Consider the following 71,197-nt stretch of genomic DNA (forward strand, 5'->3'; position numbering starts at 1 on the left):
TGCGATGTTGTTGGAGACCTTCTCGCCATGCTGAAAGCAGAGCTACATGGCGTAGTAGAGCTTATCCTGGGTGGGTGAGATGAGTACCGCTCCAGCCCCTGCGCCTTGGTGTGCGAAGGCACCATCGAAGTACATGACCCAACCGTCTGGTGCCTCACTTCCTGGCGAGGTGGACCGGTCTTCGCCTACTTCAAGCGTCGGGACGTCCGTCTATTCCGCCACAAAATCAGCAAGCGCGGCTCCCTTGATGACCCTGGTAGTGCTGAACTCTAACTGGAATGCTTGTAGCTCGATGTTCCACTCAGCGACCCTCCCAGCTGAATTGGGGCTCCTGAGCACCCTCTCCAACGGGTAGGCTGAGACAACCTTGATGGGGTGCCCCTGGAAGTAGTGTCGTAACTTGCGCGAGGCCACCAAGAGTGCGAGCAGGAGCTTCTGAGGCATGGGATATCATGCCTTCGCATCTCGCAACACGGTGCTGACAATATACACCGGGTGTTCGACGAGGGCTGGCGCGCTGTCTGGGCCCGCGCCTTGCGGAAGTTGGAACGCCTCCTGAGGTGACGGGACTCCTGACGCCTGATGGTTTGCGGGAGTTTTGACGGCGTCGTCCTGCTGAGCCTGGTCTTCTGTCGGCGCTGCCACGGCTCTTGCCGCGACTTCCTGATCTTGCATTGCTTCAGCTGTAGCTCGGCGAAGAGTGCCCTTGGCTTGGTGCTCCTCCCAAACCGCCACCAATGCTGCACTGGCGGAGTACGGGGTAGTGGCGAGGTAGAGCACTAGGGGCTCGAGGGGTCGTGGTGCCACCAACACCGGAGGGCTGGTCAGGTACCTCTTGAGGTCTTGAAAAGCTCGGTCAGCCTCCTGAGTCCACTCGAATGGGCCCTTCTTCGTCATCAGCTTGAAGAAGGGTAGGGCGCGTTCCCCTAGCTTGGAGATGAAGCGTCCCAATGCAGTTACCCGACTAGCCAACTTCTGCATCTCCTTCAGGGTCTGCGGCGGGCTCATGTCCTCGATGGCCTTGATCTTCTCTGGATTCGCCTTGATCCCTTTGTGGGACACAAGAAAGCCCAGTAGCTTGCCTGAAGGGACGCCGAACACACACTTCTCCAGGTTGAGCCGCAAGTTCACTTGGCGCAGGCTCGCGAAGGTCTCCTCTAGGTCTTGAATCAAGGTCCTCGCCTCCTGAGACTTCACCACAATGTCGTCGACGTAGGCCTCTGTGTTTCTCCCGAGCTGCTGCCCCAAGGCGATGTGCATCAGTCGCTGAAAGGTTGCGCCCGCGTTGCGCAGTCCAAAGGGCATGCAGGTGTAGAAGTACACCCCACACGGGGTCAGGAAGGCTGTCTTCTCCACATCTTCTACCGCCATCTTGATCTGGTGATATCCTGAGAACGCATCCAAGAAGCACAGCAGGTCGCACTCGGCGGTGGAGTCGATGATCTGATCAATGCGTGGTAGTGGGAACGGATCTTGGGGGCAGGCTTTGTTGAGGTTGGTGAAGTCGACACACATCCGTTCCTTCCCGCCTTTCTTTGGCACTACGACGGGGTTCGCCAGCCATTCGGGATACTGAACCTCGCGAATGGAACCCGCCGCCTCCGGCTTGCGGGTCTCTTGGACGATGAAGTCCTGCTTCTCAGTGGACTGCCGTCTCGCCCGCTGCTTCACGGGGCATACATTGGGGCATACCCTCAAATGATGCTGAATCACCTCTCTCGGGACTCCTACCAGCTGATTGGGCTCCCACGCGAATATATCCTTGTTTGCGCGCAAGAACTCCACCAATGCTTCCTCTTGCCCTGGGTCGAGGCTGGCACCTATGGTAAAAGTGGCTCCTGAGGGCCTGTCCTCGTTGATCGGCACCTACTTGGTTTCCGCCTTGTCTTGTGTGAACAACTGCTTCTTCTTGGTCGGTATGGCTCCCTTGGGCTCGGAGGCGCCCGCGTCGGCAGGCTGCGCTGCCGCGGCGGTTTTGAGGGTGAGTTTGAGTGCCGTCACGGCCTCCTTGGTGTCCCCCTTGATGGTGAGGACGCCTTTGCTCCCAGGCATCTTCATGAGGTTGTAGGCCGGATGAGTCGCTGCCATGAACTGGGCCAGAGCCGGGTACCCGAGAACAGTGTTGTACGGGAGACCGATGCGGGCGATGTCGAAGTCGGCCAGCTCGGTGCGGTAGTTGCCGCGCATGCCGAAGGTGACGGGCAGGCAGATCTGTCCCAGAGAGCGGGCAGTGCCACCACCAACTCCTGAGAAAGACTTGCTGAGGCTGAGCCGCTCGAGTGGCACGTGAAGAAGGCTGAAGGCCTCCACGGAGAGCAAGTTGAGGCCGGCACCGCCGTCGATGAGGGTCTTGGTAATAGCCACGTTGCAGATGGTGGGCGTGCAGAGCATTGGGAGCTTGCCCGAGCCGGCGGTAGAATTGGGGTGGTCTTCTGAGCCAAAGGTGAGGTCGGCCTCCGGCGCAGCCCAACCCGACGGAGCCCCCGGGCGCTTGGAGACGGCACCAATCTGGCGGAGGAACGACTTGACGTGGCGATCCGAAGGCGGTGCTTGAGAGCCGCCCAGCAGGGCTGTGACTGCGTGGTGTGCCGGCACCGTGTAGCGAGCAGTGAAGAGGTCGCGGAGTTCCCCCCCAGGACGCCACCGTGGATCCAGGGAGGTTGAGCAGCCAGGCGCGTGGCTCGCCGGCGAGGGCCATGGGGAGCCAGTTGGCCATGACCTTGTCATCGCCCCCGGCCTCGAGGACAGCCTCCTCGTACGCCAACAGGAACGCCGACGGGTCCGCCGCACCGTCGTAGCGTGGCGGCATCTCCGGCCTGAACTTGGGTGGCCACCGCACCTGCCGAAGGGCGGGGGCCAGGGCTCGAAGCCCCCTGGCCCCATCATCAGCACCGGCCGCTGGAGCCGGTGGCGGGGCGCCTGCCATGAGGGCGAAACGTAGATCGATGGAGGAGAAGCTACGGCGCACCCCTACCTGGCGCGCCAAATGTCGGATCTGGGGTTCCAGCAAAACCCTTAAGGTTCAAACTCTAGGGTGCGCGCGAAGTTCTTTCCCTCCTACCGATCCACGCCCTAACTCGCTAAGATCTTGCGGACGAACTCGACGAACTCACAACACAAGGGACACGAGATTTATACTGCTTCGGGCCACCGTTGTGGTGTAATACCCTACTCCAGTGTGGTGGTGGTCGATTGCCTCTTGGGCTGATGATGAACAGTACAAGGGGAAGAACAGCCTCCGGAGGTTGAGGTGTTCTTGTGCTCAATGAACTTGTGTGGGTGAGATGCCTCTTTATGAGTTATCTCCTACGGTGGTGGCTAGCTCTATTTATATAGGCCCTGGTCCTCTCCCCAAATATTGAGCGGGAAGGGAGCCAACAACGGTGGCCAATTTGAAAGGGGACAGCTGGTACAAGCTATCCTGACAAAAGCGGTCTTCGCCTGTGAAAGGCTCTGGTGATGACGCCATCTTGGGCTCCACGGTGACCTCCGTCCTGCTGGCCTGCTGGTCTTGGTCTCGTTGCACTGATATGGAAACCTTTGTTGTATGCCTCGGTACTCCGCGCCTGCGCTTGCCCCCTTGGCACCAAAGAGGAAACAAGGACGTTGTGCGCGCTGGCGCCCGCCCGGCGCCCGCCTGATCCTGATCGTCATGGCTCACGCCACGAGAGCCTCGCGAGGTTTCCCCCGCCTTGATATCTCCGCTCCTCGTGAGCCTGCCTGGAGAGGCCGCTCCTGAGGAGGTCTTGCGCCGTCTGCCTCGCGAGGCTTGGCCCCTCGCGAGGGTCTTGAATGCCTTGTTGACGAAGATGGCTCGTATGGGCCTGCTCGCGCAGCCACACCGTGGGCCGCAGGCAGGCAAGTCTGGGGACCCCCATTCCCAGAACGCCGACACGGCTCTCACGCCACCGCACTGCCGTCCGCTGTCTTTGCCGTCAGCTGGCCTCGGATGGCGGACGGCGTAATCCTTTGCCGTCCATTTCTAAGAAGCGGACGGCAAAGAAGGCCTTTGCTGGCACGTGTTCATCCGGACAGTTTGCCGTCCGCAGTTTGCCGTCCGTGATCTATGCCTGTGCCGTCCGTCATGGCGGACGGCAAAGAAGCTGATTCCAGTAGTGAAGTATTGCCTCAGTCACCTCCTGCTGCTCTTAACAACCAAGCCCAAGTAATTTCTCCTATGGCTGGAAAGGAGCTGGTAGTAGACATAAATTTGGTGGAAGAGGATGGATCTCTTTTCAACCTGAATCTTGCTGAGTGGGAGGATCCTGTAATTCAGCTAGCTTCTCCTTCTGAATTCCTGGCAGCTATGAACAGAGAAGATGACCAGAGTGTTGGGTAACACAGTAATTTCAAAAAAAATTCTACGCACACGCAAGATCATGGTGATGCATAGCAACGAGAGGGGAGAGTGTAGTCCACGTATCCTCGTAGACCGTAAGTGGAAGCGTTATGACAACGCGGTTGATGTAGTCGTACGTCTTCACGGTCCGACCGATCCTAGTACCAAATGTACGGTACCTCCGCGATCAGCACACGTTCGGCTCGATGACATCCCTCGTACTCTTGATCCAGTTGAGGCCGAGGGAGAGTTCCGTCAGCAGGATGACGTGGCGACGGTGATGATGAAGTTACCGACGCAGGGCTTCGCCTAAGCACTACGACGATATGACCGAGGTGTGTAACTGTGGAGGGGTGCATCGCACACGGCTAAGAGATTGTCTGTTGTGCCTTTGGGGTGTCCCCTGCCCACGTATATAAAGGAGGGAGGAAGTGGAGGCCAGCCCTAGAGGGGGTGCGCCAAGTGTGGGGAGTCCTACTAGGACTTGTAGGACTCCCAAGTCCAAGTAGGATTCCCCTTTTTCCTTTCCGGAGTAGGAGAGAAGAAAGAGGGAAAGAGAGACGGAGTAGGAAAGGGCAAGGGGGGCGCCGCCCCCTTTCCCCTAGTCCAATTTGGACCCATGGGGGCGCGCGCTTCCTTCCCTTTTGGCCTGCCTCCTCTATTCCCGTATGGCCCAATAAGGCCCAATACTTCTCCCGCCGAATTCCCGTAACTCTCCGGTACTCCGAAAAATACCCGAATCACTCGGAATCTTTCCGATGTCCGAATATAGCCTTCCAATATATCGATCTTTACCTCTCGACCATTTCGAGACTCCTCGTCATGTCCCCGATCTCATCCGGGACTCCGAACAAACTTCGGTCATCAAATCACATAACTCATAATACAAATCGTCATCGAACGTTAAGCGTGTGGACCCTACGGGTTCGAGAACTATGTAGGCATGACCGAGACACATCTCCGGTCAATAACCAATAGCGGAACCTGGATGCTCATATTGCCTCCTACATATTCTACGAAGATCTTTATCGGTCAAACCGCATAACAACATACATTGTTCCCTTTGTCATCGGTATGTTACTTGCCCGAGATTCGATCGTCGGTATCCTCATACCTAGTTCAATCTCGTTACCGGCAAGTCTCTTTACTCGTTCCGTAATGCATCATCCCTCAACTAACTCATTAGTCACAATGCTTGCAAGGCTTATAGTGATGTGCATTACCGAGAGGGCCCAGAGATACCTCTCCGATACACGGAGTGAAAAATCCTAATCTCGATCTATGCCAACTCAACAAACACCATCGGAGACACCTGTAGAGCATCTTTATAATCACCCAGTTACGTTGTGACGTTTGATAGCACACAAGGTGTTCCTCCGGTATTCGGGAGTTGCATAATCTCATAGTCTGAGGAACATGTATAAGTCATGAAGAAAGCAGTAGCAATGAAACTGTAACGATCATAATGCTAAGCTAACGAATGGGTCTGTCCATCACATCATTCTCCTAATGATGTGATCCCGTTCATCAAATGACAACACATGTCTATGGTTAGGAAACATAACCATCTTTGATAAACGAGCTAGTCAAGTAGAGGCATACTAGGGACACTTTGTTTTGTCTATGTATTCACACATGTACTAAGTTTCCGGTTAATACAATTCTAGCATGAATAATAAACATTTATCATGAAATAAGGAAATAAATAATAACTTTATTATTGCCTCTAGGGCATATTTCCTTCAGTCTCCCACTTGCACTAGAGTCAATAATCTAGTTCACATCGCCATGTGATTTAACACCAATAGTTCACATCACCATGTGATTAACACCCATAGTTCACATCGCCATGTGACCAACACTCAAAGGGTTTACTAGAGTCAGTAATCTTAGTTCACATCGCCATGTGATTAACACCCAAAGAGTACTAAGGTGTGATCATGTTTTGCTTGTGAGAGAAGTTTAGTCAACGGGTCTGCCATATTCAGATCCGTATGTATTTTGCAAATTTCTATGTCAACAATGCTCTGCACGGAGCTACTCTAGCTAATTGCTCCCACTTTCAATATGTATCCAGATTGAGACTTAGAGTCATCTGGATCAGTGTCAAAACTTGCATCGACGTAACCCTTTACGACGAACCTTTTGTCACCTCCATAATCGAGAAACATATCCTTATTCCACTAAGGATAATTTTGACCGCTGTCCAGTGATCTACTCCTAGATCACTATTGTACTCCCTTGCCAAACTCAGTGTAGGGTATACAATAGATCTGGTACACAGCATGGCATACTTTATAGAACCTATGGCTGAGGCATAGGGAATGACTTTCATTCTCTTTCTATCTTCTGCCGTGGTCGGGCTTTGAGTTTTACTCAATTTCACACCTTGCAATACAGGCAAGAACTCCTTCTTTGACTATTCCATTTTGAACTACTTCAAAAATTTGTCAAGGTATGTACTCATTGAAAAAACTTATCAAGCGTCTTGATCTATCTCTATAGATCTTGATGCTCAATATGTAAGCAGCTTCATCGAGGTCTTTCTTTGAAAAACTCCTTTCAAACACTCCTTTTATGCTTTCCAGAAAATTCTACATCATTTTCGATCAACAATATGTCATTCACATATACTTATCAGAAAGGTTATAGTGCTCCCACTCACTTTCTTGTAAAAACAGGCTTCATCGCAAGTCTGTATAAAACTATATGCTTTGATCAACTCATCAAAGCGTATATTCCAACTCTGAGATGCTTTGCACCAGTCCATGGATGGATCGCTGGAGCTTGCACATTTTGTTAGCACCTTTAGGATCGACAAAACCTTCTGGTTGCATCATATACAACTCTTCTTTAAGAAATCCATTAAGGAATGTAGTTTTGACATCCATTTGCCAGATTTCATAAAATGTGGCAATTTGCTAACATGATTCGGACAGACTTAAGCATCGCTACGAGTGAGAAAATCTCATCGTAGTCAACACCTTGAACTTTGTCAAAAACCTTTTTCGACAAGTCTAGCTTTGTAGATAGTAACACTACTATCAGCGTCCGTCTTCCTCATGAAGACCCATTTATTTTCTATGGCTTGCCGATCATCGGGCAAGTCAACCAAAGTCCACACTTTGTTCTCATACATGGATCCCATCTCAGATTTCATGGCCTCAAGCCATTTCGCGGAATCTGGGCTCATCATCGCTTCCTCATAGTTCGTAGGTTCATCATGGTCAAGTAACATGAACTCCAGAATAGGATTACCGTACCACTCTGGTGCAGAACGTACTCTGGTTGACCTACGAGGTTCGGTAGTAACTTGATCCGAAGCTTCATGATCATCATCATTAACTTCCTCACTAATTGGTGTAAGCATCACTTGAACTGATTTCAGTGAAGAAATACTTTCCAATTCGGGAGAAGGTACAATTACCTCATCAAGTTCTACCTTCCTCCCACTCACTTCTTTCGAGAGAAACTCCTTCTCCAGAAAGGATCCATTCTTAGCAACAAAGATCTTGCCTTTGGATCTGTGATAGAAGGTGTACCCAACAGTCTCTTTTGGGTATCCTATGAAGACACATTTCTCCGATTTGGGTTCGAGCTTATCAGGTTCAAGCTTCTTCACATAAGCATCGCAGCCTCAAACTTTAAGAAACGACAACTTGGGTTTCTTGCCAAACCACAGTTCATAAGGTGTCGTCTCAACGGATTTAGATGGTGCCCTATTTAACGTGAATGCAGTTGCCTCTAATGCATAACCCCAAAATGATAGTGGTAAATCGGTAAGAGACATCATAGATTGCACTATATCCAATAAAGTACGGTTATGACATTCGGACACACCATTATGTTGTGGTGTTCCAGGTGGCATGAGTTTGTGAAACTATTCCACATTGTTTAAATTGAAGGCCAAACTCGTAACTCAAATATTTGCCTCTATGATCAGATCGTAGAAACTTTATTTTCTTGTTACGATGGTTCTCTACTTCACTTTGAAAATCTTTGATCTTTTCAAGTGTTTCAGACTTGTGTTTCATCAAGTAGATATACACATATCTGCTCAAATCATCTGTGAAGGTCAGAAAACAATGATACCCGCCGTGAGCCTCAACACCCATTGGACCGCATACATCGGTATGTATTATTTCCAATAAGTCAGTGGCTCGCTCCATTGTTCGGGAGAACGGAGTCTTAGTCATCTTGCCCATGAGGCATGCTTCGCAAGCATCAAATGATTCATAATCAAGTGATTCCAAAAGTCCATCGGCATGGAGTTTCTTCATGCGCTTTACACCAATATGACCTAAACGGCAGTGCCACAAATAAGTTGCACTGTCATTATTAACTTTGCATCTTTTGGCATCACTATTATGAATATGTGTATTATTACGATCGAGATTCAGTAAACCATTTACATTGGATCTATGACCATAGAAGGTTTTATTCATGTAAACAGAACAACAATTATTCTCCGACTTAAATGAATAACCGTATCGCAATAAACATGATCAAATCATATTCATGCTCAACGCAAACACCAAATAACATTTATTTAGGTCCAACACCAATCCCGAAGGTATAGGGAGTGTGCGATGGTGATCTTATCCACCTTGGAATCACTTCCAACACACATCGTCATTTTGCCCTCAACTAGTTTCTGTTCATTTTGCAACTCCTGTTTCGAGTTACTACTCTTTAGTAACTGAACCAGTATCAAATACCGAGGGGTTGCTATGAACACTAGTAAAGTACACATCAATAACATGTATATCAAATATACCTTTGTTCACTTTGCCATCCTTCTTATTCGCCAAGTATCTAGGGGCAGTTCCACTTCCAGTGACCATTTCCTTTGCAGTAGAAGCACTCAGTTTCAGGCTTGAGTCTAGATTTGGGTTTCTTCACGGGAGTGACAACTTGTTTGCCATTCTTCCTAAAGTTCCCTTTCTTTCCCTTGCCCTTTTACTTGAAACTGGTGGTCTTGTCAACCATCACCACTTGATGTTTTTCTTGATTTCTACCTTCGCCGATTTCAGCATCACGAAGAGCTCGGAGAATCGTTTTCGTCATCCCTTGCATATTATAGTTCATCACGAAGTTCTAGTAACTTGGTGATAGTGACTAGAGAACTGTGTCAATCACTATCTTATCTGGAAGATTAACTCCCACTTGATTCAAGTGATTGTAGTACTCAGACATTCTGAGCACATGCTTACTGGTTGAGCTATTCTCCTCCATCTTGTAGGCAAAGTACTTGTCAGAGGTCTCATACCTCTCGACTCGGGCATGAGTCTGAAATACCAATTTCAGCTCTTGGAACATCTCATATGCTCCATGACATTTCAAAAACATTTTTGAAGTCCCGGTTCTAAGTCGTAAAGCATGGTGCACTAAACTATCAAGTAGTCATCATACCGAGCTTTGACAAAACGTTCATAACGTCTGCATCTGCTCCTGCTATAGGTCTGTCACCTAGCGGTGCATCAAGGGCATAATTCTTCTGTGCAGCAATGAGGATAATCCTCAGATCACGGAGCTAGTCCGCGTCATTGCTACTAATATCTTTCAACATAGTTTTTCTCTAGGAACATATCAAAAATAAACGGGGAGCTATATCGCGAGCTATTGATCTACAACATAGTTATGCAAATACTACCAAGACTAAGTTCATGATAAATTAAAGTTCAATTAATCATATTACTTAAGAACTCCCACTTAGATAGACATCCCTCTAATCATCTAAGTGATCACGTGATCCATATCAACTAAACCATGTCCGATCATCACGTGAGATGGAGTAGTTTTCAATGGTGAACATCACTATATTGATCATATCTACTATATGATTCACGTTCGACCTTTCGGTCTCTAGTGTTCCGAGGCCATATCTGCATATGCTAGGCTCATCAAGTTTAACCCGAGTATTCTGCATTTGCAAAACTGGCTTGCACCCGTTGTATGTGAACGTAGAGCTTATCACACCCGATCATCACGTGGTGTCTCAGCACGAAGAACTGTCGCGACGGTGCATACTCAGGGAGAACACTTATACCTTGAAATTTTCGTAAGGGATCATCTTATAAAGCTACCGCCGAACCAAGCAAAATAAGATGTATAAAAGATAAACATCACATGCAATCAAAATATGTGACATGATATGGCCATCATTATCTTGTGCCTTTGATCTCCATCTCCAAAGTACCGTCATGATTTCTATCGTCACCGGCATGACACCATGATCTCTATCATCTTGATCTCTATCAACGTGTCATCATATGGTCGTCTCGCCAACTATTGCTTTTTCAACTATTGCTATCGCATAGCGATAAAGTAAAGCAATTACATGGCACTTGCATCTTATGCAATAAAGAGACAACCATAAGGCTCCTGCCAGTTGCCGATAATTTCAAAAACATGATCATCTCATACAACAAATTATATATCATCACGTCTTGACCATATCATATCACAACATGCCCTGCAAAAACAAGTTAGACGTCCTCTACTTTGTTGTTGCAAGTTTTACGTGGCTGCTACGGACTTGGCAAGAACCGTTCTTACCTACGCATTAAAACCACAATGATTTTTCGTCAAGTATGTGATGTTTTAACCTTCAACAAGGACCGGGCGTACCCACACTCGATTCAACTAAAGTTGGAGAAACTGACACCCGCCAGCCACCTGTGTGCGAAGCACGTCGGTAGAACCAGTCTCGCATAAGTGTACGTGTAATGTCGGTCCAGGCCGCTTCATCCAACAATACCGCCAAATCAAAGTATGACATGCTGGTAAACAGTATGACTATTATCGCCCACAACTCTTTGTGTTCTACTCGTGCATATAACATCTACGCATAGACTTGGCTCGGATGCCACTGTTGGGTAACGCAGTAATTTCAAAAAAATTCCTACGCACATGCAAGATCATGGTGATGCATAGCAACGAGAGCGGAGAGTGTAGTCCACGTACCCTCGTAGACCGTAAGCGGAAGCGTTATGACAACGCGGTTGATGTAGTCGTACGTCTTCACGATCCGACCGATCCTAGTACCGAAAGTACAGCACCTCCGCGATCAGCACACGTTCGGCTCGATGACGTCCCTCGTACTCTTGATCCAGTTGAGGCCAAGGGAGAGTTCCTTCAGCACGACGGCGTGGCGACGGTGATGATGAAGTTACCGGCGCAGGGCTTTGCCTAAGCACTACGACGATATGACCGAGGTGTGTAACTGTGGAGGGGGCACTGCACACGGCTAAGAGATTGTCTGTTGTGCCTTTGGGGTGTCCCCTGCCCACGTATATAAAGGAGGGAGGAAGAGGAGGCCAGCCCTAGAGGGGACGCGCCAAGTGTGGGGAGTCCTACTAGGACTCCCAAGTCCTAGTAGGGTTCCCCTTTTCCTTTCCGAAGTAGGAGAGAAGAAAGAGGGAAAGAGAGAGGGAGTAGGAAAGGGCAAGGGGGGCGCCGCCCCCTTTCCCCTAGTCCAATTCGGACCCATGGGGGGGCGCGCGCCTCCTTCCCTTTGGCATGCCTCCTCTATTCCCGTATGGCCCAATAAGGCCCAATACTTCTCCCGGCGAATTCCCGTAACTCTCCGGTACTCCGAAAAATACCCGAATCACTCGGAACCTTTCCGATGTCTGAATATAGCCTTCCAATATATCGATCTTTACCTCTCGACCATTTCTAGACTCTTCGTCATGTCCCCGATCTCATCCGGGACTCCGAACAAACTTCGGTCATCAAATCACATAACTCATAATACAAATCGTCATCGAACATTAAGCGTGCGGACCCTACGGGTTCGAGAACTATGTAGACATGACCGAGACATATCTCCGGTAAATAACCAATAGCGGAACCTGGATGCTCATATTGGCTCCTACATATTCTACGAAGATCTTTATCGGTCAAACACTCAAACCGCATAACAACATACGTTGTTCCCTTTGTCATCGATATGTTACTTGCCCGAGATTCGATCGTCGGTATCCTCATACCTAGTTCAATCTCGTTACTGGCAAGTCTCTTTACTCGTTCCGTAATGCATCATCACGCAACTAATTCATTAGTCACAATGCTTGCAAGGCTTATAGTGACATGCATTACCGAGAGGGCCCAGAGATACCTCTCCGGTACACGGAGTGACAAATCCTAATCTCGATCTATGCCAACTCAAGAAACACCATCGGAGATACCTGTAGAGCATCTTTATAATCACCCAGTTACGTTGTGACGTTTGATAGCACACAAGGTGTTCCTCCGGTATTCGGGAGTTGCATAATCTCATAGTCTGAGGAACATGTATAAGTCACGAAGAAAGCAGTAGCAATGATGTAACGATCATAATGTTAAGCTAACGAATGGGTCTTATCCATCACATCAAGCTCCTAATGATGTGATCTTGTTCATCAAATGACAACACATGTATATGGTTAGGAAACATAACCATCTTTGATAAACGAGCTAGTCAAGTAGAGGCATACTAGGGACACTTTATTTTGTCTATGTATTCACACATTTACTAAGTTTCCGGTTAATACAATTCTAGCATGAATAATAAACATTTATCATGAAATAAGGAAATAAATAATAACTTTATTATTGCCTCTAGGGCATATTTCCTTCACAGAGCTCATATGTTGATGAGGAAATTGAAATCCTGGACTGTTCTTCAGATGTTTCTTCCAAACCAGATTCGGCCTCTGAAAGTATTAATGTCACTTGCACTTCATCCTCAAATTGTTCAGCACCCCCGGATTTAATATCAAAGGAAAATATTTAGCTAATTATGTCCTTGATGGCTCTAATGCAGATTCTGATACTCAGGGATTGGCTTGTTACTCTGCTTGGGAGCAGTATTTCTCTATTAGCACTGAAGGCACCACAACAGTCTAGTTGCAGGATCTTGGTTTGGAGGAGGTCCAACCTCCACCTGCTACTGAAGATGCTAGTTTCTGCAGTCCTGCTGCTGCAAGAGTAAAAAGAAAAGACAAAGCGCCAGTAGTTGAATTTGAGGTAAGAAGAAGTGAAAGATTGCAGCATTTAAATAAGGGTTATAGAAAGAAAAGTTGACATGATAATAACGGTACGGCCTTCTCTGCTAAACCTCTTGTCTGCAACTCTAAAGTAATTAAGAATCTCAATTCCTCTTACTGCAAGGTGGACCCAAAAGTCTGCACTGAAGAGAACCTCCTGCAGAAGAAGGTCAAAAGAGGAGGAAGGCCACCAGCTGGGAAGGACTGAAGATGCTGGGTGCAAGGAGGGAAGACCTAGTAGAAGGTCTCATTTTGGGAATGTTTAGCAATTTGTACAAAAGATATTTGCTTATGATCACTTTTGTAATGAGACCTCTCTCTGCATTACTGTCCTGTCAAAGATGCTACTTATTATGGGACTGTAACAGTGTAGAATGCCTGCTTTATCTTAAGTGTTTGAGTATTGAACTTTATCCTAGATCTGTGTCTACTTGATCTGAAATGAATAAATCCTGGAATATTTTGAATTGGAATGTGAGAGGCATAAATTCAAGTGACAAGTGGCTAGCTATTTCAAATAAGATTGATGAGGCCCAATGCTCAGTCATTTGTCTGCAAGAGACTAAGAGAGAAGTATTTGACAGCTCTTATTTAAGGAAGTTTTGCCCCAAGAGAATAAACAAATTTGATTATCTACCTTCTATGGGAGCTTCTGGGGTTTGCTTGTGGCATGGAATGATAATATGTTTCAAGGGGAGTGTCTGTTCAAAAATAATTTCTCCATCTCCTTTAGATTTATTTCAGTCCACACAGGGGATTCTTGGATCCTAACAAACATATATGGGCCTTGTGATAATGAAGGAAAACACAACTTTCTAGCTTGGTTCAGAAACATTCAGATGCATGTTGAATCTGATTGGATCATCATAGGAGACTTCAACTATATCAGATATCCTTCTAGCAGGAATGTGGGAGCTGGAGACATTAACAATATGATGGATTTCAATGCTGCGATCAGTCAACTAGCCCTAGTTGAGATTCATTTGAAAGGTAGAAGTCTTACTTGGAGCAATATGCAACAAGCTCCTCTGCTGGAGAAGATTGACTGGGTGTTCACCTCTGAGAATTGGTCTTCCAATTATCCCAATACAATGGTTATTCCTCTGGCAAAACCTGTTTCTGACCATTGTCCTTTTGTCATAAAAATTGGTACCGGCATTCCTAGAGCCCAAGTCTTTAGGTTTAAAAACTTCTGGCTTCAACATCATGATTTCCAAGAGGTAGTGCAATCTAACTGACAACAGCCCATTTTGGCAAGTGACAGTGCTAAACTCATCACTGCAAAATTCAAAAGGCTCGGGAAGGGTCTGAAAATTTGGAGTAAATGCCTCTCAAACCTAGCTAGCAGCATTCAGGCCACCAATAATGTCATCTTGATGTGGGATCTTTTTGAGGAATACAGAGTGCTCACAGATATGGAACATAATGGCAGGGAAATGCTAAAAGAACATTTGTTAAAATTGTGTTCTTTTCAGAGGATTTATTGGAGACAAAGAGCAACAATTCGATGGGTTAAATTTGGAGATGAAAATCTAAATTCTTTCAGGCAAAGGCAACCATCAAATACAGACACAACTACATACAGTCTTTATACAATGATCAAGGAGTCGAACTGTCAGATCATCATGCAAAAACAGCAATTCTTTGGGCTTCATTTAAAGAGAGACTGGGCCAGACTGGTGAGATTTCAGACCCTGTAAATTTGATCAACCTCATTACCAGAGTAGAGGACTTGCAGGAACTAGACGCCCCCTTTACTAAGCAAGAAATTGACTCTATTGTAAAGAACCTGCCTTCTGATAAAGCGCCAGGGCCAGATGGATTCAATGGAGATTTTATTAAAGCCTATTGGAATATCATTTCTAATGATTTTTACAAGTTGATTGATGATTTCTATCATGGGAAGATCTCCCTTCAGAGTATCAATGCCTCTTTCATCACTTTAATACCAAAGAAGGACAATCCAGTTATAGCCAATGACTTCAGACCAATTTCTCTGCTCAATTGCACAATCAAGATCATTACCAAACTTTTGGCCAATAGATTACAGACTATTATTCTAAAGATTGTGCACACCAATCAATATGGTTTCATCAAGAGCAGAACCATTCATGATTGTCTTGGGTGAGCTTCTGAATACTTGCATCAATGTTAGCAATCCAAACAGCCTATTGTCCTGCTCAAATTGGACTTTGAGAAAGCTTTTGATCTGCTTAATCATAAAGCCATTCTTGCTGTACTGAAAGCCAGATGATTTGGAAATATATGGATAAATTGGATCTCAATGTTGCCATCCTCAGGAACTTCCTCTGTTCCTCTCAATGGAGTGCCTGGGAAACTCTTCCACTGCAGACAAGGGGTCAGACAAGGGGATCCTGTTTCTCCTTTACTTTTTGTTCTGGCAGCTGATCTTCTTCAGTCAATGCTCAATGAAGCTACGCGTCAGCATCTGAGTCATGCTCCTATTGGCAGCCAAGCTTGCCCAGATTTTCCTGTGATCCAATATGCTGATGATACAATCTTAGTACTGCCTGCAGATGCCAGACAAGTTTCTCAAGTCAAAAACCTAATTTTGCATTATACTGCTTTTACTGGGCTCGAAGTTAATTATGAGAAATCTTTCATGGTGCCAATTAATGTTTCAGACTCTCAGATCAACACTCTGCTCAATATTTTGGGGTGCCAGCAAGGCCACTTCCCCTTCACTTATCTAGGACTTCCACTTGGCACATCTAAACCAAAAATTGAAGATTATAGCCCAATGATGCAAAGAATTGAGAGAAGGCTTTCTGGTTGTTCTACCATGCTGTCATTTGATGGAAGATTATTGCTTATCAAATTTGTATTTGCAGCCCTACCAATCTTCTTTATGTGTACCTTGGCACTTCCTATAGGTGTTATTGACCAAATCAAGAAGTATTTGAGAAACTTTCTCTGGAGAAAATTTGGCATGGAAGATAGAGGGACAACACTCATTGCTTGGTCCAAGGTGTGTCTACCAAAAAAAGCAAGGGGGCCTTGGTATTCTTGATATTGCTCTCCACAATAAGGCCCTCCTCATGAAAACCTCTTCAAGTTCCTTAACAATGAAGATATACCTCGGATTAAGCTGATGTGGGAGAAGTATTATCATTCAGAAGCTCCAACAGGAAAAGCTGTGGGTTCTTTCTGGTGGAAATCTCACTTATGTCTCCTAGAAAGGTTTAAGCAGATTAGCAGGTGCACAATTGGAACTGGACAAACTGTACTTTTTTGGAAAGATAACTGGAATGATCATAACCTGCAATCTACTCTTCCACATCTTCACTCCTTTGCACTGAATGATGAGCAGTCTGTTCAAGATTTTTTTGGAGAGCATGATTGGACCGAGCACTTTCACCTGCCTCTCTCTATTGAAGCTTATGAGGAATTCAATCAACTTCAAGCTCTAGCACCCACTCTACTTCCAAACAGAGAGGATAAATGGAATATCATTGGGGCTGCTGGCAAGCCCTCAGCAATTCACATCTACAATCTGATTTTGGAACAACAGGAAGAACATCCCTTTTTCAGCATTATTTGGAGCAGTTCAAGCAGACTCAAGCACAAAATCTTCTTTTGGTTAGTGGCTCACTCCAGAATCAACACTAGAGCTCTTTTAATGAGAAAAGGCATGCAGCTGGATGACATTCATTGCCCTAACTCCAATCAGCAAGCAGAAGAGACAACTATGCACTTGTTATGGGACTGCAACTTTGCACAGAAATGTTGGAACTCCTTGATTCCACATAGAACAAGAGGCACATCAGTTTATGAGGATACCACTGGCCTTAAAACTCTTGCCAAAGCAGTTTGCAGTTGAGATCATCATTTTGGGTTGTCGGAAAATATGGCTACAAAGGAATGGCAAAGTTTTCAGAACAATTCCACAGTCGATTCAGTCTTGGCGATTTCACCTTAAGCAAGATTTAAAGCTCCTCAGACACAGAATCAAGCAAAAGTCTGAAGCTCGGTTATCTCAGTGGATAGATCATAATCTGTAATCATGAGTTTCATTCCTAGAGCAGGCATTGGCTAGCTTCTTAGCTGAAGTTCATCCCTTTGGGGATTTGTAATATTTTGTACTATATTTATTTTACGGTGTTGGGTAAAAAAAAACATTTGTAAACTTTGTAAGCTTTGGCTGCTCCTATATGTCACGTCACGTACACGCTTTGCGTTGTACGTGCCAGGCCAATTCATGTGATCGTTGAGCATCATCCGATCGAATCACGTGCAGCGGATCGATCCAGTACCAGGGTACAGTGGCGCGAGCATTGTACTGTGCCTTGTACTGTCGGCTCAGGGAATGAGCAGTGCGGCGAGTTCATCCATTCTAATCTCAGCTGAGGAATGGATCGACGACGATATGTGCGAAGATAGTAAGTATATTATGTGGCCATTACGTACAGCGCGAAGAGCAGCAGCAGAGTGATGATAACAAGATACACATGCAATTCGATCGTAGCGCCGTGCCAGCTTGCGGCTAGGTTGTGGTCATTCGGCCGACGAGATGTGAATGTGACGAACCTTGTCCTCTTGCTGACCCGTGAAGACAAGCTGTCGACGAGGCCGTGTCACGGTGTCTGGGAGTGCCTCTGGGAGTTCCATGAAACCCGCGGATTCTAGAGTACGGTGGTCGCTTCCTTGCGCTGTAGTAAACCCGGCCGCATCAATCATCAACTAGATAGGAAAACTCATGTAATGTACGCGGTGGATTCCAGTTTACCAGGGTTACTACATAGGGATTTCATGATATCTGACCTTAGAGCATTTACAGACCGATTTGGCAAATCCGCCCCTCTAAACGTCCACGGGAGCGTCCGACATGTCTGCGGACAGCGCCGAGCGGCGGGCCCTCATTTGGACAGTCGCACATCCACACATCTTAAATTCGGATCCTTAAATTCATGCAATTCATGCACGTTGATTATATGATACAAATCATCCCAATTCCAAAAATTCGAAACTCGAAATACGACACAGCAAAACAAATTATAGTTCAGCAATCTAGACATGCCAAAATGAAATCAAGCCCGAGCGTGATGGATCACTCGCTGGCTGGCCGGATCACTGGCTAAACACCATCCATGCCACCTGCTCCGCGGCCATCCTTGCCTCCTGATCCGCGTGCATCCTTGCCGCATGCTCCGCTGCTGCCATAGCCGCCCTCGCCGTCTCGTACTCCCTACGCTCGTTGATCTCCTTTTTCATTCCTATAAGCCACTTCTTTGCATACTCACCCAAGAGGCTTTCGTCTGCCAACACTTTTGGAAAAAATAAGTCTCTTCGTTTGAATTTTAGAACTTAAAATTTATTACCCTAGAAGAAAAAAACCTAATCCATTGAATCTTTGGTATCCTTCAAATATTCCCATCCACCGTGTCCCGTGCGATTTGCAACCTCTTCTTCTCAAGCTCATTCTTTCCAAATGTTTTGGCCTTTTCAAACTCCCATTTGATCACGCCTCTTTCTTCTCCAACATGATCTTCTCCCTCTCAATTTTCAGATTCTTCTTCGCCCTCTTTCGGTCCCAATCCATCCTTTTCGTTTACGCATCTGCTCCCTTTGAGCCGTCACTTCCCTCTCTCGCTGCCTCCATCGTCGGTCCCTCCGGACGATGTTCTCCGTCTTGCACATCGTCGCCGAGGATGAGACACCAATGGATGAGGCAGATGCAGTCTCGGTTGCGACGGTCGGGGACGAGCTGGACGCCATCTAGGGTGGCGGATCGGGACTGGCAACGAGGATGGGGAGCAATGGTGGAGGACGGCGAGGGCTCGGATGCGGGAAAGGGTGGAGTAAGGCGGGAGGAGGGAAAAGGGTTTTGTGGATTTGGTTCGATTTGTGGTGGGGTAGGCCTGTCGGGTCTGACTTGGTGGACGCGCCCGGTCGTGCCAGGGCCTCCCCATTTGGAGTGGATATGAGGGGTGTCGGTGAGCTCGGGCGTTTGAGGCCCGTTCAAGGCACCCGTCTGGGTTGGTTTTAACCCGCCACTGACCGGTCCGTCCGTCCGAACATTTAAGGGGTTTTTTTTTTCTAGCCGAAGAACTGGCAAGATGGACCCAACTCACACAAGCGGGATGGCATGATATGCATGGTTGAAAAGTCAAATGAACACAGATGCTAGCTAGCTTCATTTGAAAGTTCTTACAAATTTCAACGTTGTTTTACATAGGGGTGCAGAGCAGCCCCCGAACCCATCCCGATTCGTATACAAAAGAGAAAATGTTAGTTCTAGCTGGATCAGATTGTGCTAGTTCAATTTGTTCCAAGTTCGCATGTTGGCGGGTCTTGGCGGGACGCCGCTTTGCACCCCTAGTTTTACGGATTCCCTTTTTTTAGGTACCTAGACTTTTTGGTTGTGTTACTCGTGTTTTTCTTCTTCCCAAGCGCGCGAGATGGGGAGGCTGGATATCACCAGAGAAGAAGCAACCTCGGCGAAGAAGAAGCAACCCCACTATCGATCTTAAGGATGTAGGTTTGCTAGGGAGTAGCAACCTCACTATCTATCTTAGGGATATGGGGTGCAGGGGGTCGTCGGAATTGTTCATCGGTGCGGGGGTTAGAAGGACGGTCGGAGCGGTGGCCAGCAACGATGATGGGAGGAGGTTGAGGAGAGGGCGTGGAGGAGGCGGTGCCCGCTACCCGCCGGCCGCAGGTGGTGGAGGCCGGCAGTTGGGGCTGGTCAGGCTGGGGCGTGCGCGAGGAGAAGATGAACAATAGGCAATATGTTTCAGGCTGTTGGGTGCAACACTTTTTTTCAGGTACATGCTCTCTTCTTTTTAACCTTTTAAGTTGACACTTTTCGCGGTACTCAAAGCCAAAGATGGCGACGGCTGTTGCGGGTATGTTGGATTGATGTCCATGCCCTCTCAGTGCTGGTGTCAAGAAAGGAGGAAGCAGCGTGGCGGCAATTGTACCGAGGTCAAAGATGATGACCTGCTTGCGACTGGTTGCAGATCCTTCTACTGCAGGGGTCTTCTCTCAAGATTCAGAGATGATGACAGGGCTCCGGAGATCTTCTTGTGTTATGGTTGTCTTAGGGTACTCTAGGTGTTCATGGTCCTTTGTGTTTGCGTTTCAGGGTGCTTGTAAGGGTCAACTACTTTGTACTGATTCGTGATATGAATGATAAAATTCTAAAAAAAAAAGTTTTAACGTAGTTTGTTTGTATTTGGAATTCAACTAACATAAAATTTTCAACAGGGATGGAAATGAAAAAGGCAAGCAAGACCCCAAAATGTACGAACAAAAATGCCAAAACCCCTATATAAACCCATGCCACGCTCCTCACTCCCTCAGTCACCGACACTCCTAGCTTAAGCTGAGCTCTTTAGCCATGGCGGCCACCACAGTGCCTCTCCTCCTCCTCCTCGCGGCCACCGTCGCTGCGGCGGCCGACCTCTCCGTCTACCACAACGTGCACCCTCGGTCAGCCTCCCCGCTCGAGTCCATCATCGCGCTCGCCCGCGACGACGACGCGCGCCTCCTCTTCCTCTCCTCCAAGGCCGCCTCCGCCGGCGCCGCGTCCGCGCCCGTCGCCTCCGGCCAGACCCCGCCCTCCTACGTGGTGCGTGCCGGGCTCGGCTCGCCGGCCCAGCCCATGCTCCTGGCCCTCGACACCAGCGCCGACGCCACCTGGGCGCACTGCTCCCCGTGCGGCACCTGCCCCGCCAGCAGCCTCTTCGTCCCGGCCAACTCCTCCTCCTACGCGCCCCTCCCCTGCTCCTCGTCCATGTGCCCCATCCTCCAGGGCCAGCCCTGCCCGGACCGGGACCCCTTCGACAGCGCGGCGCCGCTGCCGTCGTGCGCCTTCTCCAAGCCGTTCGCCGACGCCTCCTTCCAGGCGGCGCTGGCCAGCGACTGGCTGCATCTGGGCAAGGACTCCATCCCCAACTACGCGTTCGGGTGCGTGGGCTCGGTGAGCGGGCCGACATCGAACCTCCCGAAGCAGGGGCTCCTGGGCCTTGGCCGGGGCCCCATGGCCCTGCTGTCCCAGGTCGGGAACATGTACAGCGGCGTCTTCTCCTACTGCCTGCCCAGCTACAAGTCGTACTACTTCTCCGGCTCGCTCCGGCTGGGCGCCGCCGGCCAGCCCCGGGCCGCGCGGTACACGCCGATGCTGAGGAATCCCCACCGCTCGTCGCTGTACTACGTGAACGTGACGGGGCTGAGCGTGGGGCGGTCCCCGGTGAAGGTGCCCGCGGGGTCGTTCGCGTTCGACCCCAGCACGGGCGCGGGCACGGTGGTGGACTCCGGCACGGTGATCACGCGGTGGACGGCGCCCGTGTACGCGGCGCTGCGGGAGGAGTTCCGGCGGCACGTGGCGGCGCCGAGCGGGTACACGTCGCTGGGCGCGTTCGACACGTGCTTCAACACGGACGAGGTGGCGGCCGGGGGCGCGCCGGCCGTGACGATCCACATGGACGGCGGCGTGGACCTGGCGCTGCCGATGGAGAACACGCTGATCCACAGCAGCGCGACGCCGCTGGCGTGCCTGGCCATGGCGGAGGCGCCGCAGAACGTCAACTCCGTCGTCAACGTCGTCGCCAACCTGCAGCAGCAGAACCTCCGGGTCGTCTTCGACGTCGCCAACTCGCGCGTCGGCTTCGCCCGGGAGTCCTGCAACTAGTTCCGACACGAGACGACATTTCTTCACGTGTTTATGCGGTTATTAATCGAATCATTAGCCATGCATTTGGGTGTACGTACGTACGTACGTGTGCGTGTGATTGTTAATTTGCGGCTTAGTAATTTTCAGTGTGTGCAATAAGGAATGTGGCATCAAAGTTTGTCAGGGGTGGGTGCGCGTGTGTTGTGCTCTGCGTGTCGATAGAACTAGAGAATTACTGTACTGGTCGTCGTAACTATTTACTGGTGTGCTGTGTGGTGCATTTAATTAACTTGTTTGTTTCGTTTGGCTGCTGCGCAAGGTGTTGGTTCGAGACCTTCACGCTGCACATACGTACAGGTAGAGTTAATGCAAAAGCTGGCTCGTCTTGGAGTGTACTGGCAGCCCGTGCTACTGGCTTGTGCTGCCAATCTGCACAGTGCCCAGACCAACGGGGCTAGCATGCAAGCTCTTTTCGAAATTTTAAGTTTGAACAATCGTGTTGCTCATGATGGTACTTTCGAAATAGGACCGATGGTGGTTTAATACTAACGTTTTGACTATTAGTTCTTGCAACTTCTTTATTTAGTGCAGTCAAGACATGGAGTTTCTACTTTAGAGTGCATATGCATTTGGATGAACAGTAAAAATAAAATGAAGCGGTAAAAATAAAAATAAAAACTTGATTTTTCATTTCTTTTAGCATGAGTGCAGTAGGGAAGGCTCTACCATGTCTCATTTCTATTAAAAAAATATGATCATGTACATATGGAAAATGGAAGGGTGATAGGGGAATGAGAAAAAAAAAATTACAAAGTGTCAAGCCAAGTTTGCATGCCATCTTCAGAATGGGTTTTTCCCTGTTCATTACCATTTGGAAATCCTCTTTGAAAGAATAGCAGCACTGATCCATATTTCTCTGTTTGTTTTCAAATATGATAACATTCATGTGCATCCTATGATAAGAGTTTCTAAACAAATGTTTTCCATTCTAGTTTGTCATTCAATTATAATATAAAATATATTTAAATTTGTGTTCCACACCATGGCCATTGTCATCCTTTTTTTGGGACAAAAATAACATATGAAAAAGATAATGAATGAGATCCTTATTGGTACCTTCATCGCAACGCATACAAGTAGTGTCATCAATGTGAAAATGTTTCTTGGGAAGCAAATCTATGGTATTAAGTTTGTCATGAATGGGTAACCCGAAAAAGTATTTGTGTTTACACAAGCAGCCTGATTCCCATGTCCATCTGAAGGGAGCATCAATGTTTGGTGTTGGTGGGGGCGGGGGGAGGTCCAGTTAATTCATCGTATAATTTCCATATTGGAGTATTTCTGTCCACTCCAGTTGAAAGTCCAAGTGCCAGCGTTATAACTGAGATCGATGCCATGCATAATGCTAGCAAATTTCATCACATCGTCGGAGGATAATGCCCGATAGTGGTAGATAGAACATATCGTGCATGTCATTCTTAGATATGGCTTTAGCAGGAGATAATGTGATTTTTTTTTGGTAAATGACTGGAGCCGTGAAATCTTTCCTTCATGCTATCATCATGCCAGTTGTCATGGGCGCAGATTCTCCGTAGCAAGTATCTTCAGTCCAAAACCTTGTCCCAGGTGACCGCAAGGCCGACGGATTCGCCTTTTTGGAAAGGGCTGATGAGAGTTAAGTCAGCTTTTTTCAATATGTCAAAGTTCATAATCGGAAATGGCACCAACACGCGTTTCTGGGAGGATACTTGGCTAGGAGAGACACCACTCGCTCTTCAATACTCGTCTCTTTATAGTATTGTTCAACGACGAGACGCGTACGTTGCTACAGTTTTTCAGTCCACCCCCCTTAATATTCAATTCAGGAGAACGCTAGCTGGTAATCGTTGGGAAGCTTGGCTCCATTCAGTGCGTAGACTAATGGAGGTCCAGCTGTCTCAACAGCCCGATTAGTTGCGCTGGAAACTTACTAGGAATGGGGAGTTCACAGTTAAATCGATGTATCTCGATGTTATCAACGCTAGCTCTATTCCTAGTTCCAAACATGTTTGAAAAGTCAAAGTTCCTTTGAAAATTAAAGTGTTTATGTGGTTTGTACATAAACAAGTTATCTTAACCAAGGACAATTTGGCAAAGCGTAACTGGACAGGACCTACTAGGTGTAGTTTTTGTGATCGGGATGAAACCATCAAACACCTTTTTCTTGACTGCCCGATGGCAAAAGTGTTATGGCGGACGGTGCACATAGCCTTTAATATTACTCCTCCGAATTCTGTCAGCACGTTATTTGGAACGTGGCTTAATGGGATAGAGGCCGAAACAGCGAGACACATTCGCGTAGGAGTATGTGCTTTATTGTGGACAGTCTGGAATTGCAGAAATGACTTGGTTTTTAACAGAACAACAAATTTTCATTTTTTGCAGGTTATCTTCCGAACCACTGCTTTGATCCGTATGTGGTCGCTACTCACTCTGACGGAGGCCAGGGAGCGTTTGGTTACTGGATCTATCCGGTGGGAGATGGTAGCACGGGATATATTCAACCGGTTTGGATGGCGGTCATGTAATAGGATAGGCAATTAGTTTTCTTATCCTGTTTATGTCGACCGGTTGTGGCGCTAAGGCTACCTTATTGTAGGTTCTTTGTGAGCTTTTATTTGCTTTCTTGTAGACTTTAAGACCTGTGTTGAACATCTTTGCTTTTTAATAAAGGTGGCCGTATGCATCGTTCTGATGCAGAGGCCGGGGAGTCCCCTTTTCGAAAAAAAATCATGCTAGTTGTCATTCCATAACAGAATGGGTGAACCGTCATTAGGGCTACATGTTGTGATATTATTATAATCCTCAATAAGTTTACAACAATCTTTCCAGAAGAATGGTCCAGTGTTGGAGGAAGCATTATGAGTAGTACCATTGTTGTAATAAGCTCTCCATATAAGGTTAACCCATGGAGTGTCATGATAATTGAAGAATTGGTTAACTTCTTTCATAAGTAGGGTTCTGTTTTGTTGTCTCGGGTCTTTGGCACCAAGGCCACCTGCATTCTTGGGCAAAAGCAGACATTATCCCATTTGAATGGACATTTGCCTTGCTTGTTAATATCTTTACCATCCCTAAGAAATGTCTTGCCACACTTTTAACATGATTAGTGATAATAAACAATACTTTAACCGAGCACATAGCAAAAGTAGGCATAACAGAACTGGCGTGTTCAAATGTACTAATCTTCCAAAGTATGATAGCATGGAGGCAATACCAAAAAGTCTCTACTCCAGTCTAGTGATCATGGGCATGAGGGCACCAACTTTTGGTCTGCTAGTAGCCTAGTACCCATGGGTAAACCAAGGTAGGTGAAAGGCATACTGTCTCTTTTGCATCCAAGGCGATGTGCAAGTTTATTGGCCGTCAATATTAATATTAATAAAAACCAAAGGAGATTTGCATAAATTAACTATAAGGCCGGTACATTCAATAAATTTATGTAGGATGTCTTGAGAGTATCAAGTTGCAGAGGGTCAACTGGCAAAATGATGAGTTGTGTCATCAACATGTTGAATGATGGGATAACTCTGTCCATATGATTCATCATTAGGAAGCACAATCTCACCATTATCCCAAGTCTCATCAATCACCATTTGTGGTAATTCAACATCTAGTACAAATAGCAGGGGAGACACCGTGTCTCCCTGTCGAACTCCTCTCTTACATGTGATCCTTTTAGCATGCACACAATTCAATATGTTAGGGGTGGAAGCATATTGTAAAATACTCTGGACCCATCTTATCCATTTATGTCCAAAGCCCAGGCGTTGAGCATGTATATGATTGCACTATGCTTAACCTTGTCAAAAACATTTTCAAAATTGATTTCTAAGATCAGAATTTATTTCCTTGACTGGTGGAAGAATTTCAGATATTCAAAGGCCAATGAAAGACAATCCTAGATTTCTTTGATTTTTCATTGTTAAGTCTTTCATCAATGTGCAGAAGTTTCATGATGAAAAAACAATCGTGATGTTCTAAGCAAAAGTAATAAAATTGATGTTACAAAAAAAATTAAAAGCATTTTGGAGCACTTTTTTGTTGTCATGCACATTCTATCAAGTGTGTGAAAATAGCTAGAAAACTAGTAAATGTGTTGCCGAAAACTCGTAATTTTTATTTCTGCCTTCAGATTTTACTGTTCATATCAGTGCAGTCTTTTGTATGTTGTCCTGGGTAAAATTGCATTTGTTACAACATAAAACTTAGTGAACTTGCATTTTACTATCAAAATGTCCATTAGAAACATGCACTCGTGTTGCTAGAGCATTCTCCATGTGTTTTCTTATTTCTTTTTTTATTTGTTTCAACAACAGCTGTAATTCCCAGTGTCGTTTTTATATTTTCAGAGATTGTTCAGAAAAAATATATTTTGGAGTGGAGGGAAATAAATTTTTTCAGGAGTTTTTTTTAGCAAATTTTGAGGAGGTTGAAAATAAATGTATACTCCATAAACTAAAAGGAGAGCAGGCCGGGCCCGGCAAACTTGCGAGCGACGCAGATTACTTTCATCTTTGCTCCCGGGCTGTCCTCCAATGGGCCACATGGGCTCTCCTCGTTTTATTCCCTCTTTGTATTCCCGTGCGAACGCTTGATTCTTAAGCACTCGTCCCCTCCTCTCCACACCACACCCAGAGACAGAACCCCCAAAACCCTACGAGCTAGCCGCCGCAGCCGCAGCCGCCGCAGCCGCCACCGCCACCGCCTCCTGTCCGCGGCTACGATCTCCGGCCAGCCTCCCACGCGCACCCCCAGCCATGGCTGAACCCGAGGTGGCGGCCGCCGCGGCCGCGGCCATGGAGACCGAGGCCCCGGAGGCGAACCCTAGCCTGAAGAGGGAGCGGGAGGAGGGGGACGACCCCTCCGCCGGGGCTGCGGCCGAGGAGGCGGAGGACGCGCCGGCCAAGAAGGCGAAGGTGGAGGAAGAGGCGAAGAAGGCGGAGGATGTCGCCGGGAACGGGGAGGAAGAGGGGGCCAAGGGAGAGGAAGGGAAGCCCGTCAAGCTGGGGCCGAAGGAGTTCGCCACGGCCGTCGACATGTTCGACTACTTCTTCGCGCTGCTCCACTCGTGGTCGCCGAACCTCGAGTTCAATAAGGTGAGGCTGTCAGTGTTAGGATTTAGCCAATCGCTTGTGCCATGGTGATGTTATTGTTGTTGCGCCTATATTGTGATTTGCTATGAGTATTGCGTTTGTAGTCCAGTCCACGGTAGTCACAAGCTGGTAGGTTGATTTGATTAGTTCGGCGAGTTCGTGGTGCCTGGGCCTGGGTTAGGCAAATCATTTTTTACATTGATTTGTTCCAAGTAATCTAACTAATTGTACTCGATAAATGCACTGTGAAGGTTACAAATTTGCAATTGGTCAAGGTTGGACAAACTGGTTGTAAGTTGGATCTAATCTTATGCCATGCTTAGACTCCCAGCTTCCTGATTTGACCCATTACCTGTTTAGAGGTTTAGTTATTTACTTTCTAACGCAATTAGGTATCCTGAAATGTTAGTTTAGCAACCTATTGGTTTGATTTGATTGATTTCAGTGTTCTAGTATACTTGAATTAAGCAAGGTTGATCTTCTACTTCCCTTTACGTGTGTTTATTATTAAAAAAATGCAAATTATCATTAGATTAAACACCTGCTAATTAATGCCTTCTTTCTTTTGCTGTACTGTTTAGGTTTCCATATGAGTTTTATCATTCAGTGGTTTGTGGTTGTTTTCGGTGCATGTGTTGATTTATTTTCATGGTGCTCTGCCCCAATTATGTGTAAATAGTTTGTCTGTAGCGTTCATGGTCAGTGTTGATATCACAATCACAAGTAGATTCAGTCAAGACATTGAAACTTTTGGTTCCATCTGAGTTTTGTTAATGAGTGTATATTTGGTTTTTTTTGTATATATGTTGATCTGTTTTCATGGTGCTCTGCCTGAAATGTATGTAAAAAGTGTGTCTTTAGTGTTCATGGTCAGCGTTATCACAATCACAAGTAGATCCGATCAAGCTTCTGGTTCCATATGAGTTTTGTACTTTTGTTAACGAGTGTGTATGTGGTTGTTTTTGGTGCATATGTTCCATTTTTCATGGTTCTCTGCCTGAAATGTATGTAGATAGTTTGTCTTTACTGTTCATGGTTAGCGTTGATATCACAATCACAAGCAGATCCTGTGAGGACATTAAAACTCATTTGTTTTCTTGTTCCATCTGAGTTTTGCTATTGGTTGGTTATCTATTTTTTTCGGTGCATCTTATTTGCCCTCCCCTCACAATCGCACACACAATGTTCAGTGTTCTGCTCCAAAGTATTTTAGTCATTTGAATTTAATATTGCTGTCAATCAGGAGATATAGAGCGTAAGCTTTGTTGTTTTGAACTTTTGATCTGATCTTGGAAATTAAGGATTTGGTGTGTTTTGAACTTTTGATCTGATCTTGCAAATTAAGAATTTTGTGGTAATATTGACTTTGTAAAACCATGGTGTGAATATTGTCAACTTCCCTTCGAGTTTGCAGTTTCTATGGGGTTAACTGGTTATGCAATATCGGAGAAGTAACCTTTTGCCCTTTCTGTTGGGCAGTACTAGACTTATGAAATCTCTGCAGTACTTTGCTATGTACTCTTATATCTTGAGGATGGTATGAATGAAATGAATTCAACCCATCTTGTATTGCATTGGTGTAATCTTACTTTAATTTGATTTAGAAACTTTGAATTGGCTGGCCCAGATCATCGCGCATATATTCCTTTATCATATGATTGATGTATTGACCACATTTTAGGATCATGTTAGTTGATGCTTTTGAGTTGCCTCTGATGTGCTGTATGCCCTTCATGCTTTAGTTCTTATCCAGATGAAAGTTCGTTATTGTCATCTGGGCTGTGAAACAATGCAGGATTATGTTAGTTGATGCTTTGGAGTTGCCTCAAATGTACTGTATGCCCTTCAAGCTTAGTTCTTATTATCCAGATGAAAGTTCGTTATTGCCATCTTCATTCTGACACCCAGAGTGCTAACTTGAATATTACCTTTTACAGTACGAGCAGATGGTGTTGGAGGACCTGGTGAAGAAAGGCCACGCCGAGCCCACCAAGAAGATTGGATCAGGCGTGGAGGCCTTTGAGATCCGCAACCACCCGGTGTGGCAGAGCCGATGTTTCTTCATCCGCAGGGTCGACGGGTCCACCGATGATTTCAGCTTCCGCAAGTGCGTCGACAACATACTCCCTCTCCCCGAGGACCTGAAGGCTGGCAACAAGAATTCAAACGGCAAGAAGGGTCACCACTACAAGAACGGCGGTGGTAGAGGAGGAGGACGAGGCGGCGGCGGCGGCCGTGGTGGAGGTGGCTTCCGTGGCGGTCGAGGCCGCGGCAGGCGGGGCAACTAGGAGCCAATAATATTCCCCACAATTTTGGTTGCCCAGTGCCAATCCTTGCAGTTGAGGCATTTATCATGAGCTATGCGTGTCTGTCTGTTTGCCTGTCCTAGAGACCTATTATCATCTACCTATGTGCTACTGTGCGACTGATATATGATGATCCTTGGATGCTTTGCCATCATGTTGTTTCCCACTTTCTGTTATTCGGTTATCACTCGAGCTTGGCGTGAATGGGGTTAAGTTTTGTCGATCTGATTTCGTTTTGGTCTTGCCCAGGCCAGATGCTGAGCGGAAGGAATATTCTCGGCCGGTGCTGGTCTTTTTACGACGGCGAGGTGATGATGATTCTCTGCGGGTGATCTCACCGGAATTGACCGCTGGGTGGCCGCTTTCTCCGGGAAGGGAAAAAGAATGGATGCTTTCTTGGCCACTTGTGGGCATATTTATCCGGCTATGCACTAGCAGCACTAGTGCCGTCCGTTTGTCTGCTGAATTGCCGGCTTGTTCAGCCACCAACTAGACTACGGTGGTGTTTGGTTCTCTAGTCCTGACTTTTTCTAGTCCCAATTAAAACGTCCCTAGTCCCTAAAAAGTCCCTGTTTGTTTTCAGAGACTAAAAAGTTCCTAATCCCTTCCTAGAGGTTATTAAATGACCATGTTGCCCCTAGTATATAGAAAAATAACAATCAAACAACACCATGGGATGGCGGGCCAATGGGTGCATGGAGGGGCATTATTGGAAAAGTCTCAAAAAGTCCCAAAAAGACTCTCCTTGAAAGTCTTCTTCATTTAGTCCCAAATGCCTAGTTTAGTCCTTAAAAAGTCCCTCCCGTTTGGTAAAAAAGTCTTTAAGAGGGACTTTTTCTAGTCCCTACATAAAAAAATCCCTGGAAACAAACACCCCCTACAAGTCGGGCGAATGGCTGGCACTGTTGTTGCTGGATTCTTGGCGGTAGCTTTTTGCTCCATGGGAATTTACCTTTACATCGACCTGTAGCAGCCTTTGACAACGGTGATTGTGAGTGAAACTTTATGCGCATATAGGAGGAAGAAAATAATATGCTCATGTAATATCCTATTCGAATCAGACGTAGCAACTGGGTTTGCTCGGTCACGTGCAAGTCTAGATGCGCACGAACGGGGTGTGTCCGTGTGTGTGTGTGGATAAGATCAAAAGATCCACATGGAGCTGCTGCCATTGGTCTTTTCTGCTGAAATCAGCGTAGCGCTGTCGCCGTCTGGCGGAGCCTTGGAAGCGTGACGGCGTCGCTAACAAAATCGCTCCAGCAACCCAGTTAGCTCGTCATCCTCCCCGTGTTCTTAGATACATACGAGATTGCGAGTATGTCATGCTAGTACTGCGTGGCAAGGACTATGCTTGAAATCGAGGAACGATCGAGGACAATAAGGGCATCTTTGATTCAAAGGATTTTCATGGAATTTTTAAAGGATTGGAATCCTTACGAATTTTCTCTGCATTGGTCGTTTGATTCATTTGAAATACATTGCATACGAATTCTAGCATCCACTCCAACCTCTTGAAAGAAATCATGTATTTTTTCTATGATTCAATCAAACAAACTCAAATCCTACAGGAATCCAATGGGATGTCATTTTCAATCCTACATTTTCCCTATTCCCGCATTTTTGCAATCCTACGAATCAAAGAGGCATTAACGTTTGCCAAAAGAGTTGACTAGATGTTCGTCCTTTATATTTTCTGCGATGGATTAGATGTTCGTCTTACAGTGCACGCCAAGTCAATTTGCATGCTTGCCCACAAAAAAAAAATTTGATTTGCATGCAAACTTCTCTATTCAAGAGAAACGTTTTCTTTTTTGGATTTTCCTTTTACAATATTCATAAAGAGAAGCGGAAGGACAACTCGCGACATGGTGTATCACCACACACAATCTTTGGCCTTTATGAGTATAGGACTTAGCACTCATATGCGTACCGTATTATTGTTTTTCGGTACAAGACAGCAATATATTCATAAGAAAACATGTCTGCATTGTAACCGATGTAACAGATCAATACCACACCACAAAGCTGAACAAATTCACTCTCTCACGAAACTATCTAAACACACCGCTCCGGTAGCTCGAATGTGAGTCACGAGGGCTGAGACGGTCCGCTGCTGCTCCACGTTTCGAAAGAGCCTTGCATTGCGTTGTTTCCAGAGATTCCGCAAAGTGAGAATGACCATTGAATCAAAACCTCTCCTGACACATTTCCAAAAAAACTCTCCTGATTCACTTCGGCAGAGGTTTTCTTGACCTCAAACACCACTCCTCAAGACAGTCACTCGTCGTTGGGACCGCAACCTACCAAAGCTCTCTCGCATTCACATATTGCATAAGTATGTGATCCACCTTGTCCTCCTCCTAACTGCAAATAAAGCAAGGCGAAGTGCTCTGTTGCAAGATAAATATATTTAAAGTATAATAAGTCGGTACAATATAGGTAAGACATGAATACAAGATCATATATGTGGATATTTTGGTTGGGACATGAGTTGGGTAATAAATCTTCCTAACCTCATGTATATAAATACAAGGGTATGTATTGGTTGAGATAACTTGCATGGCATATCCTTCCGTGTTATATCTAGCACTTAATACTAACGTAACTGTATATTTTGCGGTGAATGATTTTAAACTGAAATACGCGACTAAAACATGACATATAGTACAATGGGAGAAACATTTATCTTAGACTTCAAGAAACCATGAGACAATCGTATTATTTTTTCTCATTATTTTTTCCAATTCAGCAAAAACCTATGTGTAATATGTCACATTTTTGCCTGGAATACACATGAATACGCGTGTAAAATATATGCCGTAAAGGCCTCACATCTCATGTCCCAAAAATTAACTTAAATGCACACATGACCTAGCATGTTACGTGTGGGGAAGTGCAAGGAAGATAAGCCCTCAAATTGTAATGCAAATTATCCATGGTCGTCGATTTTGTGCTATGTAGGTTTGAAAAATTCAAATATACAATTTGCACATTGTTTTCATAACACAAATTGTGTGCGCGTGCATGTTTTCCCCAAGAAAACATTCCCTTTTATATCATACGAGATGAAGAACTCCACACAAGAAATAAGAAGATGAGAGGCCAATATGGATTTGTTTATTTTTACATATTTTTGATTTAAAAATACAAGTGCAACTGTACATTGCAGCAACATTGTTTACAAAACTTGCAACATTTTTTTACCCTTAGTTTTTTTAAAAAACTTTTCTTTTTACCCTTGGTCACCTCGGCGTTTGACATTCGAGGGGCACCGGCGTAAATTCGCGTTCACGAACGTACCTACATGCCAATGTTTTTCTCGTGAGGGTGTACACCACGGCTTACATTCGATCGTCCTCTGTGCAGTTAGCCCTAGTAATCAATCATCATACGTACCGTGTTGCAAGAAAAAAAATATCAATCATCATGTCAGAAAATACACACATACAGCTATCTCAAGGAAGGAGAAGAGGCATCTGTATTTCTGCATCTTCTGTGAAGGAAACGGAGAAGGGCGAGAGAGCCCAGCCCACCCAAGCAGCAAACCCGGAAATTAAAATTAACCAAACTCAATCAAAAAGGGAAAAGAAAAAAATTTACACGATTTCTGCGCCCTTCTCTTCGGCGTCTTCGCTACTCTCCGCCAGCGGAGCCCCAACAGGACCAACCCTCCCCGCCGGCGCCGCCGCTCGCGCAGGCAGGCGCGGGCGATGTACAAGCTCGGCGGCGGCCGTGGCGCCGGGCGCGGCGGCGGCGGCGGCGCCAAGCGCCCGCCCGCGCCCCACGGCCGCGGCCGGGGCGCCTCCTCCTCCATGGGCAAGGGCCCGCCTCCCCGCGGCCGCGCCGCCGCCGCCGCCGCGGCCTCGGCGGCGGCCGCCGCCCAGGCAGCCGGGCGCGAGGAGTCCTTCAGCCTCGAGTCCAGCAGCCCGCCCGCCTTCGCGGCAATCATAAGGCTCACCCCCGACCTCGTCGACGAGATCCGGCGGGCGGAGGAGGCCGGTGGCGGCGCCCGCATCATGTTCAACTCCAGCATCAACCCCGCGGAGAACGTGAGCTCTCTCTCTCCCTCCCTCCGCCGTTTAGTTTTTTTCCCCTCTCCCTTCGAGTCGGTTACGAAGTTTAACCTAACCAATTTGGATGTTCTACGCATTACGGTTGTTTTGTCGAGAGCGAGCGCCCCTTTCTGTATTTCCCTTTTCTTCCATGGCACCTTTCCTGAGTCCGGGGTAGGTTGATAGGTTCATTGCGTGTTTGGTTTTGCATTCAGATTGCTCGAATTTACTGCTTGGTACTCGCGTTATAGTTTGAACTCTGAACTGTTGGCGCGTATTGATTTCTTAGCTCAGCTCATGTTAGAACTGCCAATTTTCATTTATCATTGTGCGGGTTTTCCTCTCTGGTTCTTAGAGGACGGTTCTTCACTTGAATCCTTTCAATACTTGGTCCGGATGAGTCTGATTTGGCTTAAGACTGCCTGCTTATTGTTGAGTGGAGTTCATCTCGTGGTTTATCCAAATTGTTTGTTCAATTCGCATTTAGTTTGAGTCTGTTTGTTGATGATTCGTTTGTGTAGTCCGAGCAGCATACAGTAAGCGGCATACAATCTGATTTGAAGCTGTTGAAATTTAACTGTGCCCCATAATATCTAACATATAATTCTTTTCAAAACAATTATCTACCTATAATTTTATTATTTTGTGCAGTTCAGTGGGGGTTCTTGGCTTGGTACATTCTATGCTCTAAGCTTAAGATTAGTTTGGTTTCTTATGTTGTTTAGGATCATTAAAAGTTTTCCTTTGAGTGACGATCCAAACTCTAGGTTCCAAGTTCATGAGGCCCATTTGAATGATTTAGTTGAAAACGATTTTTGTTAATTTGAGTGCATAACAAGCTGACACATTTCTCACCTGGTCTTTTATCTTTAGTGTGAGATTTTTTTAGGTACTGTAACTCGGTGGTGCTTTTGGAATTACTAATAGCGGGATATGTATGTTTCTTTTTAGAAAAAACAATCACCCATATAAGATTTCTCGCTGAAGAGTCTCATGAATGATGGACAGTGAGCTCCAATACCCATCACTTGTTTCAAATAGAACCCCGCAAAATCTAAAATCTATCCCCATTTCCCCTTTCGGGAATAAATTAGTGCTGGCGAACTCTTCAAATCTTAAAATTAATTATAGACAATGAACTGTTTTATGATATGCATGAACTGCAAGCTGGTTTGAAAAAAGAGGAAAATAGCAGCTAGCCGGTACTTTGGGTCTCTTGTGAAGACTGTCTGGATTCTTACCTTTCTACATTACATGTCAAGTCTACTGGAACTGAACTCTTATGTCTGGCTGGTTATTTCTGTGGATCCTTGTTGTACTATTTTGTTTCGTTTGTAGAATAAATATCACTTCCATAACATGTTGCTTCGACACCACTAAATATCCTGTTGTATCTACTGTAGTATGCTTTGTTAAGTGATAAGCTTACTAGTTATAAATTTGTGTACTTCACATGTGTATGGAAGTTACTTTTATAGTGTCCAATAGTTAGAATTGTACTCAATCCGCCCCAAAATAATAGTGCAAAGTTAGTACAAAGTTGAAACACTTATTTAGGTACGGAGGGAGTAGATCATTTAGGATTTGAAGGTTGCTGGAAGATCAGCAGTTGACTCGGTATTGCTTGGTATTCACGATCGCTTCGTATGTTGTTTGATGAGAAAATACAAACATGTTTTAGGTACATACAAACAGAACAGTAATGCCTGTATTCATGTATCCACTCATGCAATTTTCTGTTGTTTAAGTAATAAGTAATACCAGTGCCATGATACTTGTGCACTGGAGTATTTATAACTGCTGTGTCCTTATTACCTTAGTACCATGGAGGAGGGTTTAGAGTCTTACTTTGAAAGAAATAGTACCCCCCCCCCCCCCCTGTTACTGGTTTTTGGCATGACGCAAAGCCTGTGCAACATGAGAATTACTGCTGTACATTTAATTTGTTAACTGAAAGTTCTTTTCTTGAACTAGGTTATCGATGTTGATGGTAAAGAATTCAATTTTGCCTGGGCATCCGAACGGGGTGAGTTATGTGATATTTACGAAGAACAACAGAGCGGAGAGGGTGGAAATGGCTTGCTTGTGGAACGTGGATCTGCTTGGCGCAAGGTGACCGTGGACCGCACTTTGGATGAATCAGCAAAGAACCTTGTGAAAGCGCGCTCAGAGGAGGCTGAACGTCTCGCGAAATCTCGAAAGTTTGTCTGCTTTCCCTGATGCATAATTCTCACTGATTAATCATCATCCTGATTTATAGGTTTCTTAGATCTTTTCTCAGTACTGCATATAAGTCCAATTTTTTACTTACACATCCTTGTTTAATTTTCTGTTGTATAGATCAATTGTGCTGGACCCTGGGAATCCATCTGTCAGGAATCAGGCCAAGTCAATGGTTGCAGCCGGAGAAGGTTTGAACTTTGATAACTCGTTTTGTTTTTCTTGAACGAGTTCATTATTTCCACCTCACTTTTACATTCATGCTTCGATAGTAGAAATGTGTGACGTGTTCAGTTTTTCTATGTGCAATGTAAATGCTGGTTTTGAATTTGACTAGTGCCTAAGGTTCGTTAGACTGTATAACGGCTATGGTTTGTAAGAGATTGTATAATTTAGTGGTGCTATCTCTTCCAGGTAATATGCGGAGGGGGAAATGGAACCAGAAGAAGGACAATTTCAATAAGAAGCAAGGTTTCAATTCTCTCTGATCTTCTCTTTTGTAGTACTTTATTCTTTCTATGTATATAAATGTCCTACTATTCTACCACTAAAAGACCCTGCATTACCATGTACCTGACTTTGTTTTCGTGGGTCTACTCCAGCTACTGTCATTCCAACCAAATCAATTTCTAAAGTAAAGCTGCCTAACAGTATTCCCAAAGGAAGTATCTCGGCTTCACCTGTGCCTTCTCCTGAGCAACCTGGACCAAGCATTCATTCATTTCCTGTTGGGTCAGATGCAAATAATGAAGTCATAGTACCTTTTGATTTGAATAAAGAGGAAAACAGTAAATTTGAGAAAGCAACACCAAATAGGATCTCTCGAGGACTAAATCATGGGGTTTCTGCAAGTGTTGAGGATAATACAACTGATTTGCGAAGCCTGCTGATATCTACACTCTCAGAAAATCCAAAAGGAATGAATCTAAAGGTAACCCCCATCCCCCCTTTAGCATGTGCAAATAGGAAAAGGAATCCAGAAGTTTTAAAATAAACTACCAGTAAGTTTTAAATATTACAAGCTTCCATGCTAACTTATACATGATTTTTCTGCACTCGTTTGAAAGACAACCATAGTTCCATGAGTTTGCTGTATGAGATGTCACTTCAATTATGGCTGACCTTGTGGTCTGATGACTGTTCTGTATCTTTTGATTTTTTTTCCAGCTTTATACATGATGTATTGTGATATCATCCATAGTTGGCTTGATCATATGCTACAAATGCTTTGGTTCATGATCTTAGATGCCTTTGTTCTTGTCATTTGTTTAGTTGCCTGATTCCCGAAGGCTTACTCCAAAAGGAATTTCCTGATGTTTCTCTTCACTACATGTTGTGAAACATATGTAGGCCTTGGAGAAAGCTGTTGCAGATGCAATTCCAAATGCTTCAAAGAAAATAGAGCATATCCTTAAGAATGTGAGTAACAAACATTATCCACCGCCTTTTTTCTTGGTAAGGAGACATTAAGAATATATCGTGATGCACACTTAACATATTTTTATTTATCCAGGTTGCAGATTGCCAGTCATCAGGGAGGTATTTGCTGAAACCTGAACTGGAAGTAGAAAACTCTAATCATGCATCTGGCAGTGGAAGGTACTATTTTTCTCCTACAAGTTCAATTCTGTGCTTCTTTTCTTGTTTAACCGGGCATTCCCTTCATGATGCCCTCCATAGTTTTATGTATAGTTATTTTCTGCATGTTTGCTACTTCCGCCCACAAGCACCTCAGTGTCTAACTGATGTATCTAACAGGACTATCGATGAGAACATCGAAGAAATTGCTCCAAGCTTAAGCATAGATGATCCTGATATTGAGAAGATTGAAATTGGGGGCTCCCCGGTTTCAGCTGCAGGAGACAAAAAGGTCAATGACAGTGATGGCAAAGCAGGTAGCTCTAGTGAGAGTGGAAGTGATAGTGACAGCGACAGTGACAGTAGTGGGAGTGAAAGTGATAGTGGCAGTCAGAGTAGAAGTGCTGGAAGTGGCAGTGGGAGCAGCAGCGACAGCGATAGTGATGCTTCATCAAGCAGCAAGGAAGGATCTGATGCATTTGTGGATATTACAAGTGATGATAACAAGCCAGATACAGCACGTAGGAAAGTAGCAGATGAACTGAAGTTGTCTTCCTCGCCAAGAGATTTTCCAACATTTGATGGCGATGATGAGCAAATTGATATTGGAACAAATCTGGATTATAAGAGCACATCATCACACATTGATCTGAATAATTTGAATGTCGACAATGATGAGCCGGCATATGCCGCTACAGCAACTGAGAAATTCGGTGCAAGCGATGTAGACATGCCATCAGAATTTCCAGGAAGCGAAAACATGGTGAGTACCAGGTTAGATCCAAGTATAGTTGATGGCGAGTATCCTGCAAACAAAATGTCTTATGAGGACAATCATTTTGATGACCCCTTAGTAGCGAGTAGTGAGAACTTACCTAATGAAGAAGCTATTCAGTTCACGGAGCAGCATGGTAGCAGAAGAAAGTCAACCTCAAAGGATGGAACAAACCATGTGCCCACAAGAATATCAGAGATAGGTGCCAAACCCACCTTGAAAAGGTTTCCGGGTAATGAGAATGCTATTACAAAGCCAGAAAGTGCCAAAAAGGCCAAGGTTGACTTTGCCTATTCAGGAGCTACAGGTTCTTTATCAGCACAGAGACAGAACTTGCCTCCTGACAAACATATCAATGAGAGGTCAAGCAAGGAGACAGGGAATGTTGGATGGGACACACATACTGAGCTACAGGTACAAGATATTAGTCCTATGGAAGGAAGGCCTGTGACTCCTGGAGATCTACAAAAGATAAATCAGAGCCAAAATCTGCCCATCCCAACTCACTCTGAGGGAAAACAAGAAAAGATCACGAAAACAAGCTCTAAGAAGAAATTAGATAAGGTGCAGAAACCTTTGAATAGTATGGATGGCAGCCCTGGGAATGTTAATTTTGATAACACTGATGATTCTGCTGCAAGAAAAAGGGGTAGGCATGGGGGATCTTCTCTTGATGGGAAAAAGCACAAGCGCTCAAAGGATCCTAATATTGATACAAATCCCATGAATTTGACAAAAGGTGTCAGAGGAAATGTTAACCACAACATGATGATGTCTCTTCCTGAATGCACTGAAACTAATGGCAAGCCACCAATTTTGCAAAGAAACAGTGCTGAGAAATCATCTCCAAAAAAGGTGCTCCAGAGAGAGCATTCTGATCTCGAGTTGGGTGAACTTCGTGAATTACCTTCGGAAAATGACAACGGGAGGACAAGGAAACAACTTGAGAGAAATAGTTCTTCTAAGTCGCTTGATGGTAAAGCAACTAATGTAGATAATTTCTACCCCAATATGAATACCAGGAAGGTTGCCCTATCTGCTTCCCATGATCAGAGGAAACCATCACCGCAAGAATTTAATTCTGGAGGTAATATAAACCAGGAAGGATTCCCAAGGAAGACCGCCGGATACGACACTGATAATAATAGGTCTCAGCATAGAGGAAATGTTTCACAGGGTCGGCAATTGCCAAGGACTGATGATTCAGATTCAGAGAACGTATTATACCCAGACAGGTCGGTAGAGAAAACAGGCAAAAGAGAAACAAAATTGGCACAGGGTGGAATGCTAGATCATGTAGATAGGAAGAAGACTACTCCCAAGCTTCCTCAGAATGGTACCAAGAATGGCATAGAGTGTAGAACACGGAAATCAATTTCCCCTGCAGAAAATGAGGAAAGAAGTAGGAATAACTCTTTGATAGAGACTGAGACAGGTAGGAAGAGAAGAGACAGTTCTTCGGAAGAAGACAATCTATTCTTTAAGAAGTACGATAAAGCTAAGCCAGAACTGAAAGGTCCAATAAAAGATTTTTCACAGTAAGTGACAATATACTAGATGTTTTTATGCCCTTTTGAAGTATTTCTGCTAGTGCATTTAATTTGTTTAGCTTGTTTGCACACTCGTCACCAAAGATTTACACTGCCTTCTCGTGAAAATATTTGATTAAATCAGAATTTTCCTTGAGATTTTCAGCCGATGCTAGAAATAATTTTCTGCTCTAACATACACACACGCCTGTGTACGGTCTCAAAATATAAGGTGTATTTTGTTTTCCCAGAGCATGACTTTGACCAACAATTACTTTACAAAATCGGAGTAATTTAGTACTCCCTCTGTAAAGAAATATAAGAACGTTTAGATCACTAAAGTAGTGATCTAAACGCTCTTATATTTCTTTACGGAGGGAGTAAGTGTTTTGTAATGAATTTTCTTTTGACTAGAAGATCAAACTAAATAATATAATAAGGTCTGATGAGTAATGTTTAACAAATTGGGATTTTAAGGACATCATTTTCATGTCACATAAACTATATACCAATAGAGAATTTTTGATCAAGGACTTGTCGTAAAGAAATATAAGAACGTTTACCTCTGGGGTAATTTTGGGACGGAGTCATGGAGGGATTACAGTTTACCTCTCGGGTAATTTTTGTGTCTTGAAATCCAATAATGATAACAGTACCACACTTAGCACAAATATAGGTCCCAGTCACACAGAAGTGTAACACAGCATCATATTCATTAAGAGATTCAAAACGCAACTGTTTTCCTTGTGAGATAGACCACACATAGGCAATTACTCAATGGCTGGTATGTCTTCGTTGCAGTTGTACTTTTTGTTCATGCAGGCAACTAACTGATTATATCCATTTTCAGATACGAAGATTATTTGCAGGAGTACAATGAGAAATATAAGGTCTACTCTTACTTGAACAGTCAGATAGAGAAAACACAGTATGTGCTAACCTGAATTTTTCCTTCTAAAATTCCACTTTGTACTCTTGTTTTAATTCTTCACAGTCCATGTTCTATCTTCTCCTATAACTTAGCATGCTTTTTATGCAGGTCTGAGTTCCTAAAGGTTCAGGAGGATTTCAATGTTGCTAAAGAAAGAGACAAGGATAAGTACTATTACATTGTTGACAGACTCAGAGACATGTACCATGAATCGGGCACAGTATGCTTTCTGCCTGCCTTTTTCTTCATTGATTGAACCTGAGTAACATAAATTTTTACAGTTAACTGATAACCTGCGCTTCGGGTGGTGTGTGTGTGTGTGTGTGTGTGGTGAGGTGGGGGTGGGGGGTGGGGCGGTGGGGGGGGGGGGGGGGCATTGCATTAATCAAGATCTTGGCATTCTCTGCATTTCTTCATTATTTCTTACCGAGGACATTATATTCTGCAGAGGCATAAATTGATGAAGAAGGTCTTCGTATTGCTTCATGAAGAATTGCAGGTGTGTAATATGATCTTTGAGTATGCTTTCTGGTAGTTGACTCCAGTTAATTTCATTATCATTTGAGTTGACCTCCATGTGTTTTGTTTCACTTGGGTTTGTGGCATGTATTTTGATTCTCTTGGTTATTAATTCCCCAGAGTATCAAGCAAAGAATGAAGGACTTCGCAAAGGACTATTCAAAGGAATAATGGGTCCACCCTCATATCATGTGAGTGGTTTTGAAGTAATCTTTTGCCTGAAGTACGTTGAAACATCTTACAAATGACAACTGACTGCAGTACTGACATGACTTTCTGCCCATGCATGCAGGGCATTAGCAACTGTTTATTCAGAGGCTGTTACCCAGCATCTACTCTGAAAAATGTCGGGAACCTCGGCTTCATGCTTTGCCTTTCTAAGAAAGCAGTCCCTGGTTTGAACATTCAGCTCAAGGCATTCATCAGGTGACAGAAAGCTGGGAAAGCTCACGGTTTCATCAATTGTTCTGCTGAATTTCCTAGTGATCACAGCAGCAGCGATCGAGAGGGTGATGCGGTGCGGTACAAGGAGTAACTCCAACGCCTCCACACGCGACATGTCCCTGGCAGTGTGAGCAGGCGAAACTTACGGAACAGAGGTGCTGTTGAAGGCTGTTTTACAACATCAATTTTGCAGGCAGGTAGATAGGAACTGTGTCGGGACGGGGTTCCCCCTTTGTAGATTTTTTCCTTCCTTCTTTCTTTCTTTCTTTCAGTGAGATCTCTACCCGTCCTGGCTTTTGTATCAATGTGATCAACTCAATCCTGTTTCACCTTGTACATAATCTGTAGACCAAACTAGAGTAGTATTTGATGGAGGTGGGGTAATCACGGTGTATTCCTCACAACGTGTTGGTGCAGTGAAGCTGTTGAAGTATGTTAACATGGGAAGTGACGAGCTTGTCAAAACTATTTATCTTTGGCCAGTTCTTCTCACTACTGTAGATGTAGATTCGCGTGCGTGATTGTTTTTAGAACTAAGATCTACTACCTCTGTTCCTTCGTTCAAAATATAAGGTGGGTTGATTTTTTAGAAGGTCGTTTGACCACAAATTTATTGAGAAAGATATCAATACCAACACTACCAGATCAATATCATTAGATTTGTAATGCAACTTTCATATTTTATTTATTTGATAATTGAAGATGTTAATATATGTTTTCTATAATCTTGGTCAGCTATAGAAATGTTAGAAGTTTTGAGAAATTAATACACCTTAGGGCATCTATAGCCCGACTGGGCAAAATTTGACTGCATGTGATTGGTAGGGATGGAGAAAATTTGTCCGGATGTGATTGGTAGGGATGGAGAGAGAAAAAGGAAAAGAAAGAAAGAAAAAAGGATTCATGGTGGGCTAAATTCTATGTGCGGACGTAGGACGGGATACGTCCGGGCCTCCTCATATTGCCCCTATATGGTTGAGTATGAGGAGTGCCGGACAGACTGGACGTTTAGGAGGCTTTGAGGGGTTTGGTTGAGTTAACTTTTTTCTTCTTTCCTGTCCGGTCAGTAGTGCTACTTCCGCCCAGTCAATTTGAAGAATCCGACTGTAGATGCTCTTATGAAGTATGTTTATTGATTAAGTAAAAGAGGTGCCAAAAGACAGAATAACTGAAATATACACCAACTACAAATATCCCAATAAATTCTGAAAGTTACAAAGGTTCTATGAAGCACAGAGTCAACATCTCTAAGTTTGTCGTCCGTATTATGATATTTCCATGCTTTAGCTGGTGATGAAAACTAAAGTTCAAAAGGCCGAAAACTATTCATGTATTTTAAGCAAAAGTCGATCATTGATTTGAACAATAAAATACGAGTCATATGTCGTAAAATTATACTCTCTCCTTTCCACAATGAAGTGCATATTAAGTTTTCAAAAGTCAAACATGTCTACACTTGACCAAGTTTATATAATAAACTATCAACATGTAAAATGCTAAGTAAATAGGATATAAAAATACACTTCTTGATGAATCAAATGACACTACTTTTGTATTGTGGATGTTGATATTTTTTCGGTTAAACATTTACATGTTTGACTTCTCAAAATTCTAATATGCACTACATTTTGGAACGGAGGGCGTACCCTTGAAAACTTTTATTAAATGTCAATCCAGCGAGATATATTTTGTGGCATATAACTACTATTGTAGTCAATTTTTCTAAAAAATCGTGTGGGCCTCGTAAACTTGAATGGAGGGAGTATGTTTTGAAGAGCCGTATGAGTCATTCACCCCAAAAAGGTCAGAACCTAATGTCTTTAAATGCATCGGGGTCTTGATTAAAAACCTACAAAACATGTGGATAAATTGTTGCTTGGGAGCGACGCTAAAGAAGACAAAAGCTGTTAGTTATGGTGAACCACTAATGATGATCCCATCCAAACCCAATGGATCAAATGTAACGACTGAAGTATGTCGATGTATGAATCTTGTTATGGCATATTTAGTTTGATGCCAAAAGAATTAGCACATCCACGGATTTGGTAGCAAACCAGGTTTGAATGCTTACCTCACTTCCAGCCAGTTTTTTTAACTCATATGGTTACTACGTCTGCAAAGACGTGATTTAACATGATACTAAAGAATACATGATACGAGTTTGCTTTTTGCTCAACCATGTGAAATGATATAATACTCAAAACTAATGTCATTTCCTATATATATCATCATATTTAGTGTTAGTTCCGTATATATATTGTGCTAGTTAGTTTTCCCTGTAGGTTCTAAATGATACTAGGAAGAGACACCAGAGGCAATGAAGAACTTTTATCTTACAAAAGTTTGGTAGGGTACATTTGGATGGTTATCAAAGCATGCTCTTATCAATTTTTGGGGCATGCCAAAATATTGGTTTTTATGTCAATTGCCATTTTTTTTGCATAACAATGACTCCTTTTCACTCTTAACTTATTTTTCTTTACGATGTTGACTAACCCAAGAACCAAACATACACCATCCAAATGCCATAAGCAATTACGAACCAACATGTGGTTGGATGATTAGGAGTACAGTTGTATTCCCAACCCACCAGGGTTCAAATTCTAGACTTGGCACTGGTGCTTGTATTTTCTGGGTTTATTTCAGACTTCCTGCGATGTTCGTTCGAGAAGAGACGCTCCCGTCGACTACGAGTTGCCTACGGTGACTTCGTCAATCTCAAGATATTGTGCCGACTCAATATCTCAGAGGTGCTCATAAGGGTAGGGTATGTGTGCGTACGCTTGTAAAGGTGAGTGTATGTGTCACGGCCCGGCTGATTGCCGCGCGGGTTGTAGTCGTGGTTGGTAGGAGGACGAGGGCGAGGCCCTCGCTTGCCTATGGTTGGAGAAGGGGGTGAGGAGGGGCGCCGTGGCGCAGAAGCAAGGGAGGAGAGGTTGTAGGATATTCTGCTTGCGTTTATTGATCCAAGGGCTGGCTATATATAGCCTAATTACAAGACCAGACTAAGACTCCTATTACAATTGGGTGTTGGCAGGGTAACCTTCTTCGGGACTAAACCTTTCCAACTAATACCCAGACTCCTAATCTAAAAAGACTGTAATTAAACTAGGACATATCTTTAGGCAGGTGCAGGGCCGGCCCGTGCAGGTCCCTTACGCCTATAGGGCTGGCCCCACATGACATCTCCCCCACCATTCTGAAACAGCTCGTCCTCGAGCTGGAAGCTTGGATAACGTTCGCGGAAGGTCGTAACATCCTCCCATGAAGCAGCAGACGCCGGCTGGCCCTCCCAGTGAATGAGCACCTGCTGGATACCGCGGGCAATACGAGCACGCAATGCTTGGACAGGGGTTGGATGTACTCGACCCTGAAACAGAGGTGGAAGCATCGGCGGAACTTCCGGCGGTGGGCCATGGTACTTCTTCAGGACCCCGACATGGAAAACATTGTGAATGCGGGCGCGTGGGGGCATCTCCAAACGGTAAGCAACCGTACCGATTTTAGCGAGGACTTTGAAAGGCCCATAATATTTGGGAGCCAATTTCCCTTTGGCGCCTACTCCAAGGAATGCCGCCGGCCGGTGCTGAAGACGGAGCCAAACCCACTCTCCAACATCAAAAGAAAGGGCCCGATGCTTATCATCATAGTAATGCTTGTACTGTTGTGCTGCTTGAAGGAGACGCTCACAGATGCCGTGTAAGAACTGATCGCGGTCGACGATCTGCCGTTCCACCGCCTGATTGCGAATCTCGCCCGGCGTATAGTCCCGGAATGAGGGGGGATCCCGTCCATAAACCACCCTGAAAGGCGTGTCCTTCAACGCTGAGTGGTACGAAGTGTTGTAGCAGTACTCTGCCCAACGCAACCATTGGAGCCACTGCCGTGGGCGATCCCCAGTTATGCAACGGAGGTACATGGTGATGACGCGATTGACAGCCTCAGATTGCCCATCAGACTGCGGATGGAAGGCCGAACTCATGTGCAAGCGTGTCCCCGCGGCGGCAAACAGAGCCTTCCAAAAGCCCGAAGTGAAAACCACATCCCTGTCCGAAACGATGGATGTGGGAAACCCATGAAGTCGGACAATGTTGGAGAAGAAGGCTTTAGAAACAGACTCCATAGTGTACGGATGCGCCAAGGGGATGAAATGCGCATACTTGGAGAAACGGTCCACAACGGTCAGTATCACACTTTTGCCGCCCACCTTCGGAAGTGCCTCAATGAAATCCATGGAGATGTCTTCCCAGACACGAGAGGGCACTGTCAAGGGCTGCAATAAGCCGGCTGGATGAAGCTGCTCCGTCTTGTTGCGTTGACAAACCTGACAAGCACGAATATACTGCTGAAGTGCGGCCCTTACTTGCGGCAGATGGAAATCCCGGCGAAGACGATGAAGTGACTTCTGCATACCTTCATGGCCCGCATCATGGGCTGCAGCCAGGACCTCCCCGAGTAGCGGCGACGCGGGTGGTACATAAGCCCGCTGTTGGAAGGTAACAACACCATCAACAAGAGCCCAAGGCTGTCCTAACTCACCAGATTCTAGTTGTTCCCGGAAAGTGACAAGCGCCGGGTCCGTGTGTGCAGCCTGACGGAGAGCTTCAAACAGATCAAAAGAAGGCCGGATATGGCGAGTGCCTGGCTGGCAGGAGCATCACGGTGAGAAAGAGCATCGGCGACGATGTTTTGGTGACCTGGTTTATATTCCACCGTGAAGTCGAACCCCAATAGTTTGCCCACCCAATGATGTTGTGGAATGGTAGCGAGGCGTTGGTCCAGCAAAAACTTTAGGCTGTAGTGGTCAGTTTTGACGACGAACGCACGTCCCCAAAGATAGGGCCGCCAGTGGCGCACGGCGTGCACCAGACCAATGAGCTCCCGCTCATAAGCGGCGAGAGAAGCATGACGCGGAGCGATGGTTTTGCTGAAATAGGCAATGGGGCCGCCACCTTGATGCAGGACTGCCCCGAAACCAGATCCAGACGCATCACACTCCACAATGAATGAAACAGCAAAATCCGGCAGCTGAAGCACATGGGCTGTGGTAAGAGCTTTCTTGAGGGCTTCAAAGGCAATAGTCGCTGCAGGCGTCCAAAGAAATCCGTCTTTCTTGAGGAGTGCCGTGAGGGGAGCTGCAATGGTGCCAAAATCCCGGATGAACTTGCGATAGTATCCTGCCAGTCCTAAGAAACCACGCACAACGCGGACGGTGCGCGGAACCGGCCAGTCTACCACGGCAAGAACCTTGTCGCTGTCCATGGCAACTCCTGCAGCGGAGATGACGTGTCCCAGATAAGCCATGGTTTCCTCCCCAAAGGAACACTTGGAGCGCTTGAGCAACAGTTGATGTGTGCGCATAGCCTCCAAAACGAGCTTGACATGACGTAGGTGATCCGACCAGTACAAGCTGTAGATCAAGATATCATCGAAGAACACAAGCACAAACCGACGAAGGTAGGGACGGAGGACGTCGTTCATGAGTGCTTGGAACGTCGCTGGGGCATTTGTCAAACCAAAGGCCATCACTACAAACTCAAAGAGGCCCTCATGTGTGCGGAAGTGGATATCCTCAGGGGCCATCCGAACCTGGTGGTAACCCGACCGGAGATCCAGTTTGGTGAAAAAGCAGGCGCCCTTGAGTTCATCCAGAAGTTCATCGACAACAGGAATTGGAAACTTGTCCTTGATGGTGACAAGGTTAAGACCACAGTAGTCGATACAGAAACGCCAAGTCCCGTCGGCCTTTCTGACGAGTAGAACGGGGGATGAAAATGCAGAAGAACTAGGACGGATCAGACCGCGAGCTAGCATCTCTAAACATTGGCGCTCTAGTTCATCTTTTTGAATCATTGGGTAGCGGTAGGGACGGACAGCAACCGGCGGTGTCCCAGGAATAAGATGAATATGATGGTCATGTGCGCGCTGCGGCGGCAGGCCCTGTGGGTCGGCGAAAACATCGGTGAAAGTGGCCAGCAGGCTGTCCAGAAGTTCCTTGCCTTCGCACGCGTGTAGGTGGGCAGGACGTCCGAGGGAGCCGAGGCCCGACCACTCCACACGGTGATCCGAGTGCCAAAACGACATCCACTGCGTAGTGAAATCCCAGAGAATTGGCCCAAGAGTTTTGAGGAATCGTGTACCGAGGACGATGTCGAACCCGCCCAATGGAATGTCATGCAGATCAACAACGAAACGCTCCTTGTCAATGGTGATCGCAGCCTGCTGAAGGAGTCCCCGACAGGTCACCTTATCGCCATTAGCGACCGTGACTCCCAAACGATGATTGGAGGAGAAAGGCAGCCCGACGATGGTGGCCAACTCTTCGTGGATGAAGTTATGAGTGCTGCCTGAATCAAGCAAGGCGACCAAGTCATGGTCCCCGATGTGAAGAGTGACCTGCATTGTGTCACTGGTGGGAATTCCGGTAACATCCAAGAGTGAGATTTGTGCTTCCTGGAAATCCTCAAACTGCTCCTCTTCGGCGTCGGCGGATTGAATATAGAACAGCCTTTTGCAGCGATGGCCCCGCACGAACTTCTCGTCACAATTGAAGCAGAGACCCTTAGCGCGCCGTTCATCCATCTCCACGGGCGTGAGTCGTTTAAAGACGAGCGCGGGCGTGGAGTTGGAGGAGTCCGGCAAGGCCGGAGTGTTGGGAATCGTTGCAGAATTTTAAAATTTTCTACGCATCACCAAGATCCATCTATGGAGTTTACTAGCAACGAGAGGGAAGGAGTGCATCTACATACCCTTGTAGATCGCGAGCGGAAGCGTTCTAGTGAACGGAGTTGATGGAGTCATACTCGTCGTGATCCAAAACCGATGATTGAGCGCCGAACGGACGGCACCTCCGCGTTCAACACACGTACGGAGCAGCGACGTCTCCTCCTTCTTGATCCAGCAAGGGGGAAGGAGAGGTTGATGGAGATCCAGCAGCACGACGGCGTGGTGGTGGAAGTAGCGGGGATCCCGGCAGGGCTTCGCCAAGCGCAAGCGAGAGAGAGAGGTGTCACGGGAGGGAGAGGGAGGCGCCAGGGGCTAGGGTACAGCAGCCCTCCCCCTTTATATAGGCCCCCTGGGGGGGCGCCGGCCCTGGGATCCCATCTATGGGGGGGGGGGCGGCCAAGGGGGGGAAACTTCACCCCAAGTCAGGTGGGGCGCCCCCCACCCCCAGGGTTTCCAACCCTAGGCGCAGGGGGAGGCCCCCCACCCCCAGGGTTTCCAACCCTAGGCGCAGGGGGAGGCCCATGGGGGGCGCACCAGCCCACTAGGGGCTGGTTCCCCTCCCACTTCAGCCCATGGGGCCCTCCGGGATAGGTGGCCCCACCCGGTGGACCCCCGGGACCCTTCCGGTGGTCCCGGTACAATACCGATAACCCCCGAAACTTTCCCGGTGGCCGAAACTGGACTTCCTATATATAATTCTTCACCTCCGGACCATTCCGGAACTCCTCGTGACGTCCGGGTTCTCATCCGAGACTCCGAACAACTTTCGGGTTTCCGCATACTAATATCTCTACAACCCTAGCGTCACCGAACCTTAAGTGTGTAGACCCTACGGGTTCGGGAGACATGCAGACATGACCGAGACGCCTCTCCGGTCAATAACCAACAACGGGATCTGGATACCCATGTTGGCTCCCACATGTTCCACGATGATCTCATCCGATGAACCACGATGTCGAGGATTCAATCAATCCCGTATACAATTCCCTTTGTCAATCGGTACGTTACTTGCCCGAGATTCGATCGTCGGTATCCCAATACCTTGTTCAATCTCGTTACCGGCAAGTCACTTTACTCGTTACCGTAATGCATGATCCCGTGGCTAACTCCTTAGTCACATTGAGCTCATTATGATGATGCATTACCGAGTGGGCCCATAGATACCTCTCCGTCATACGAAGTGACAAATCCCAGTCTCGATCCGTGCCAACTCAACAGACACTTTCGGAGATACCCGTAGTGCACCTTTATAGTCACCCAGTTACGTTGTGATGTTTGGTACACCAAAGCACTCCTACGGTATCCGGGAGTTGCACGATCTCATGGTCTAAGGAAATGATACTTGACATTGGAAAAACTCTAGCAAACGAACTACACGATCTTGTGCTATGCTTAGGATTGGGTCTTGTCCATCACATCATTCTCCTAATGATGTGATCCCGTTATCAATGACATCCAATGTCCATAGTCAGGAAACCATGACTATCTGTTGATCAACGAGCTAGTCAACTAGAGGCTCACTAGGGACATGTTGTGGTCTATGTATTCACACATGTATTACGATTTCCGGATAACACAATTATAGCATGAACAATAGACAATTATCATGAACAAGGAAATATAATAATAACCATTTTATTATTGCCTCTAGGGCATATTTCCAACAGTCTCCCACTTGCACTAGAGTAAATAATCTAGTTACATTGTGATGAATCGAACACCCATAGAGTTCTGGTGTTGATCATGTTTTGCTCTAGGGAGAGGTTTAGTCAACGGATCTGCTACATTCAGGTCCGTATGTACTTTACAAATATCTATGTCTCCATTTTGAACATTTTCACGAATGGAGTTGAAGCGACGCTTGATATGCCTGGTCTTCCTGTGAAACCTGGGCTCCTTGGCAAGGGCAATAGCTCCAGTGTTGTCACAGAAGAGAGTCATCGGGCCCGACACATTGGGAATCACCCCTAGGTCGGTAATGAACTCCTTCATCCAGATTACTTCTTGCGCTGCCTCTAAGGCTGCCATGTACTCCGCTTCACATGTAGATCCCGCCACGACGCTTTGCTTGCAACTGCACCAGCTTACTGCCCCTGCATTCAAAATATACGCGTATCCGGTTTGTGACTTCGAGTCATCCTGATCTGTGTCGAAGCTAGCGTCGACGTAACCCTTTACGGCGAGCTCTTCGTCACCTCCATAAACGAGAAACATATCCTTAGTCCTCTTCAGGTACTTCAGGATATTCTTGACCGCTGTCCAGTGTTCCATGCCGGGATTACTTTGGTACCTTCCTACCAAACTTACAGCAAGGTTTACATCAGGTCTGGTACACAACATGGCATACATAATAGACCCTATGGTCGAGGCATAGGGGATGACACTCATCTTTTCTCTATCTTCTGCCGTGGTCGGGCATTGAGCCGTGCTCAATTGCACACCTTGCAATACAGGCAAGAACCCCTTCTTGGACTGATCCATATTGAACTTCTTCAATATCTTGTCAAGGTACGTACTCTGTGAAAGACCAATGAGGCGTCTTGATGCCTAATATATAAGCAGCTTCTCCAAGGTCCTTCATTGAAAAACACTTGTTCAAGTAGGCCTTTATGCTTCCCAAGAATTCTATATCATTTCCCATCAACAGTATGTCATCCACATATAATATGAGAAATGCTACAGAGCTCCCACTCACTTTCTTGTAAACACAGGCTTCTCCATAAGTCTGTGTAAACCCAAACGCTTTGATCATCTCATCAAATCGAATGTTCCAACTCCGAGATGCTTGCACCAGCCCATAGATGGAGCGCTGGAGCTTGCATACCTTGTTAGCATTCTTAGGATCGACAAAAGCTTCCGGCTGCATCATATACAATTCTTCCTTAAGAAAGCCGTTAAGGAATGCCGTTTTGACGTCCATTTGCCATATCTCATAATCATAGTATGCGGCAATTGCTAACATGATTCGGACGGACTTCAGCTTCGCTACGGGTGAGAAAGTCTCATCGTAGTCAACCCCTTGAACTTGTCGATAACCCTTAGCGACAAGTCGAGCTTTATAGATGGTAACATTACCATCCGCGTCTGTCTTCTTCTTAAAGATCCATTTGTTTTCTATCGCTCGCCGATCATCGGGCAAGTCTGTCAAAGTCCACACTTTGTTTTCATACATGGATCCTATCTCGGATTGCATGGCTTCAAGCCATTTGTCGGAATCTGGGCCCGCCATTGCTTCTTCATAGTTCGAAGGTTCACCGTTGTCTAACAACATGATTTCCAAGACAGGGTTGCCGTACCACTCTGGCGCGGAACGTGTCCTTGTGGACCTACGAAGTTCAGTAGGAGCTTGATCCGAAGTACCTTGATCATCATCATCATTAACTTCCTCTCTAGTCGGTGCAGGCACCACAGGAACATCTTCCTCAGCTGCGCTACTTTCCGGTTCAAGAGGTAGTACTTCATCAAGTTCCACTTTCCTCCCACTTACTTCTTTCGAGAGAAACTCTTTCTCCAGAAAGGACACGTTCTTGGCAACAAAGATCTTGCCTTCGGATCTGAGGTAGAAGGTATACCCAATGGTTTCCTTAGGGTATCCTATGAAGACGCATTTTTCCGACTTGGGTTCGAGCTTTTCAGGTTGAAGTTTCTTGACATAAGCATCGCATCCCCAAACTTTTAGAAACGACAGCTTAGGTTTCTTCCCAAACCATAATTCATACGGTGTCGTCTCAACGGATTTCGATGGAGCCCTATTTAAAGTGAATGCGGCAGTCTCTAAAGCATAGCCCCAAAATGAGAGCGGTAGATCAGTAAGAGACATCATAGATCGCACCATATCCAATAGAGTGCGATTACGACGTTCGGACACACCATTTCGCTGAGGTGTTCCAGGCGGCGTGAGTTGTGAAACTATTCCACATTTCCTTAAGTGTGTGCCAAATTCGTGACTCAAATATTCCCCTCCACGATCTGATCGTAAGACCTTTATTTTCCTGTCATGTTGATTCTCAACCTCACTCTGAAATTCCTTGAACTTTTCAAAGGTCTCAGACTTGTGTTTCATTAGGTAGACATACCCATATCTACTCAAGTCATCAGTGAGAGTGAGAACATAACGATAGCCACCGCGAGCCTCAACACTCATTGGACCGCACACATCAGTATGTATGATTTCCAATAAGTTGGTTGCTCGCTCCATTGTTCTGGAGAACGGAGTCTTGGTCATCTTACCCATGAGGCATGGTTCGCACGTGTCAAATGATTCGTAATCAAGAGACTCCAAAAGTCCATCTGCATGGAGCTTCTTCATGCGTTTGACACCAATGTGACCAAGACGGCAGTGCCACAAGTATGTGGGACTATCATTATCAACCTTACATCTTTTGGTATTCACACTATGAATATGTGTAACACTACGTTCGAGATTCATTAAGAATAAACCATTAACCAGCGGGGCATGACCATAAAACATATCTCTCATATAAATAGAACAACAATTATTCTCGGATTTAAATGAGTAGCCATCTCGAATTAAACGAGATCCTGATACAATGTTCATGCTCAAAGCTGGCACTAAATAACAATTATTGAGGTTTAAAACTAATCCCGTAGGTCAATGCAGAGGTAGCGTGCCGACGGCGATCACATCGACCTTGGAACCATTCCCGACGCGCATCGTCACCTCATCCTTCGCCAGTCTCCGCTTATTCCGCAGCTCCTGTTTTGAGTTACAAATATGAGCAACCGCACCGGTATCAAATACCCAGGAGCTACTACGAGTACTAGTAAGGTACACATCAATTACATGTATATCACATATACCTTTGGTGTTGCCGGCCTTCTTGTCCGCTAAGTATTTGGGGCAGTTCCGCTTTCAGTGACCACTTCCCTTGCAATAAAAGCACTCAGTCTCAGGCTTGGGTCCATTCCTTGGCTTCTTCCCGACAACTGGCTTACCGGGCGCGGCAACTCCCTTGCCGTCTTTCTTGAAGTTCTTCTTACCCTTGCCTTTCTTGAACTTAGTGGTTTTATTCACCATCAACACTTGATGTTCCTTTTTGATCTCCACCTCCGCTGATTTTAGCATTGAATATACCTCAGGAATGGTCTTCTCCATCCCCTGCATATTGAAGTTCATCACAAAGCTCTTGTAGCTTGGTGGAAGCGACTGAAGGATTCTGTCAATGACCGCGTCATCCGGGAGATTCACTCCCAGCTGAGACAAGCGGTTGTGCAACCCAGACATTCTGAGTATGTGCTCACTGACATAACTATTTTCCTCCATTTTACAACTGAAGAACTTGTCGGAGACTTCATATCTCTCGACCCGGGCATGAGCTTGGAAAACCATTTTCAGCTCTTCGAACATCTCATATGCTCCATGTTTCTCAAAACGCTTTTGGAGCCCCGGTTCTAAGCTGTAAAGCATGCCGCACTGAACGAGGGAGTAATCATCAGCACGTGATTGCCAAGCGTTCATAACGTCTTGGTTCTCTGGGATGGGTGCTTCACCTAGCGGTGCTTCTAGGACATAATCTTTCTTGGCAGCTATGAGGATGATCCTCAAGTTCCGGACCCAGTCCGTATAGTTGCTGCCATCATCTTTCAGCTTGGTTTTCTCTAGGAACGCGTTGAAGTTGAGGACAACGTGGGCCATTTGATCTACAAGACATGTTGTAAAGATTTTAGACTAAGTTCATGATAATTAAGTTCATCTAATCAAATCATTCAATGAACTCCCACTCAGATAGACATCCCTCTAGTCATCTAAGTGAAACATGATCCGAGTTAACTAGGCCGTGTCCGATCATCACGTGAGACGGACTAGTAAAGATCGGTGAACATCTCCATGTTGATCGTATCTTCTATACGACTCATGCTCGACCTTTCGGTCTTCCGTGTTCCGAGGCCATGTCTGTACATGCTAGGCTCGTCAAGTCAACCTAAGTGTATTGCGTGTGTTCCGAGGCCATGTCTGTACATGCTAGGCTCGTCAACACCCGTTGTATGCGAACGTTAGAATCTATCACACCCGATCATCACGTGGTGCTTCGAAACAACGAACCTTCGCAACAGTGCACAGTTAGGGGGGACACTTTCTTGAAATTATTATAAGGGATCATCTTACTTACTACCGTCGTTCTAAGCAAATAAGATGCAAAACATGATAAACATCACATGTAATCAAATAGTGACATGATATGGCCAATATCATTTTGCTCCTTTGATCTCCATCTTCGGGGCGCCATGATCATCTTCGTCACTGGCATGACACCATGATCTCCATCATCATGATCTCCATCATCGTGTCTTCATGAAGTTGTCACGCCAACGATTACTTCTACTTCTATGGCTAACACGTTTAGCAATAAAGTAAAGTAATTTACATGGCGTTATTCAATGACACGCAGGTCATACAAAAAATAAAGACAACTCCTATGGCTCCTGCCGGTTGTCATACTCATCGACATGCAAGTCGTGATTCCTATTACAAGAATATGATCAATCTCATACATCACATATATCTCATTCATCACATCCTTTTGGCCATATCACATCACAAGGCACATGCTGCAAAAACAAGTTAGACGTCCTCTAATTGTTGTTGCAAGTTTTTACGTGGCTTCTATAGGTTTCTAGCAAGAACGTTTCTTACCTACGTAAAACCACAACGTGATATGCCAATTTTTATTTACCCTTCATAAGGAACCTTTTCATCGAATCCGTTCCGACTAAAGTGGGAGAGACAGACACCCGCTAGCCACCTTATGCAACTAGTGCATGTCAGTCGGTGGAACCTGTCTCACGTAAGCGTACGTGTAAGGTCGGTCCGGGCCGCTTCATCCCACAATACCGCCGAAACAAGATAAGACTAGTAGTGGCAAGAAAAATTGACAACATCTACGCCCACAACTGCTTTGTGTTCTACTCATGCATAGTAACTACGCATAGGCCTGGCTCATGATGCCACTGTTGGGAATCGTTGCAGAATTTTAAAATTTTCTACGCATCACCAAGATCCATCTATGGAGTTTACTAGCAACGAGAGGGAAGGAGTGCATCTACATACCCTTGTAGATCGCGAGCGGAAGCGTTCTAGTGAACGGGGTTGATGGAGTCGTACTCGTCGTGATCCAAATCACCGATGACCGAGCGCTGAACGGACGGCACCTCCGCGTTCAACACACGTACGGAGCAGCGACGTCTCCTCCTTCTTGATCCAGCAAGGGGGAAGGAGAGGTTGATGGAGATCCAGCAGCACGACGGCGTGGTGGTGGAAGTAGCGGGGATCCCGGCAGGGCTTCGCCAAGCGCAAGCGGGAGAGAGAGGTGTCACGGGAGGGAGAGGGAGGCGCCAGGGGCTAGGGTACAGCAGCCCTCCCTCCCCCCCTTTATATAGGCCCCCTGGGGGGGGCGCCGGCCCTGGGATCCCATCTATGGGGGGGGGGGGCGGCAGCCAAGGGGGGGAAACTTCCCCCCCAAGTCAGGTGGGGCGCCCCCACCCCCAGGGTTTCCAACCCTAGGCGCAGGGGGAGGCCCATGGGGGGCGCACCAGCCCACTAGGGGCTGGTTCCCCTCCCACTTCAGCCCATGGGACCCTCCGGGATAGGTGGCCCCACCCGGTGGACCCCCGGGACCCTTCCGGTGGTCCCGGTACAATACCGATAACCCCCGAAACTTTCCCGGTGGCCGAAACTGGACTTCCTATATATAATTCTTCACCTCCGGACCATTCCGGAACTCCTCGTGACGTCCGGGATCTCATCCGGGACTCCGAACAACTTTCGGGTTTCCGCATACTAATATCTCTACAACCCTAGCGTCACCGAACCTTAAGTGCGTAGACCCTACGGGTTCGGGAGACATGCAGACATGACCGAGACGCCTCTTCGGTCAATAACCAACAGCGGGATCTGGATACCCATGTTGGCTCCCACATGTTCCACGATGATCTCATCGGATGAACCACAATGTCGAGGATTCAATCAATCCCGTATACAATTCCCTTTGTCAATCGGTACGTTACTTGCCCGAGATTCGATCGTCGGTATCCCAATACCTTGTTCAATCTCGTTACCGGCAAGTCACTTTACTCGTTACCGTAATGCATGATCCCGTGGCTAACTCCTTAGTCACATTGAGCTCATTATGATGATGCATTACCGAGTGGGCCCAGAGATACCTCTCCGTCATACGAAGTGACAAATCCCAGTCTCCATCCGTGCCAACTCAACAGACACTTTCGGAGATACCCGTAGTGCACCTTTATAGTCACTCAGTTACGTTGTGACGTTTGGTAGACCCAAAGCACTCCTACGGTATCCGGGAGTTGCACGATCTCATGGTCTAAGGAAATGATACTTGACATTGGAAAAACTCTAGCAAACGAACTACACGATCTTGTGCTATGCTTAGGATTGGGTCTTATCCATCACATCATTCTCCTAATGATGTGATCCCGTTATCAATGACATCCAATGTCCATAGTCAGGAAACCATGACTATCTGTTGATCAACGAGCTAGTCAACTAGAGGCTCACTAGGGACATGTTGTGGTCTATGTATTCACACATGTATTACGATTTCCGGATAACACAATTATAGCATGAACAATAGACAATTATCATGAACAAGGAAATATAATAATAACCATTTTATTATTGCCTCTAGGGCATATTTCCAACACGGAGTAGGTGCAGCCATGGGGCGGAGTGGACGGTTGGGCCGGCCCGGAGTGGTCGCGGTGCTGGTGACAGTATTGAGGTGCTCAAAGGAGATTGCTAAGTCCATAGCTGCGTCCAAATTCGCCGGTTTCAGCATCTCAACCTGAGTTTTCATAGGCTCACCCAAGTTGTTGGTGAAGATATCCCGCTCATCGTCGTCAGCAATGGGGCGCACCCGAGAGAGATTCTCTAGAAAGCGCTTGGAGTATTCTGCCACGGTGCCGGAGCGGCGGGTGGAGATCAGCTCGCCAAAGGGGTTGGCGCGGGTCAGCGGTCCGAAGTGGTTGGCGATCAGTTTTTGAAACTCGGTCCAGGACGGCCGCTGGCCCAGCTTAGTCTCGAGGTGGCCATACCATAATGCGGCGACATCGGTGAGGTGGTATGAGGCGAGCTAAGTCTTATCCGACTCCGGCGTTCGCTGCCCGAGGAAGAAGAGATTGCAACATGTCAGCCACGACCGTGGATCGCTGGCCCCGTCAAAGAGGGGAAAATCAATCTTGTAGAGGCGCGGAGCCCTATCCCCTGGATCGGCCGGGGCCCCGGTGTGGGATGGCGCATCTGGGGGCCGCAGGAGCCCGGTACCACCCAATTGAGGCGTGCCCTTGCCTTCCAGCCGAAGGAGGGCCAGGTTCTGCGCGCGCTGCTGCTGTGACGTGTCCGCCAGCTGGTCCTGGAGGGTTTTGAGTGTCGCGGTCCTCGGCGCGCTCTGTGCGAGCAGTGTGGTTCTCCTCCGAGAGGCTGTTCAAAGTGGCGACCACGGCCTCATGATCCTCGTGCTGTTTGGTCGCGAGGTCTGCTAGGGTTTGCGGTAGAGGCGCCGGCGGCGATGGCGGAGACATGGCCGCTGAGATCGACGAGGAAGCTGATACCAAGTTGTCACGGCCCGGCTGATTGCCGCGCAGGTTGTAGTCGTGGTTGGTAGGAGGACGAGGGCGAGGCCCTCGCTTGCCTATGGTTGGAGAAGGGGGTGAGGAGGGGCGCCGTGGCACAAAAGCAAGGGAGGAGAGGTTGTAGGATATTCTGCTTGCGTTTATTGATCCAAGGGCTGGCTATATATAGCCTAATTACAAGATCAGACTAAGACTCCTATTACAATTGGGTGTTGGCAGGGTAACCTTCTTCGGGACTAAACCTTTCCAACTAATACCCAGACTCCTAATCTAAAAAGACTGTAATTAAACTAGGACATATCTTTAGGCAGGTGCAGGGCCGGCCGTGCAGGTCCCTTACGCCTATAGGGCTGGCCCCACATGAAAGTATGTATGTGTCTATGAGAATCTACGATTGTACTGTGTTAAAAAAATGGGCTTGGGATCCGAAAGACTAGAATAGAATCTGCCCTTTAGGTGAGATAGTGGGATTAACCAAAAATAATAATCATATTTAGACAATCCAAAAGATTATGAAATTACTTACAACATACCTATGATATATATGTCTACAACTCCAAGAAAAAATCAGCTCAAAACTTGATCTACAATTGGAGATATAAGAGCAACTCCAACGGGCCGACCCAAATGGACGGCGTTTTTGTCCGTTTGGGTCGGCCGCCCGTCCGCCGTCCGCCCTCTTTTAGTTTTGGGTCGGTAGTGCGCCCAACGGCCGACCCATTTCATGACCGCGCGCGTTTAAGATCATGTCGTCGCCCTGGTTTTGGCGCTCCAGCGCACGGGAAAGGTTCGCGCGCGCGGGGGAAAGCGGCCTAGCGCGCGCTGGTTTTGGCGCTCCAGCGCGCAGGAAAGGTTCGCGCGCGCGCCGCGGCCGGCGCTCGCTATAAAGAAGGCGCTCCCTCCACACTCTGTCCGCCGCCCACTCTCGCCGCATCTGCGCCACCATGTCGATCCGCCGCCTGGGCGCTTCGGATTTTCGCGGAGTCCGCGAGCGCCGCTCCGGCGCCTTCTCCGCCGAGATCTGGTTTCGCGAGAAACGTCTCGTCTTCGGCACCTTCGACACCGCATAGGAGGCGCCCCGCGCGCACGACGCGGCGGCGTGGCGCCTCCTGAGGCCTCGTCGGGATATGAATTTTCCCAACGTGTCGAGCCAGCGGGCGCAGGAACTGGCGCCTCTCCCGCGGCTTTTCACCGACGAGGATCGTCGTGTCCACCGGAGGCGGCAGCGTCGCGTCACCATCATAGAGAAGGACGTGGAAGCCTTGGTGGTGTGGCGCGGAGGCTTCCCACAGGACATCGTCGACGAGCGCCAGTTCTACAAGCAATTGAGATCGGAGAGGGACGTGAGGAGGAGGGAGCGAGCCGCCTATCGGGAGGACAAGCGTTCGCGGAAGCAGGCAGCTCAATTGAAACTGAAGCTACGAGAAACGTCGGGTTGGGACTTTGAAGACGAGCAGCTTGCTGACGCCTACCTTCAGACGTCGGAGGAGGACATTACCGAGTCGGAGTTAGAAAGCGACGACTAGTGGTCTTTTTTTTAATCTGTGTATGCTAGAACTATCTATGTATCCATTTTAATCTAAAAAATGGCCGGCGGCGTCGGCGACGTAGCAAACGGGCGAGGGTGTGAATCCACTGTGCCACCGACCAGCGGGCCCGGTGAGGAAAGATGGCGAGCGCGCGCGCGTCCGTCTTGTGTCCGCGCCGACGCAAATCAGGCTCAAAAATGGGCCAGGAATGGGTCGGCAGGCGGACGAAAGCGGACGCGCGTCCATTTGGGTCGACGCGTTGGACCGGCTTTTTTGTCCGCGTCGACCCAAACGGACGCCCGCGGACGAAATGGGCCGCCCCATTGCTCTAAAGAGAAAAATTCAACTGTGAATAGTGTCAGCTTTGGATGAATAGTGTTTGACAACATTCATATCCTTTTTTTTTGTTTCTACAAGTGTAGATTGAATTAGTAGCTGAAACTTCTCAAGATTGTACATCAAACATTGACGTGTCTAAATTTTTTTTTCAGAATTTTTACACATGTTATATTTTTTTAGAAAAGTTAACCTCATTGATTCTCACCTACAAGCAGATCCTATGCTAGCTGCCCCCCGATCAGACGGCCACGAGGCCGCGAGCGCGCCTCGCATCGATGAAAAGAGACTAAAAGCTGGACCCACCTGTCAGTGAGATCCCGTTTCATCGGCGGCAGACCCCACGCGTCCCTGGTCCCACCAGCCGTTTTCTTCCCCCACTCCAACCCGGCTCCCTGGAACCCGAAGCAAACCCCCGCACCGCACCCATCCATTCCCCGGTTCCGTTCCGACCCCCTCGGCTGGAAGGCGCGAGAGCTTCCGGAAGCATCCACCGAATCGGCGGCGGGCGATCGGGGAGTGTCGCCGCTGCTGGGGTCGCGCTCGCCGGCGCCGGAGATGGAGATGGACGCGGCGGAGAGGCTGCGGTGGCGCTTCTCGGACGGCGGCCTCACCGATCTGCTCGACGCCCGCAGCCTCCACGGCTCCCCTGTAAGCCCCCCTCGGAATGGCCGACCCCTTCTGCCCTCTCCGCGTTCCAGGCGTGGAGGCATCTGTGCGTTCCTAGCTTTGGGGCGAAGTTTCCGGCCCGAATTGCCCGATTCGGCGGGAGGGGTTAACCTGCGTGGGCCAATCGCTGGTTGGCTCGTGACCCGCGGGGCTGGGCTGCTGTTTCCTGTTGCATTTCCCCGGCGGTGTTTCTCGATCGAGCTGACATCTGGAAGGGTTTATGAACGTGGGGAGGGGAGTCGTTCCTATGTTGGCAACGGGTTGGTGCGGATTATGGTAGCCTTTTGGATCAATTATTTGTTCGGGGTCTGGTCTCTGGTGCAATGCTGCCAATAGCTCGACTTCTTGGAGTCTGAGAGTGACGCAGCTGCTTGTTGATGCATGTATCGGTTGCGTAGCCGCGCAGATATCAGAAGTAATGTTGGTTCACAGCTCGTGAGGTGAATTTTTGGTTCAGTGGGTAGATGCTTCTCGGGAAATTGGAATTGATTCTGGACATTGGGGGACGCCAGTATCACCTGTTTATACTGTTATGTGCAGGCGAGTTATTTAGAATGTAGGCAAAAGAATTAACAACCCTCCTAATGCATTTCTTATGGTGGGGTATTTTTTAGGTTGTAGGAGAACGGCATGGGCTGTGGCTAGTGGGCTGTTCCATTACTTGGACAATGTTATTGGATACTAATGTCTACTGTATTAGAAGTTGGAACTATGATATGAGTTTGGGAGGTCATTATCTATGTGCTATGCTCTTGAACCAGCTTCTTATCACTTTGACCTTGTGTTCGTATATGGTCTTCTTGAATGGGAACTAACTTTTTTTTGCGGGAAGAATGGAAACTAACCGAACTAGGATTTTTGTTCAAAACCTTGTGTTGGATTCCTGGGCATTCTGCAATTATGCATGTTTTAATCACATTAGCAGTCATAGAATAAACACTGATACAACTAGATACAATTAAGAAATTTCTTCTTTTCCAGGACATTGGAAAGAGAATGCAGTTCCATTCTTCTCTAGTACAAAGGCTTGCTTTAGAAAAGGAGATTGAGGTATTTGACTTCTTTTGTTGTTTATCTTATCATATATGCTAGTTTCCTCACAAGAACAGGGAGGTTTGTTTGTTTCCTGTGTTGGAATTTTTATTCGCTTAGAAGGAAGCTTAAGGGAGCCTTGGCACGCAACGGTAAAGCTGTTGCCTTACGACCATGAGGTCACGGGTTCGAGTCCTGGAAACAGCCTCTTGCAGAAATGCAGGGAAAGGCTGCGTACAATAGACCCAAAGTGGTCGGACCCTTCCCCGGACCCTGCGCAAGCGGGAGCTTCATGCACCGGGCTGCCCTTAGAAGGAAGCTTAAGTAGCGAAGTTTCTCGCTGTATCCTTGATTTTTACTGGATTGCCTTTTGGTTTCCTGTGATATCTAACAGGGCCACGTAGGTTGCGTGAATGCTATTGCATGGAACTCAAGTGGCTCACTTCTGATATCAGGATCAGATGACACTAGAGTAAGTTTCTGGATGCTAATTTCTCATCCATTATTCTCATGCTCTCTGTAGCTGGTAGAGTTGCATGAACTCTTTACTTGTCTTGCTACATACAGTAAAAAATTTCCTGTACTTCTTTGTTGACCGAGATTTAACTTTTTGTGACAACCTTAAGTGGAAAGCAATCTGAATGATATAACACCATTCTCTTGCAAAATAGATGTTGCTCAGAGTTAGAGATGACACAATCTTGAAGTTGAACATTTTCTATGTATATGATTTTCTCTCCAATGGTATATCCTTGGACTGGAAAAGGCCGGAGAGTTTGATGTTGATTCAGTGTACTTCTGTATCAATACTTGTTCTGCAGGTCAACATCTGGAATTATGCTAATCAAGAGCTGTTGCATGAAATTGATACTGGACATTCAGCAAATGTATTTTGCACAAAATTTGTACCGGAAACATGTGATGAAGTAGTAGTTTCAGGAGCAGGAGATGCCGAGGTACAACCTTTTTATGTTTTCACTTTTATCTTTCCCTGTTATTCTGAGGCATCCTTTTCAGGAGAAGTTTATTGATTCTTTTCCAGGTTCGTGTTTTCAATTTGTCTCGTTTAAGTGGCATAAGGCCTAGGGAGATTGCCATGGAGCCAGCTGCAGTTTACCAATGTCACTCAAGGAGGGTCAAGAAACTAGCTGTAAGATCCTAGCCTTATGCTGAACGCCATGATTGGAATGTGGAACCATATAGCATGAAGAAAATTTGTCTTTGAGTTGCATCTAAGTTTGACAAAGCTTTGAGGTTGTTCCTAAATGTACGCCCTTCTAGTGTCAAAAACACTCTTATATTATGGGACGGAGGGAGTAGTATCTATTCGAGAAGAAAGAACGATGTCTTATTTTCAGATCTTTGCACCACTTGAGATGTGTTCTACTTACTGATGCATTAAGATTTCACACTGCCTGGTTCAACATTCATAATTATGTTTATCTGCAATATGTAGGTCGAAGGTGGTAACCCTAATGTAGTGTGGAGTGCAAGTGAGGATGGTACTATAAGACAGCATGATTTTAGGGAATGCAGTTCCTGTCCTCGTGCAGGATTGGTTAATCAGGAATGCCGTAACGTGCTTGTGAGTATTCTATCTGTTGGGTTCCGCTTCTATTGTGGTTTCTCTTTGAGCATCTGATTCCACTTGAATTTAGCTTTTGTCCTTGAGAGCCAAATACAAGTGGCCAGTTTTACTATGGTAGCACATTTTGTATTACTTTTAAATGTTTCTCTGTCTGAATAGAACAGACAGAACTAAATGAGCCTATGTTGTTTTATGCTTGTGCATCACTTTGCTATTTACCAGATGAATGGACCTGTAATGCTTCATTTGTGTGGACTATGGTAATATAATTAGTTTAACTTTGCAACCAGCATGTTGTTGCTTTCAGTCACTTCCTCTCAGGATTGGTATGATCTCTGATGTTATTATGAGTACTTTTGGAAATGCCATGATAAATATATCCATAGGATAAATGCTGGCTGTAAATTAGCTTAGCTGGGTGTGGATTGGTTTTGATTCCAGTTTCTACATTACATGTGTCTTTGACAGCTAGATCTACGATCTGGAGGAAAGAAGTCTTTAGCTGATCCTCCCAGACAACCGATGTCGTTTAAGTCTTGTGATATTAGCTCAGTTCGTCCCCATCAGCTCCTTGTTGGTGGGAGGTAACTTGTTGTCATAAATTAGTCAGTGCATGACGGGCCTTGCCCTTCAACTTAAAAAACATCACCTCACAACTTGATGTTTATGCAGTGATGCGTTTGCCCGGCTGTACGATAGGAGAATGCTTCCACCATTGAGCTCATGTCAAACAAGAAGGAAGCCACCGCCTTGTATAAAAATGTTCTGTCCATTGCACCTTGCTGAGAATGTGAGTTTTTCTCTTGTGCTTGAATAGCTTGTTGTGCTGTTCCAGATTGTGCATGGTAAAGGTGGCAGTAGTCACTGCTTGCTGGTATCATATGGACTGCTCTTATATTTTAGAGCTATGGGGTTGCTTTAACTTGATTATTTGAGAAAAATACTTTGCTGAGGAGTTCCGTTTTCTCCCAGAAATCATGCTACAGTATTTTGCGTAGAATTGGCAACTTTGTTTAGTTTGAGTTCAGAATTCTGTTATCTCTTGCTTTCCGAGTGTCTTTTCTGTTACATTCGTTGACATTTGGCCTCTGCATTGTAATCAGAGGAAGTCAAGTTTGCACCTTACCCATGTTGCGTTCAGCCCGAATGGGAATGAGGTTCTTTTGAGTTACAGTGGTGAACATGTATATCTATTTGATGTCGACCCAGGTATGATTGTTCAGCTCCCTTTGTGTATGTATCCTCGTTTTTGTATCACACTTCTGCTTGCTTTCTGCCCACTGCCAGTGTTGATATCTTTAATACTATACTGGTCAATTTATCTGTGTATATTTTCAGACAATACGAGTCCAGTGAGATACACAGCAGATGATGTACGCGATCAGTTATGTTTACTGCCTTTTCACAAGGAACCAAGAAAACAAAAGTCAAAACGAGATAAGTTTCCAGCTAAGAGAAATTTGTGTAGGGTGAGCAATCTTCTCTCTGTGCACTTGCTTGGGTGCGCTTGCGCTTCTCACTTTCGTAAACATGGCCTCTTCGTATCACACTATCACATATGTTGCCTGGTCTGCGAGACATGTTGAACTTCTCTGCCTTTCATGGCACCTGTTTCAGGTAGATATGTTGAAGAAACTTACGCAAGTGGTGATAAAATCTCTGGAGACTGGCACAAACCTAATGCATGGCATTGAAGCATGCTGTGAAATACTTGAGGCCATGGAATCTGATGTTGATGATAGCACGAGGCATGATTGTTTGTGTACCCGTGCAGGATTGTACCTAAAGGTTTGCTATCATTTGTTTATCGGTTATCAAATCTCTGTTCTGTAAAAGAATACTGAACTTATGATTTACAGCGGAGGTGGAAAAATGATGTTTACATGGCTATTCGGGATTGCAACGAAGCAAGGAGTATTGACTTTGCATCATTCCAGGCACACTTGTTCATGGCTGATGCACTGTTACAGGTAAAAATGTGTAATTATGTCAAAGGTTGTATGCTTATACTGCAAATAATGCTGTACCATCAAACAAAATTGGTCTAACCCTGGTACTTTGGGTTGCTTTGTGCATGGTACCTCGAGTTGCTTTGCCTTTGTTAGGAGATTCTAAATCTGTGTTCAAGCCTCTAATGTTCTGTTTGTGCTACCTATTCTTTGTCAGACGAATATGAGCATATTCTAAAGCAATTCTGATTAGGTGGATGCTTAGATCATACCGATTTGATCACCCCTTCGGTTAATCATGTCTGTTATGATTGGCTCCTTGTAGTTCTATAAATGATGTAGACTTATCCACAACCACATGCCTACCAATTGATGCGTCTTGTTATCTCACTAAAATTCTTTATCTTCTAAATCCTCTAGCCTGGAGTGATAAATGAAGGGACGGAAACTTGGTACATTCTCCATCTCTTACAAATATGTGCTTTGCCTTTTGTAGATAGGAAGACTGAAGGAGGCACGTGAATATGCAGAAGCTGCACATAGTCTTGTTCCACCAAATTCGGTGTCTGCGGAACAGGTGGAAAATATAAAGAAGCGACTTGCTGCTGGTGAGTACATTTGACATAGAAACAATTGTTTTGTCCCGCATAGCTACACCATGTGAATTTAATATTTGGAGATTGTTATGTAGTCACAGCTTCACATGCTAAAAGATGGCCTCTCCAGTGCACATAGCTCAGTAACCTGTTAATATTCCGTTTCGGTAGTTATTTCTATGAAAATGTTAGTGCTCACAAGAAACATATACATGCAAATGTACGAGTACTTCTCTATATATAATATTCCATATTCATTTTCCATGTAATTTCTGCTGCCACAGCTGTTCGTAGATCCATTGTATTTATTTTATAGCTTCTGGTATTGAACTCGAGAATTTATTGGGATTGAGAATTCTATGATGCCAATGGATTCAAGATTTTATTGTTGCTTGTATCCAGAATATGTGATACGTTGCTGTTAAATTTTTCAAAGATCTGATGGATTTATGTTGTTCAAACAGCTGAACTTGAGAAAAATAAAAAAGATCAACAAGGAAATACTAACACTGATGCGCGGCATGGACGGTTACGGTCATTGAGTGATCTACTGTTCAGATCAGATGTTAGTGGGTCATCATCACAGGAGGGCCGGGAAGATTCAGATTACGATGATGAGATGGAGTTAGACTTTGATACATCAGTATCGGGTGACGAAAGCCGTGATAGTGATCCAGGTGCCGTTCGAGGTAGCTTACGTCTAAAATTGCACCGAAGAGAGGATCAACCTAATGAACAGTCTGTTGGGAATGGATCAGCTGAGTCCACTTGTAATGGCGATTCTGCCTATGAGGTTCTTTCTTTCTCATCCTACTATTTTATCTGAATGTTAAAGTCCCTAGTACGGGTTTCTCTTTTTCGGTGTCCTATATTTGTATACTGACATATACCACCCTGTTGTGCAATGTAGCCGGATGTTGCCATTGATATGAAAAAAAGATATGTTGGGCACTGCAACGTGGGGACAGATATAAAGCAAGCTAGCTTTCTTGGTGAACAAGGTTAGGCTATTAAGCTGTTTCTTCTTGCATGCATGTTCAATTTTTATTTAAGTTGATAGTCCAGCTACCAGCTGTTTGCATGACGGATAACAGAAGACATTGACCTTTTATAGAAGGCGTACAGCTGTGCACCTTTCATGCACCTGTTGCTAGGTTTGGCGTGGGCTTTTTCCTTACCTTTCTGAGTGAAAAATCCTTTCTTGGTCGGTTTCTTATCATCGGTAATGCTTTTGAATTAAAATAAGAGTGCAAAGCTCGTGCACATTCTCTAAAAACTATGTTATCAAATACCCTCAGATGTTCAGAAAACAAGTCATGAACCAATAGAGGTTAAACTATCCTAGATTTTGGTGTGGCATATACTAGCTTCTGCAGAATCACTTGCTTTGATTTGAATTTATGCAAATTTACCAAATTATCACAAAAGTACACTCCAAAGAAAGTTATCACCTGAGCAGGCATTATTTGGCATGCATATCTCAAAGTAACATGTTTAATGAGTTCCTGTTCTAGCCACTGCTATTACGAACCAGACCCACTTGTGAAGGTCACGTTAATTTTTGCTTGTGATACGATGACTGAGACCGAGCTGCCACGTTGGCCAGCTGGCTAGGTCTGCCTTATTGCTCTGATACTCCTCCGTGATTCTCACCCTGCTAACATCAACCAAGAGGTACAGACTGATGTATAGTGTCCCAGCAGCGCTAAAATTACCATTTGTCACTTAAAGGTAGGCTCGTTGATGAAAGTTGGACGTGAACTCATTACGGTGTATTTTTGCGATAGATATGTCAGAGCGGACCTGTAGTTTTATGGAACAAACCCGCATAAGAGTGTAGTTTTGTGGAAAGTAATTCTTAAAGCTTAATTTGATGATAGTTTACTCAAAGTATGTGCAGACCATTAAATTTAATGTGATTCATATGTACTATAAATGTGCCTAATGCTGTATTGCTCTTGCGATAGGGGAATTTATTGCCAGCGGAAGTGATGATGGTAGATGGTTCATATGGGAGAAAAGAACAGGAAGGCTTGTTAAAATGCTTGCAGGGGATGGAGCTGGTAATTACAATTTCATTTCTTACCGTGGCTATCCTTGAGTACTGCTTCTCATGTACCCCTATATCTTCTTTAGTTGTGAACTGTATACAGTCTCATCCCTATGATTGTGCTGTTGCAACGAGTGGAATTGACAATACAATAAAGGTATATGATCTGATCTTATTCTTTTCTTGAAGTACTTAAATAATTTGCCCTCACTATTCACTTCGTCTTTGTTTATTGCTAGTTATGGACACCGGATGCAGAAGGTACTTCTATGGTTGATGGACCAGAAATTGATGTGTTAAGTGCCATAGAGAACAATCAGAAGAAGTTATGCCGCAACCGTGAAACTTTGCTGTAAGCTGTCAAAACTTCCTTAGGAGTTTAGCCATATGCTATTTTGACTTGCAATGAAATTACCACAGCTATCATGTGGTACCATGCTGTTTCTTTTGATCTGTCTACCAAGTTACATAGAAACTAGCTAGTAATGATTTTCCTGTGTTACGTTTCTATGTGCAGGCCTTTTGAGTTTTTGGAACGATTTGGGGCGCATGAATTTGCTGAAGGAAGCTTGCATCCTTTAGAGTGTGCGCAGACTTGATATACTATTGCTTGGGTTGCTGAGGTACTGCTGTTTGCTGGAGATCTTTCCCAACATTTTACTCGGGACAAATTTGATAAATATGCATTGAGCTAGGTCACAGGATACAAATAATGTGAAACCTCACTTTTGCTCTCTGATTTCGGCCTTTTGATTTGTTATTTGTTTCACTTTTCAGGAAAGGGGAGAGGGACATTTAATCCAAGATACAAGCAACCAATGTTTAGGTAAAAGTGAGATTGCAAGGTTGTGTTGCAATCGTAGCCAGTGTTTTGCACACCTTGCTTAGATAATATTGCAGGTGTGCTGGTATTAAGTTGTTGCTTGAGATGTGAATAGACAGTAAAGGCTGTTTGTTGGTGCATTCACTTGTACAGATTGTAGAAAAGCGAAGTCTTGTAATAAGTAAATCATAATAGAGCTGTCTGCTGTGACGTTTTTCTGGTTTGTTAGTCGAGTTCTAGGGGGAAAGGTCGGCGACTTGGATGCTACGTCGTCGGGCAAGTCTACTGATAATACAGGCGAGACCTCGGGTAGAGAAGCTGCAGTAGAGACATACTGTATGTTGCTTCGTGCCGACTTATGGTTTTGGGTCCCCATTTGGTCCCAAATGAATGTTTACACGATCGTTTTTTAGTTCAGTGTAAGTGACGTGATGCAGTAGAGACATCACCATCGACAGTTCAGCCTACGTCGTAGGTTGACAGGCAAAGTGGGCAGGCAACACTATCGAACACACAAAGGGCGAAGTGGACGTGTTTCTCTTGAGTTGGAAGTGCGTTTCGCTCACCCTTGCAAGGAAGTGACGGAACCATGGCGACGCTAGGCTGTCTCGGCTTGTTTTACAAATCGTTTGTGCTGTCGGCGCATGGCCGCCGGCGTTTGGATAATGCCAGTTTCTCCGGCAAGGCCGCTAGGTTGTCGGCTGGCGTTGCGAGTAGGTTCGGTTCGACCGCACACAGTTCAGCTGCAAGTATATAGAACGTCTGACGGCACACGGTTCAGCTGCAAGTATATAGAACGTCCGGCCGCACACGGTTCAGCTGCAAGTATATAGAACGTCCGACCGAACCTATCACTAGTTCGGTGACCAACAGTACATTATATAGAAGAGTAGGACCAAGCAAAGCAAAGCAAACCAAATCAGCGCCCTGTCAACTAGTGGCTGGAAGCCTGGAATCCAGAGGTTTTTTTTTGCGGGCTGCTTTGCTGATGTCTCAATCGTGCCATCCCCATCCACCTCGTGTTCTCCGGTCTCATCCAAGACAAGAGACCCAGCGTGAGAAATGAAAACACCCTTGTGGTAGTCGCGTCGACTCTGTTGAATTTGCCCCTGTCTAGATCATGATGTCCTACGCTGTACAGCAGACGTACATCTTTCTTTCTACCAACAACTTCTATGTTTATACACAAAGAAGAAAAGCAAAGACCCAAATTGCTAATCCCACGTCCGCACGCACTAGCTAAGAAGGAGCCCTCGAGTCCACGTCTCAGCATGCAGTCTTCACCAAGGCTCGTCGTGGTTTATAGTACATACACAAAGGGAAAAAGAAAGTCAAAGGCCAAAGCTTCACGTATAGACTAGGCGCGCACGCAACGCATCACGCGCCAAGAAGAGAAAAGAAATCCTTGTCTCGCCTCGCCGTGAAGCACTTGCCCGTCGGTCCGGCCTTTCCCCTTCCCCTCTGGTGGCTGGCTGGTATTCCTTCCTTCCTTCCTTCCTACCCACACGCGCGCGCACGCCACAAAGTACAACTAGTAGTACCTGCCACTAGGTCGCGGTGGAGCCCACGCATCACCTGGTATCCGATTGGCTGTCGCGGCATGCATATGCATAGTCAAACAAAACACACCGACCCCCCGCCGTCGCCCGTCGGCCCCCTGTTTTGGAGCTAATTTACAAAGGCTGCCATCGCTTGACTCTGTAGGTCTACTGGGCAGGAGACCGTCGCGTGTGACTGACAGGTCGTCCGCCGGCCCCGCGGGCCGATCCTGTCAGTGAAACGAGGTACAGATGCGCGTCGCGTTTCGGCGGGCCCACGCTTGCCCCGCCGCCCAACGAGGACCGTCCACCCAAACGCAATTATTCCTTCGACGGGCCAGGGGTGTGGCTTACCCCCTCGATGCCATCTTTTTCACAGCTTTGCCACTGGAAAACGACACGCTATTTGTTTTTGTCTTTGTTACTATTATTATTATTACTCAGGTTGTTTTGTGTACTCGCCCTTGTAAGATGTGATATTTACTGGACCAGCGGAGATGTCCTATCGTGCTGTGCGTGTATCGTTCTTGTTTCTTTCACCCCACAATAAAAGACGTTTTTGCAAGCTAAAACAACTTGCAAAAACGTCTTATATTATGGGATGGAGGGAGTACATTACATGCACAAGCAAATAAAGTGTGACACGAGGTACTTGCAGGCCATGACAAGGGTGGCGGTGTGATTGGACCATAGCATGTTGCGATCGTTGAGATGCATCTGATGGCCTCAACAAGCTTTGTCATTGATTTTACTGTGTCGATTTAGTACATGTGAAGGAGCTTCCACACTCATGCCTAAGGAATGTAGGTATTGAGTCACGCAACCTTGTTAATAAATATCGTCTCTCCATCTACTTCCCCCAACGGTCTAATTGCGTAAATTGTAGCATCTTGCATGTTATAGAAATAGAGTAATCCTATGTGAAAGACATGGAAGTGCTAAAATAAATGAATTTATAAACAACTTAATGTGTGCCGGTTGTGCACATGATAGCACAACTAAGAAATAAGAATGTATTATAATGTCGTTCTGATACCCATTTATAGTTTAAAATTTTATCAATAATGTCATGCCCTATTTAGGAGAAAAGTTGTATGTCGTGCGATAATACACTCTCTCCACTTTGCTATAACCATCACTGGTTTCGGAGAAATCCATTTCAAAATGTTATGTCAATGGAAGAAATTAATGTAGTGTAGGACTTTGGAGATAATAGAGGTAACTTCTTTTAACGAGAATCAATCGAGATATATC

General features: G+C 46.0%; 4 protein-coding genes across 4 annotated transcripts; all 4 read left to right on the forward strand.

Moving 5' to 3' along the window:
- Positions 1–20,680: 20,680 nt before the first annotated feature.
- On the forward strand, positions 20,681–22,307 carry LOC123098710 (aspartyl protease 25-like). Its single transcript, XM_044520775.1, has one exon. The coding sequence runs from the start codon at positions 20,732–20,734 to the stop codon at positions 22,022–22,024; it is 1,293 nt and encodes a 430-aa protein (XP_044376710.1). The 5' UTR covers positions 20,681–20,731; the 3' UTR covers positions 22,025–22,307.
- A 4,356-nt stretch (positions 22,308–26,663) lies between these two features.
- On the forward strand, positions 26,664–29,613 carry LOC123098711 (protein EMBRYO DEFECTIVE 514). Its single transcript, XM_044520776.1, has 2 exons — positions 26,664–27,144; positions 29,079–29,613. The coding sequence occupies exons 1-2, from the start codon at positions 26,806–26,808 to the stop codon at positions 29,427–29,429; spliced, it is 690 nt and encodes a 229-aa protein (XP_044376711.1). The 5' UTR covers positions 26,664–26,805; the 3' UTR covers positions 29,430–29,613.
- A 3,430-nt stretch (positions 29,614–33,043) lies between these two features.
- Positions 33,044–42,130, forward strand: LOC123098712 (nucleolin 2). Its single transcript, XM_044520777.1, has 13 exons — positions 33,044–33,496; positions 35,474–35,700; positions 35,840–35,910; positions 36,134–36,190; positions 36,322–36,650; positions 37,070–37,138; positions 37,233–37,318; positions 37,478–39,610; positions 40,452–40,529; positions 40,641–40,752; positions 40,981–41,031; positions 41,172–41,242; positions 41,344–42,130. Exons 1-12 carry the CDS (start codon positions 33,158–33,160, stop codon positions 41,220–41,222), a joined length of 3,603 nt encoding a protein of 1,200 aa, XP_044376712.1. The 5' UTR covers positions 33,044–33,157; the 3' UTR covers positions 41,223–41,242; positions 41,344–42,130.
- Positions 42,131–60,087: 17,957 nt separating this feature from the next.
- On the forward strand, positions 60,088–68,628 carry LOC123098713 (protein ALTERED SEED GERMINATION 2). The gene is made up of 20 exons (XM_044520778.1): positions 60,088–60,349; positions 61,349–61,417; positions 61,794–61,871; positions 62,221–62,355; positions 62,442–62,549; positions 62,856–62,984; positions 63,456–63,571; positions 63,660–63,777; positions 64,091–64,196; positions 64,326–64,456; positions 64,605–64,775; positions 64,847–64,957; positions 65,433–65,544; positions 65,997–66,325; positions 66,443–66,533; positions 67,500–67,595; positions 67,669–67,739; positions 67,822–67,934; positions 68,100–68,205; positions 68,360–68,628. Exons 1-19 carry the CDS (start codon positions 60,257–60,259, stop codon positions 68,179–68,181), a joined length of 2,259 nt encoding a protein of 752 aa, XP_044376713.1. The 5' UTR covers positions 60,088–60,256; the 3' UTR covers positions 68,182–68,205; positions 68,360–68,628.
- The last annotated feature ends 2,569 nt before the right edge of the window (positions 68,629–71,197 follow it).

Source organism: Triticum aestivum, chromosome 4D (assembly GCF_018294505.1).
Source record: "Triticum aestivum cultivar Chinese Spring chromosome 4D, IWGSC CS RefSeq v2.1, whole genome shotgun sequence".
NCBI lineage: Eukaryota > Viridiplantae > Streptophyta > Magnoliopsida > Poales > Poaceae > Triticum > Triticum aestivum.

Coding starts and splice junctions, on each gene's coding strand:
- LOC123098710 (XM_044520775.1), top strand. CDS start 20,732: ATGGCGGCCACCACAGTGCCTCTCCTCCTCCTCCTCGCGGCCACCGTC.
- LOC123098711 (XM_044520776.1), top strand. CDS start 26,806: ATGGCTGAACCCGAGGTGGCGGCCGCCGCGGCCGCGGCCATGGAGACC. Junction 27,145..29,078: donor CGAACCTCGAGTTCAATAAG/GTGAGGCTGTCA, acceptor TACCTTTTACAG/TACGAGCAGATGGTGTTGGA.
- LOC123098712 (XM_044520777.1), top strand. CDS start 33,158: ATGTACAAGCTCGGCGGCGGCCGTGGCGCCGGGCGCGGCGGCGGCGGC. Junction 36,191..36,321: donor CAATTTCAATAAGAAGCAAG/GTTTCAATTCTC, acceptor GGTCTACTCCAG/CTACTGTCATTCCAACCAAA. Junction 40,530..40,640: donor AGTCAGATAGAGAAAACACA/GTATGTGCTAAC, acceptor CTTTTTATGCAG/GTCTGAGTTCCTAAAGGTTC.
- LOC123098713 (XM_044520778.1), top strand. CDS start 60,257: ATGGAGATGGACGCGGCGGAGAGGCTGCGGTGGCGCTTCTCGGACGGC. Junction 62,550..62,855: donor GGAGGGTCAAGAAACTAGCT/GTAAGATCCTAG, acceptor TGCAATATGTAG/GTCGAAGGTGGTAACCCTAA. Junction 66,326..66,442: donor ATGGCGATTCTGCCTATGAG/GTTCTTTCTTTC, acceptor TGTGCAATGTAG/CCGGATGTTGCCATTGATAT.